General features: G+C 44.3%; 1 protein-coding gene across 1 annotated transcript; it reads right to left on the bottom strand.

Annotated features, from left to right (window-relative positions):
* Window positions 1-27,333: 27,333 nt before the first annotated feature.
* LOC122925741 (beta-1,3-galactosyl-O-glycosyl-glycoprotein beta-1,6-N-acetylglucosaminyltransferase 3-like) lies at window positions 27,334-28,497 on the bottom strand. Its single transcript, XM_044277092.1, has one exon. It carries the CDS (start codon window positions 28,495-28,497, stop codon window positions 27,334-27,336), a length of 1,164 nt encoding a protein of 387 aa, XP_044133027.1.
* Window positions 28,498-72,089: the final 43,592 nt, after the last annotated feature.

Consider the following 72,089-nt stretch of genomic DNA (forward strand, 5'->3'; position numbering starts at 1 on the left):
ATAATGGGGCTAATAAGAGGCATAATGGGGGCTAATGAGGCATAAGGGCTGATATGGGGGCTAATGAGGCATAAGGGCTGATATGGGGGCTAATGAGGCATAAGGGCTGATATGGGAGCTAATGAGGCATAAGGGCTGATATGGGGGCTGATATGAGAGGCATAATGAGGGCTAATGAGAGGCATAATGTGTCATCCACAGATGCCCCCATAACAGTGTGTCTTCCACAGATCCCCCATAACAGTGTGCCTGTGCACTGACGAGAGACAGAAAGAAGGGGAAAGAATACGTGGATGCAAGCAGAGGACGGCACAGCAGACGACTGAGTAGCTTCTTTTGTAAGTAAATTGCTTTATTATAACTGTATCCCTGCATATCGCAATTCACTCGTATTTTGTAATCTTATTGATATATACTTATTTTGTTTGTGCCCCCCCATTTTTGACTGTGGTATCTTTGTGCCCCCCCTATATATTGTTCCTAGAGTCGCCACTGCCACAAGCATATAATGTTTCCCTGTCTGAATCTTAAGGAGTTAAACACGTAGTTTGGTTGATGGTGCAAAATAAACAGGACAGACTGACAACACATTTTACACATTTAGCATGTAATGTGTGTCTAATTTTCAAAAAATTATTTTGGGGAGATAGTGTTACACTGAACACTCAATATATAGAATATGTATCCAATTTTATTGTATTGATCCATTTTAGCAATTTTCAGGAAAAACGCATTGAAGACGCAGGGAAACCTCACATGCGTTTTTTCAGTTTTATGCTATTTTTAGGGTCTATATGTTGTTTACATATGTCTTGACCAGTTTTACTTCATACTGCTACAAATATTATCAATGGACAGTATGAAAATTAACAATATGTGGGAATATAAGGACTTTAAGTTAATAACTGTCCTATGGACAATGTGATATATGAAAATCATAGAAACAATGTCGATATATTTATTAGACAGAAAAAGAACATCGATTTTAAGATTATTATATACACCGGAGAAAAAATCGTGGGTTCCAATCTTTGGGACAGATATCTGTGTTTTCTAGATATCCCTCACTGCCCCAGCATGCATTGCCCAATTATGGACACCATATAAAAAAGGACATTAGATCACCACTGTTTAAACCACTGAGGAAGGGGTTGTTTCACCCCGAAACGCGTTTGGTAATAACAGTGAGGGATCATCGAGAAGGAGCACTCCAAATAGCATATCTCAAATCGCATATTTCAATATTGGGGATATCAGCAACATCGGAATCGGCTAATTGCATTCACAGGTGATCCGATTCTCCGCTCGAAGATTTTAAAATCACATGACCGAACAGTGAACCACGTGTGACGCCACGCAGGTCCTGGCAGGTCACAGCGGCGAACTGTGCTTTACCGCTGCATCGCATCCGTAGGAGCGGGACATCTCACCTACAGGTCTGTTCGGACGATTATGAAGATACATACTACGCCATACAAAGCAACTGGCGATAACAGATGAAGATTTGGTAACGTAAAACAAACTAATACAATAGTATTAACTCTCTGCCCTCTATATTCCATGCGAGTATTTATGAATTTATGACCCTAAGGTCTAGCTCCATTGAACTGACACCAACTTTCACCCACCTCATACCATGTTATGGGCATTGGGACATTGTTTTGATAAGTGCGGTATTTTTAGCCTTTTATGATATGTTATAATTTGTATGTGATACTTTTATGTTTTATGCTTATTTGCTATAAACTTCATTGTGGATACCAATCAACCATGTGTATGCTTGATATTGAGTGAACCCCTACCAAAGTTTCTACTCCATTTTCTATTTACCAGCATTTGGGAGTGCTGTGGAGTAGTGCACCTTTCCAAAAGCGGAACAGCGGGAGAGCCACCATCTTTTTTAATTTTTCAATGATTGCAACTATTTGCAAACTTCGTCCACAATCATATTATGGGCCCCAAGTAGGATAAATTATTTAATGTAATTTTTAGTATTTTAACATGTCTCCCACAGTCACAATCCAAATACTCATAATGTTTGTTCTGTTTTGATCTTGTAATATGCTGCCATTTAATAAGGATGATTGTAAGTATTGGTCCGTATTTTACATGCAATATAACTTTTTCAGGTATAATCTTGTGTGTTTGTATTAATATTTAATGAAAAGGTCATTTTTGGGATTTGTTTTCGTCAAGTACAACCTGTTTTAACAATTTTACAAATGTGTTTGATATGTGTATTTTCCCGCATTATTTGAAAAACAAATTGTTCATATTACCAACTCCTAACAATCATGCTTCTTAATCAGGTTTCTCTAATGCTATGTTCTTCATGTTTTCAAAGGAGATTTCATCAGAACCCGCTGGAGGCCAATCCGTGACAGATTTATCCGGGACCTCAATAAGGCCCGGTTGGCCCCTAGCGGATCCGCTTGTCACTATCGATATGAGAGGGCTCTCCAGCTCCTTCGGAGCTCTGCTGAGCTAAGAAGGTATGTTCGATTCCCTGAAATTTTTTGGAGGCTAAGTAGCAACAATGTTGCCCACAATTACAATCAAAATGTTTGACCCTAAAAGCTGATAAGAAACTGACTTTGTAATATCAAACATTGCTGTTGGATCTTTGTTGGCCTGTTAAGTCTGTTTACATTATGTGTTGTAAGGGTATTTATAACAGACTGGTTGTCCCCTATAATTGTTTTTAATACTCAGTTTATGAGTTTATAAGTTTTCCTTGTAATGAGGTGGGTTATAGATAGTACCCATCCCTCATTGTGCTGATATGACCACATTCCAGAGTGATCGCAGATACATGGGTGCAGTCTGGAGGCTGCAGGTTGCCAATTTCGGACATTCATTCAGTATACTACACCCGGCCAGCCATGATAGTTAGGATGTCAGTATGATTTGGCCTATATCTTTAGTACACCATGGTGTGTTGGTCATGTGTTCTAATGGGGTAGACAGCCATGGGTTAGAGAATGATCGACTGAGTATGCAGTATATTGACACTAGTGATGTTTATATGACATTTATTATCAACTTACAAAATATATTTATTCACTTAGGCTGCATAAGTTTATTCCTTTAAAAATACTTTACATTCACATAACCTATACAGAACCATTCATTTCAATGGATCCGCAAAAAAAACGGAACGTACTCCGCATGCTTTCCGTATTTCCGTTTTTCCGTTCCGTTCAAAGATAGAACATGTCCTATTATTGTCCGCATAACTGACAAGGATAGTACTGTTCTATCAGGGACCAGCTGTTCTGTGCCGCAAAAAATTGAATGCACACAGAAGTCATCCGTATTTTTAGCGGATCCGTTTTTGCGCACCGCAAAATACTGAAAAAGCCATACGGTCATTTGCAAGAGGCCTAAGGTTTACAGTCACCTTTACTCACTCACTTTTTTTTCATTGCTGGTTTATGTTGTCTCCCTGTGAGCGCTGGGCTTGTGCTTAATGGAAATGTGTCATCAGAAAATGACCTATTGTTTAAATCATGGTTTTATGCTAAACATATTTTTAAAGAATTTTTTGTGATGTTACTTAAATTTTTCATGTCAGGATCAATATAAAAAAAAAGCCTAAGCCTAATAATACTCAAAAGACAGGGCTGTGTCGAGATAGGTGTGGTGCCACGTGCAATGGACTAATCCACAATGTACTGTATGTAAAGATAATAATCACTGCACACTAAAATCCAACCAATTAAAGGATTCAGCTTAATCCATATAAGCAAAAGGCTTGAAGAAACAATCAATCTACAACTAGTACGGATACAAAGCAATAAGGTTGATGTGACTTTGATCTGATGTATTGGTCCAAGAGTCACAATAGAAAGAAAGAACAAACAACATAAGTATACAGCACATAGGCAAAAAATCTAGAAACAATTATAGAATATAGAAATATATACTGGAACAATCATAGAGATGAAGGGCTAATAGAAAATGTGGGTCTTTATTAGCAAAAGTATTGCAAAATTAGCTTTTAGGCTGAGGTACTGTATATGCATAGCATGTAAAGCACAAGAGGGCCCAAGTTAACAAAAGGTTAAGGTACCACAGAGCAAATGATTAGTGAAGCTCAGACTCCAGAGTATATGAGCAGAGGAGCAACCCCATAATCAGTGATGGCCAGTTCGCAGTGTTCACCCGCAAACATATGCGGGCTGCCATCTTGACTCACAAGTCCGTCGATGCACAGGTAAGCCCTTACCTGTGCCGGGAGCCGGTCTGAAACAAATGCGGTCACCGGGAGCAGGCAGGTCCGAGAACAGCCCGATGAGGGCCCTCAGCGGCTGTTCTCGGAACCTTACCTGTGCATCGCCGGACTTCTGAGTCAAGATGGTAGCCCGCATGTGTTCGCGGGTGAACACTGCGAACTGGCCATCACTGATTATGGGGTTGCTCCTCTGCTCATATACTCTGGAGTCTGAGCTTCACTAATCATTTGCTCTGTGGTACCTTAATCTTTTGTTAACTTGGGCCCTCTTGTGTTTTACATTGCTGTGCATATACAGTACCGAGAACAGCCCGATGAAGGCCCCCGGCGGCTGTTCTCAGAACTGCCTGCTCCCAGTGACCGCATTTGATTTCAGAACGGCTCGCGGCACAGGCACAGGTAAGGGCTTACCTGTGCATCGCCGGACTTGTGAGCCAAGATGGCAGCCCGCATGTGTTCGTGGGTGAACACTGCGAACTGACCATCACTGCCCATAATAACTACCTGAAAGGAAGTATACAAGCAGCAAGGCCCTGAGGAACAGCGAGGACGCGCTATAGGGCTGTAGTATGCATGGATCAGACTGGAAGGAAAAGGGCAACGACATCTAAATAGAGACACAAGAGACACCCAGATTTAGGCCTGCTCCTAGGTAGGGAGACCAATCTTGCTGTGAACATTTCATTACATACATTGACACCTATTGAACTCCAAGTCATACAGTCATTGAATTCCAAGTCATCCTTTTGTGCTACCCCACATCTTAATGGTTTTCAATTGATCCATCAATCTCAATACACATTTTGGCAGCATGCCTGAGACAGAACAGACAATTTCATTATTGATTCAGAAAAGGCTACCACATCTTCATCTATTGACCATGTAGGCCTTCATAACCACAGTAGACTCAATATCCCCATGCAGTGGAGACGGTGATTGATCTGATAGACAGGGTCATACACAGACTGCGCATTTCAAGAAGTACCGCTTCTTCAAAAAGGAGGCGTGCTGCCGGACAGGGCACGCTTCCATCTGAAAGAAAGAACTAAACTGCCTCTAAAGGACTCTAGGATTGAGCCAAGCTATTGGAGCTTTTACCACATCTGGACTATTGAACAGACCCCGGGAGAAACAAAGCTAGGAATGATTTATATCATGAACCAACTGCACTATTCCTATAGGGAATATTGGATGTGGTGGAATCTCAGCAGGAGACAATTAAGATATTTATATTTGATAGTTTGTGCCAGGGCTGTCTTTAACAAAGGGCAAATGGGGCAGCTGCCCCGGGCCCATTTGCTTCTGGGGGACCCAAGGCAGCTGCCTCTTGAGCCCTGCTAGCCACTTCCCCGGGTGTCATGCTGTCAGCTACACAGGGGGTGCTGCCATGCCTGCCGGCACTGAGTCCAGGCAGCGTACTGTGAGAGCTGTGATTCTCTAGGACCATAGATGACATCATCACCATGTGAACAGTAACCTAGCAATATTACTGGTCACATGGCTATGAGGTCATCAAGGTCCTTTCTACCAGGAGAAGTTTGCCTTAACTGTGGAGCTTTTTTTGTGAAGATTACATCAGAAAAAGGTGACTGGGCTGTTATGCTAATGTACTGTAAACTACTGTATAGTGTGGGGGGCTGTATACTGTATACTGTGGGTGCTGTATAGTGTGGAGTGCTATACTGCTGTACTGTCTAGTGTGGGGGGCTGTATACTGTATACTGTGGGTGCTGTATATTGTGGAGTGCTATACTGCTGTACTGTATAGTGTGGGGGGCTGTATACTGTATACTGTGGGAGCTGTATATTGTGGAGTGCTATACTGCTGTGCTGTATAGTGTGGGGGGCTGTATGCTGTATACTGTATACTGTGGGTCCTGTATATTGTGGAGTGCTATACTCCTGTACTGTATACTGTGGGGGCTGTATACTGTATACTGTGGGTGCTGTATATTGTGGAGTGCTATATTCCTGTACTGCATATGTATACTGTGGGGATCTGTATACTGTGGGGGACTGTATACTGTGCGTGCTCTATATTGTGGAGTGCTATACTGCTGTACTGTATACTGTGGGAGGCTGTATACTGTGGGGGGCTGTATACTATATACTGTGGGTGCTGTATATTGTGGAGTGATATACTGCTGTACTGTATAGTGTGGGGGGCTTTATAGTGTGGGGTGCTGTATCGTGTATAGTTTGGGGTGCTGTATACGGTGAGGTGCTATACTGCTCTACTGTATACTGTGAGGTGTTTTATACTGTGGGGTGCTATACTGCTTGTGGGCTGCTATACTGCTCTACTATATACTGTGGCGTACTGTATAGTGTGGGGTGCTATACTGCATACTGTGGGTTGCTGTATACTATAGGGTGCTATACTGCATACTGAGGGGTGCTGGGGTGCACTGTAACACTAGGGTGAGCCGAGCCCTGGTCTCCTTCCTGCAGAGCGGTGCCCACTTCCAGCCTGAGCCCAGCTGCCCAGAACACTGATCCTGAGCCGCTGGAGTCTTCAGAACTGGAAGTATTTACACTCATTCACTGGACTCTACCAGATGTGTGGATTTTGTGTGTGTGTTGTGGTGGAGGGCGTGATTGCCTGCTAAAGTGTGGGAAGGCAGGATCCAGGGGGCCCAAGTAAATTTTTGCCCAGGGTCCAATCAATATTAAAGACAGGGGCTGGTTTGTGCAGAAACAATACTGTTTTCTTAGATACCTAGACCAAGAAGGTGTGGCAACAATAAGCAACGGGAATCCTTATGGATTTACACTCTTCTGAGCCTGGCACCTAAAGGACTCAATTGGGTATTTAATGTTCTTGTTTTACTTTTGTTGAGAGGTTGCATGAGATGACAGGTTGCCGGATCTAATTAACTTCCCTCTTTTTCTTCCTCAGACATGTTAATTTGGTTCCCAACGGCTTCTTCCAGGTAATATACACCACACCCGGCTGTTCACTTTTTCTCTTTATCTGCTTTTTTTTCTCCTTTCCCCTTTTCTTCCCCCTTTGCCCATATTGTTCTTTCTTATTACTGTTCCCTTTTCTCTTCCTCCTCCCCACCCCACCCTCTTTTGTTCTCTTTACTCTCCTCTCTTTTTTCTTAGTTCCTTTCTTCTTGAACCTTATCCTCTACCTGGCTCTTGCTAAACTTTATTCCTCCCTTCCTGTTTACTTATCTTTCTTTTCTTCTTTTGCTATACTCTTAATCTCTTCTCCCTTCTTTTCATGGCTGCCTCTCTTTTATACATTTCTTTATGTTTTCTTGTTTTTCCAATCTACACACTTTCTCATCCATTTGATTCCCATTTCTCTCTCTGGTTTATTCATTTATTTATTCAAATCACTGATTGCTAGTCCTGCCTTCTCAGTAGCACGATATCTGTACATCGATATAGGTAGCTGTCATCATACTGACACTGTGCTCTGTGCATTTGCCCGCACTATACATCTTTTGCTCTGTGCAGGCTCCTCCAACATGACTTCCTCCCTAGCACACTCACATGTGCAGTGGCTCTATTTAGATGTCATTGCCCTCTCCCGCCCAGCCTGTGCCACACATACCACAGCCCTGCAGCGCGTCCTAGCTGTTCTTCAGGGCCTCCACACTTGTTGCTTGTATTCTTCATTTCAGGTAAGCTTTTTCAGCCAGTTATTATGGTGTTGCTCCTGTGCTCATATATTCTGCAGTCTGAACTATACTCACCCATCACTTCACTAATCATTTGCTTTGTCGTACCTTTTGTTAACTTGGGCACTCTTGTGTTTTACATTGCTATGCATATACCTCAGCCTAAGGGCTCATGCACACAAACGTTTTTTGCGTTCCGTACAGGGGCGGACATACCGCCTGTGCAGCCGGTTCAGCTGCACAGGGGCCCAGCGTGGGAGGGGACCCTCCAATTAAGCTATCTATGCATCTACAGGACGCACAGACAGCTGATTGTAATGGTGAAGCAGAGAGCCACCCGCTTCACCATTTATCATCACACCATCCAGCATGTAGAAGGGGCCCACCTTACTATCTGACTTCAATCTCAGGATGTTCTGCATCCGCAGCTCTGAGGAGCAGGGCCAGGGCAGCACATCCTGAGCTGCATCTGCGATCGCCCCCCCCCCCCCCCCCATCCTCCATACAGCTCAGTCCTGTTGTGTAGTGGGTAGCGTCATGAAGCGTTTAACACCAGCTCAGCCAGGCCTGTGCTGAGCCACTTCACTGTGTGTAGCTCCGCCTCCCATCTGGTAATGTCAGTAGCGCCGCCCCCTGGTGGTAGCCCCGCCCACATGCGGTCCCCTCCTAGCGCTTCTGGTGCTTAAAGGGCTTCTACCACCAGAAATACTGTTATGTAGCTGACTGACATTAGTGATGCGCTAATGTCAGCACTACATAACAGTATGTTTCTAACATTAGTCCCTGCAGCCGTTTTTCTAAAAAAAGCACTTTTATTATATGCTAATGAGCCTCTAGGTGCTATGTGGGCATAAAATCAGCACCTAGAGGCTCCGTCTACTCGCGGTCTACTCCCGCCAAGGTCCCCTGTTCTGCCCGCCCAGCTCCTCTTGATTGATGGCATGGTCCACCGCATCGTTGACAAAATCCCGTGCCTGCGCCATTCACTTCTGTCTTCGGCGCAGGCGCAGTGAGTGAAGGCTGCTCTCCTGATGCAGGCTTCCTCACTGTGACGTAGTCGGCGCAGGCGCAGTGAGGAATCCGGCACCAGGAGCGCATCATTCACTCACTGCGCCGAAGACAGAAGTGAATGGCGCAGACGCGGGATTTCGTCAACGATGCGGTGGACAGTGCTATCAATCAAGAGGAGCTGGGCGGGCAGAACAGGGGACCTGGGTGGGATAAAGGGTGAGTAAACGGAGCCTCTAGGTGCTGATTTTACGCCCACATAGCACCTAGAGGCTCATTAGCATATAATAAAAGTGCTTATTTTACAAAAACGGCTGCAGGGACTAATGTTAGAAATATACTGTTATGTAGTGCTGACATGGGCGCATCGCTAATGTCAGTCAGCTACATAACAGTATTTCTGGTGGTAGAAACCCTTTAAAGTGTTATCTGAAAGCCGAAAGCTGCCCATATTCTTCTGCATGTGTCCTGCACCTTACAGATACACCAGTCCATTCTTTAGCAGTATACTGTGTATGCACCACACGGCAGTATGCCCATCAGGAGACTTTATAAGTGGCATCTCATCTCCATCTCATTTGACGGTGGCCCACACTGATTTTGAGTTCAGATGCCATTGAAGAAGTCCCAATGCATGGACCAGCTAGGCGCCGGTTGTTGTCTGAATTTAGAGGGACATTTATGAAAGCTTTTATACCACTACTGTGACATAAAAAAGTCACAAATTATGGTGCAACTTTTTATGCTTCAACACTTTTCTAAACTGTCAAGAAAAGGGAGTGGGGATTTCTAGGAGGGGCAGAGCTTAGCACAGCCAACCAGATTTACTATAATTTACTCTAGAAACACATGAGTTGCGCGACAATTTTTTTTTTTTTTCAAAAATTGCATAACATTTCATGTAATATAGGTCAACAGGCAACATGCTGCGACAGTTGCAAAAAATCTAGGCATGCTGGATTTTGTGTCGCAAGTCATGTGTGACATTCACTCCATTGACTTCTTCATGCCTGTAACTTAGCTCTAAAATAGTTGCTTGACAGCAGGTTTCTGACAAGTCACACTTTTCTGCAACCTGATGTTTTGCCTTTTCCTAAATTCAGCACTTCACCCTCAATAACAAGTAGGCAGTTGTTGGGAAGGAACGGAACGGTCATAGAAACGGAACAAACCTGATCTGTCACTTAAAACAAAGTAAGTCAATAGTGACAGATCCGTTTTTTTTAGGATCCCTCACCCATTGACTTTCAATGTATTTAGTGACGGATCCGGTTTGTTCCGTTTTGATTTCACACAACTGCCTCCTAACAGAACGGATGCATCCTGATGTGCAAAATCAAGATCCGTTTAATTCCGGTATTCAGATCCTCTGTCTGATCTCAAAACCGGAATTAACAACGCATGTGTGAAACAGGCCTAAGAAATGTGCAGTACGCCTCATAGTAAATTAGGTGCACCTAACTCCAGTGTACTTCTTAGTAACATTGGTGGAGGAGACAATAGCCTTGGTATAATCTGCCCCGCGTTGTCTTGTAGATTTTTTGTTGTTGCAGGCTTTCAGTTAAACATGCATGCATATGGGTAAGTTGTGGGAGCAGTCAGCTATCTAAATTGTATGGAAATCAATGGGAGTTATGAAAACAGTGTAGCACAGCCTGCACAAAAATGCCACTAAAAACCTATTTGTGAACACACCTTAACAGCCCTAAGTTCCACTGTGTTGTTTTTTTTTTTTTTACTGCAGATACATGATATTATGGTACTTTTCTAGGACAATTTCCATATTAGTGTATAGTGAGCCCCTGTGGGAGCCAGCACAGAGAATGGGAGATAGTAGCTCTGATGAAGTGTTGTAGTAGTGCCACGGTGCCCTACCTCAGGCCGTTGCTCACTGGGGTCTGGTGCAGAAAAAGTAAAGAACAAAGTGCAACGTAGAACTTAAAATACAGACAGTAGCAGCAGGCTTTAGTGCAATTTTTCTCTGGCACAAGCTGAGGAGGTATGGTGGCAGATTGGATGACTGCAGTTCTGCACTTAGATGTCACTGGCCTAGTGGCTGTTTAGTGGCCAAGCTGTACACCCTCACCCCACAGCAGTGTCTATAGATGCCAAAGCAGTAATTCACTCTACCATCTGGAATCTCAAGGAATCTCCTGGCAGGAGAGGGATATCTGGATCCTGAACTTCGATACAGTTCTTGAGAGTGGGTGCTCTATGAGCTACTTCCCAATCCCTCCACTATCAGGACAGGACCCCTCATGTCCCCTCTCCTTCTAGTACTCTCCTAGACTGAAAAAACAACTCTAGACTTCTCTCTCCTAGCAGGAAGTTGGACCAGCCCACTCTACCAGAAGGGGATGAATAGGGTGGTAAGCCCTGTTACAGTCAGCCATTGACAACCAGTACCTCCCCTGCTGGATAAAATTACATGGTACATACAAAATACAGGACATTATATATAAAACATCTAAAAAGGCAGCAATTAAAGCGGTTGTCACACGAAAAATATTCTACAGTTTTCAAACCAGCACCTGTATCTGAATGCTTTTGTAATTGCATGTAATTTAAAGGGGTTATCCAATACTAAAAACAACCCCCCATATGCCCGGGCCCCTCACAGGGAATACATTTACCCAGCTCCCCTGCGCCGCTCCTGGTCCCCGCACTGCCACTGCTGCTTCTCCCTGTGCCCGAATAAAAACATCCGGTGTTCGGACAGGAGCAGCCAATGGCAGACGGGGACGGGGAAAAGGGCTGGTTCTAGCTTTGTTAGAGGTTGTAATGCCCTGTATGATGTCTGATTTAAATTTTTTACATTAGTCATGGGATAACCCCTTTAAAGAACCCAATAGTAGTACCCCCAGGTCTAGGGTACAACAAGTGGACTTCCAATTAGTGGATTTCAGTAGCAGTTATAAGAGGAACCCAAGAACACATTCTGGGCTTTGGGTTACAGACTTTAGCAACCTTTAAAATGCAGCAGCGACATAAGTTTTTCAAAGAAAATGCTGGAAGGTTAAATCATGTCACAGGACATGGCCCACCACACGACACCTTCAAAGGTCTTGTGGAAATCATGCCTTAAATAGTATTTATTTCAACCTATTTAACGTTTTACTATTTCTTCACTAATCTCCATGCGCAGAGGTTTTCGTCTGCCCAATTCACGGCATATTTGCCTGGTTGCAGCCAGATCTCCGTCAGTCCACATTATAGTGAATAGGGCTAGTCTGAATTCTTGCAGCGCCCAGAAGTGACGGATCTGGCAGGCTGTTCCCGGCCAAAACAGCCTGTCTGATCTGTAAAACGTAGATGTGAAAGAGTTAATCAATCAGGAACATGTACTGTAGCTTTCAAGCTCTACCCTGAACATTTAGTGCCACCTTGTGTTTTCCACATGTACTGACTAATATAAGTGTGTAAGAGTTCTTCAAATTAGAACCACATTCCTTTAGGCTGGAATCACATATGCAGTTTTTTGACAGTTTTTGGTGCAGTCTTTTGGGCCAAAGCCAAAAGTGGACTTAAAGGGAACAGGAAATATAAAGGAAGGATTTATACATCTTGCATCTAAAACTGTAGGTGTGATTCCAACCACAGTCATTTATTTTGTGTATTAGTATTTCTAGCCATCTATCATGTGTTACTGGTAACAGATTCTGTAACCTATTCAAACAGTATTTCTTGTACTCTTTCTTAGAATAAAACACACAGACCTGCATAATCACTTTTAAAGGGGTTCTCCAGTTTTTTTTATTTTATGAAATCTGTCCTTTTTTCTATCCTGTGAAAGAAAAACAATTTAGTTAGTACTTACCCATCTGTCATGCCACTGATGCTGCCATTTCCACGGCACTCCCCCAGGCCGCGGGCTCTTCCACTCAGCTTCTGACAGGATGTGTGCCCTTCTCTTCCTGTTCAGATGCATAATAGTAAATGCCACCTTTAACAGTTAAAAAAACTGAACAATGTGACATGTTCATTGGAGGCTGTATGCCTCTGTATGTCTCGCTATAAAACCAGAGTGTTGGGTGGGATTTATATTTTTAACAACTAGCTTCTACAGTGTATGGAGCCTTGTTATTCCACTCTCCACACTGTATAGTTTCCGGTGTCATAGGTGCCCATAACAAGGTTCTGGGTGTTATATCCCCCACCAATCTGATATTGATAACATCCTGAGATTACACCAGCAATATGTGTACCCCCTAGAAGCCAGGAGAAAAGAGATTAAAGGGAACCTGTCAGCGGCAAAACCCATCCCAAACCGCCAGCAGTACCTTCAAGTTGCCGGCAGTGAGTTTCGAATGATGATTTTCTTACTGCATTCTGATGAGGCAGAAGTATGAAAAACGTTCTTTTATCCTCTGTCAGCGCTATTTTCCAGTCAGGCTTAAAGTCAAGGGGGCAGCGGCCTCTTTGCTTCAAATCAAGGTAACCGCGCCCCCTTCCCTGCCCCTTCTCCTGTGACTGACATCGCTTATGCCCGACAGCCGGATGGCTTTGCCGAACAGCCAGCTGTCAGTCACAGGTGAGGGGGCACGGAAGGGGGCGCAGTTACCTTGATTTGAAGCAAAGAGGCCGCTGCCCCCTTGCCTTTAAGCCTGACTGGAAAATAGCGCGGACGGAGGATAAAAGAAAGTTTTTCATACTTCTGCCTCATCAGAATGCAGTAAGAAAATCATCATTCGAAACTCACTGCCGGCTACTTGAAGGTACTGCTGGCGGTTTGGGATGGGTTTTGCCGTTGACAGGTTCCCTTTAAGATTATCTTTTCCTTTTTATCCTGATTTTTTTAACAACAAAAAAAATGCAGATGTAAAATAGCTGTGTACATAAGATAATGTCTTTGATGGTATTTGCACTGATACTGATACAAGAAAATAAGTTCATCCAGAGATAGTAGACACTGGATCGGCAGGGTCAAAATTAAGTGACATTTCTTCTTAGGCTAGTTGCAGGAGGGCACAGCTTGCTGGACCTCTGCGCACTCAGGCATTGCTGGAGGTTTGCAAGGCTCCATCCGGACCCATTCACTATGATGAGGATTGGCGGAGACCCGGCCGCATTCCAGCAAATATGCCGAGAATCGTTAGGAAGAAAGCTGCTGCGTGCAGGCCAGGTCTCCAGAATCGATAATAAAATAGAGATCATTTCCATAATCATGTCACAAAACGCCCATACTATTAAAATAAAAAATATATATATCCCATGCAGTCAACCACGTAATGGGGGGGGGGGGGAGAGTATCATCACTTCACCACCCAAAAAAAAATCGATAAAATCATCAAAAAGTCATAAACACACCAAATTGGTGAAAATAAAGACTACAGATCACCCAGAAAAAAATCTATAAATATAAAATAGTTACAGGGTGAGAATATGGCAATGTAAAGAAAACATTTTTTTTAAAGTATTTAACACCAGAAAAACGATATAAATGTTGGATCACTGTAATCGTACTGACCCGTAGAATAAAGGTAACAGATCAATTTACTGCATAGGGAATGCTGGAAAAATAAAACCCTGTGGTGGAATTACGTTTTCTGTTCCAATTCCACTCAATTTGGATTTTTTTTCCAGGTTTCCACTACATAGTATGCAATATAAAAAATGTAATTAGAAAGTACAACCTGTCCCACCACAAAAAAAAAAAGTTCTTATACAGTGAATCTGAACAGAAAAAATAAAAAAGTTATGGCTCTGGGAAGGCAGGTAGTAAAACAAGAAAACAAAAAATTGGCCCTGTCCTTAAGCGGGAGAGAGAAGAGACAGGGAAGAGGAAATAAAACAAATAACAAAATAATATCACAAACACTTAAAGGGATTCTGTCATCAGAATTTAGTCCTATAACCTAATCATATGGCTATGTCCCTAGTAATACACTGAATCCTAAAGTGACCTTATCAAATGCGCCGCCCTCTGAAGTGAAATCGCCGCCCTCCTTTTCATTAGATCCGCCTACCTCAGTCATCTACCTCTCTAACGTCCGCTCTCCTCAGCCAGATCCCTATACCTAGTGCGCGCGCGCAGGATCTGGCTGGAGAGAGCGGACGTTAGAGAGGCGGCGATGAACTGAGGTAGGCGGATCTAATGAAAGGTAGGGCGGCGATTTCACTTCAGAGGGCGGCGCTGGGCACCTAAACGAGATGGCTGCAGCCGGGCACCTTTCACCATGGGACGTCCCCTTGGACACATTTTGAAGTGAGTGACAGGTGATATAAACCTGTTTTATATGATTATAGAGCCACAGGCGCATTTGATAAGGTCACTTTAGGATTCATTGTATTACTAGGGACATCGCCATATGTTTAGGTTATAGGCCTCATTTCTGATGACAGAATCCCTTTAAATATCATTTCTTTCCTTCCAAGCTTTTCATAACCTAATAATTTTACCATCTGAGATTCTGTCTGCAATTTACTGAGTGTATCCAAGATCTATAGGTAGGTTGTTTCAGAGACCTGAATTTGCAGTGAGCTCCTGAGAAATCTGTGCAGAGGATGGGAGTGGTAGTGGCCCTGATGAGATGTGTCATAGTGTACTTAGGCTGTTGCTACCTGGGGAACGATGCAGTGGAAAGTTACAGTAGGCTCCTTTCACATCAGCGTGATTTCCGCACGGGTACAATGTGTGATGCGAAAGCATTGCACCCACACTGAATCCGGACCCATTCATTTCAATGGGTCTGTGTACATGAGCGTTGTTTTTCAACGCATCACTTGTGCGTTGCGTGAAAATTGCAGCATGTTCTATATTCTGCGTTTTTCACGCAAATCTGGCCCCATATAAGTGAATGGGGGCTGCATGAAAAACGTATTGCATCCGCAAGCAAGTGGGGATGCAATGCGTTTTTCACTGATGGTTGCTAAGAGATGTTATTTGTAAACCTTCAGTTTTTTATCACGCGTGTGAAAAACGCATCAATGTGCATTTCACCCGTGCGAAAAAAACTGAACCGCTGAACGCAATCGCAGACAAAACTGACTGCAATTGCTTGCGAAATGGTGCAAGTTTTCCTGAACGCATCCTGAACGTATCTGGACCTAATCTGGATTGTTCGTGTGAAAGGGGCCTTAGTTTGAAGAAGCAGGCCAGAAGTAAACGTATAGAAGTCTCTCTTTACTTAGTGCAAAATATAACTTGTGGCACATCCAGCAATATTAAATAGAAAATGCAGTTTCTGGCACCAGATGGGAAGGTATGGTGGCAGGTTATGTGGCAATTTAATGGCACTTGTGGTTATAGTTGTCAACTGTGTGAAACTGGCTTGATGTCTGTCTGGCCTGGTTGTTTTGGTCGATGGGTATATGAGCCGTAGTCCCTCATCTTACTGCAGTTCCTGTAAAGCTGTAATTTCACTGATCACTCTACTGTCTTGTCACACCGATGCTTTCTGGAAGCAGTGTTTTGGTTTCTGAAGATCTCTATGGAATGTTGGTCTCACAGGAGAAACCAGATATGGTTCCTAGGAGTAGGAGCTCAGGTATGTGCTTCCTCTCCCTTTACTGTCTACTCAGGAACTCCCGCTCCTGGCAGGAAGCAAGACTAGTCCACTCCTACCAAGAGGGGAGGAACTGGGTAGTTAGCCATGTTCCTGCCATCCACTGCCAACCATACCTTATGCTGGAATGAAAGGCCAAAACATATGGAAATACACAAAAATACATAACATAACACAATAAAACATTTGTAGATTTGTACAGTACAGTTCCTTACTTGGTATCTAATAGTAAAAAGATGCTCTTAACCACCTCCCGACCGCCGTACGCGTATATGCGTCCGGGAGGTGGTTGCTTTATTCCTCCTGGACGCATATACGCGTCTTCTCGCGAGACGCGAGATTTCCTGTGAACGCGCGCGCACAGGCGCGCGCGCTCACAGGAACAGAAGGTAAGCGAGTGGATCTCCAGCCTGCCAGCGGCGATCGTTCGCTGGCAGGCTGGAGATCCGAATTTTTTAACCCCTAACAGGTATATTAGACGCTGTTTTCATAACAGCGTCTAATATACCTCCTACCTGGTCCTCTGGTGGTCCCTTTTGTTAGGATCGACCACCAGAGGACTCAGGTAGGTCAGTACAGTCCCACCAAACACTACACTACACTACACCCCCCCCCCCGTCACTTATTAACCCCTTATAAACCCCTGATCACCCCATATAAACTCCCTGATCACCCCCCTGTCATTGATCACCGCCCTGTCATTGATCACCGCCCTGTCAGGCTCCGTTCAGACGTCCGCATGATTTTTACGGATCCGATCCATGTATCCATGGATCCGTAAAAATCATGCGGACGTCTGAATGGAGCCTTACAGGGGGGGGATCACTGACAGGCGGGTGATCACCCATATACACTCCCTGATCACCCCCTGTCATTGATCACCGCCCTGTCATTGATCACCCCTCTGTAAGGCTCCATTCAGACGTCCGCATGATTTTTACGGATCCGATCCATGTATCCATGGATCCGTAAAAATCATGCGGACGTCTGAATGGAGCCTTACAGGGGGGTGATCAATGACAGGCGGGTGATCACCCATATACACTCCCTGATCACCCTCTGTCATTGATAACCCCCCTGTAAGGCTCCATTCAGACGTCCGCATGCGTTCTGTGGATCCGATCCATGTATCCATGGATCCGTAAAAAATCATGCGGATGTCTGAATGGAGCCTTACAGGGGGGGTGATCAGTGACAGGGGGGTGATCACCCTGATTACCCTGATCACCCCCTGTCATTGATAACCCCCCTGTAAGGCTCCATTCAGACGTCCGCATGCGTTCTGTGGATCCGATCCATGTATCCATGGATCCGTAAAAAATCATGCGGATGTCTGAATGGAGCCTTACAGGGGGGGTGATCAGTGACAGGGGGGTGATCACCCTGATTACCCTGATCACCCCCTGTCATTGATAACCCCCCTGTAAGGCTCCATTCAGACGTCCGCATGCGTTCTGTGGATCCGATCCATGTATCCATGGATCCGTAAAAAATCATGCGGATGTCTGAATGGAGCCTTACAGGGGGGGTGATCAGTGACAGGGGGGTGATCACCCTGATTACCCTGATCACCCCCTGTCATTGATAACCCCCCTGTAAGGCTCCATTCAGACGTCCGCATGCGTTCTGTGGATCCGATCCATGTATCCATGGATCCGTAAAAAATCATGCGGATGTCTGAATGGAGCCTTACAGGGGGGGTGATCAGTGACAGGGGGGTGATCACCCTGATTACCCTGATCACCCCCTGTCATTGATAACCCCCCTGTAAGGCTCCATTCAGACGTCCGCATGCGTTCTGTGGATCCGATCCATGTATCCATGGATCCGTAAAAAATCATGCGGATGTCTGAATGGAGCCTTACAGGGGGGGTGATCAGTGACAGGGGGGTGATCACCCTGATTACCCTGATCACCCCCTGTCATTGATAACCCCCCTGTAAGGCTCCATTCAGACGTCCGCATGCGTTCTGTGGATCCGATCCATGTATCCATGGATCCGTAAAAAATCATGCGGATGTCTGAATGGAGCCTTACAGGGGGGGTGATCAGTGACAGGGGGGTGATCACCCTGATTACCCTGATCACCCCCTGTCATTGATCACCCCCCTGTAAGGCTCCATTCAGACGTCCGCATGCGTTCTGTGGATCCGATCCATGTATCCATGGATCCGTAAAAATCATGCGGACGTCTGAATGGAGCCTTACAGGGGGGGTGATCAGTGACAGGGGGGTGATCAATGACAGGGGGGTGATCAGGGAGTCTATATGGGTGATCACCCCCCTGTCATTGATCACCCCCCCTGTCATTGATCACCCCCCCCTGGTAAGGCTCCATTCAGCCATTTTTTTTGGCACAAGTTAGCGGACATTTTTTGTTTGTTTTTGTTTTTTCTTACAAAGTCTCATATTCTACTAACTTGTGTCAAAAAATAAAATCTCACATGGACTCACCATACCCCTCACGGAATCCAAATGCGTAAACATTTTTAGACATTTATATTCCAGACTTCTTCTCACGCTTTAGGGCCCCTAAAAAGCCAGGGCAGTATAAATACCCCACATGTGACCCCATTTCGGAAAGAAGACACCCCAAGGTATTCCGTGAGGGGCATATTGAGTCCATGAAAGATTGAAATTTTTGTCCTAAGTTAGCGGAAAGTGAGACTTTGTGAGAAAAAAAACAAAAAAAATCAATATCCGCTAACTTATGCAAAAAAAAAAATATTTCTATGAACTCGCCAGGCCCCTCATTGAATACCTTGGGGTGTCTTCTTTCCAAAGTGGGGTCACATGTGGGGTATTTATACTGCCCTGGCTTTTTAGGGGCCCTAAAGCGTGAGAAGAAGTCTGGGATCCAAATGTCTAAAAATGCCCTCCTAAAAGGAATTTGGGCCCCTTTGCGCATCTAGGCTGCAAAAAAGTGTCACACATCTGGTATCGCCGTACTCAGGAGAAGTTGGGGAATGTGTTTTGGGGTGTCATTTTACATATACCCATGCTGGGTGAGAAAAATATCTTGGTCAAATGCCAACTTTGTATAAAAAAATTGGAAAAGTTGTCTTTTGCCAAGATATTTCTCTCACCCAGCATGGGTATATGTAAAATGACACCCCAAAACACATTCCCCAACTTCTCCTGAGTACGGCAATACCAGATGTGTGACACTTTTTTGCAGCCAAGGTGGGCAAAGGGGCACCTTTCGGATTTCGCAGGCCATTTTTTACACATTTTGATTGCAAAGTTCTTCTCACACATATGGGCCCCTAAATTGCCAGGGCAGTATAACTACGCCACAAGTGACCCCATTTTGGAAAGAAGACACCCCAAGGTATTCCGTGGGGGGCACGGCGAGTTCCTAGAATTTTTTATTTTTTGTCACAATTTAGCGGAAAATGATGATTTTTCTTTTTTTTTCTTTTTTCCTTACAAAGTCTCATATTCCACTAACTTGCGACAAAAAATAAAAAATTCTAGGAACTCGCCATGCCCCTCACGGAATACCTTGGGGTGTCTTCTTTCCAAAATGGGGTCACTTGTCGGGTAGTTATACTGCCCTGGCAATTTAGGGGCCCAAATGTGTGAGAAGAACTTTGCAATCAAAATGTGTAAAAAATGCCCTGCAAAATCCGAAAGGTGCACTTTGGAATATGTGCCCCTTTGCCCACCTTGGCAGCAAAAAAGTGTGACACATCTGGTATCGCCGTACTCAGGAGAAGTTGGGGAATGTGTTTTGGGGTGTCATTTTACATATACCCATGCTGGGTGAGAAAAATATCTTGGTCAAATGCCAACTTTGTATAAAAAAATTGGAAAAGTTGTCTTTTGCCAAGATATTTCTCTCACCCAGCATGGGTATATGTAAAATGACAGCCCAAAACACATTCCCCAACTTCTCCTGAGTACGGCGATACCAGATGTGTGACACTTTTTTGATGCCAAGGTGGGCAAAGGGGCACATATTCCAAAGTGCACCTTTCGGATTTCACCGGTCATTTTTTACAGATTTTGATTACAAAGTACTTCTCACACATTTGGGCCCCTAAATTGCCAGGGCAGTATAACTTCGCCACAAGTGACCCCATTTTGGAAAGAAGACACCCCAAGGTATTCCGTGAGGGGCATGGCGAGTTCCTAGAATTTTTTATTTTTTGTCGCAAGTTAGTGGAATATGAGACTTTGTAAGGAAAAAAGAGAAAAAAAAAATAATCATCATTTTCCGCTAACTTGTGACAAAAAATAAAAAATTCTAGGAACTCGCCGTGCCCCTCACGGAATACCTTGGGGTGTCTTCTTTCCAAAATGGGGTCACTTGTGGCGTAGTTATACTGCCCTGGCAATTTAGGGGCCCAAATGTGTGAGAAGAACTTTGCAATCAAAATGTGTAAAAAATGCCCTGCAAAATCCGAAAGGTGCACTTTGGAATATGTGCCCCTTTGCCCACCTTGGCAGCAAAAAAGTGTGACACATCTGGTATCGCCGTACTCAGGAGAAGTTGGGGAATGTGTTTTGGGGTGTCATTTTACATATACCCATGCTGGGTGAGAAAAATATCTTGGTCAAATGCCAACTTTGTATAAAAAAATTGGAAAAGTTGTCTTTTGCCAAGATATTTCTCTCACCCAGCATGGGTATATGTAAAATGACAGCCCAAAACACATTCCCCAACTTCTCCTGAGTACGGCGATACCAGATGTGTGACACTTTTTTGATGCCAAGGTGGGCAAAGGGGCACATATTCCAAAGTGCACCTTTCGGATTTCACCGGTCATTTTTTACAGATTTTGATTACAAAGTACTTCTCACACATTTGGGCCCCTAAATTGCCAGGGCAGTATAACTTCGCCACAAGTGACCCCATTTTGGAAAGAAGACACCCCAAGGTATTCCGTGAGGGGCATGGCGAGTTCCTAGAATTTTTTATTTTTTGTCGCAAGTTAGTGGAATATGAGACTTTGTAAGGAAAAAAGAGAAAAAAAAAATAATCATCATTTTCCGCTAACTTGTGACAAAAAATAAAAAATTCTAGGAACTCGCCGTGCCCCTCACGGAATACCTTGGGGTGTCTTCTTTCCAAAATGGGGTCACTTGTGGCGTAGTTATACTGCCCTGGCAATTTAGGGGCCCAAATGTGTGAGAAGAACTTTGCAATCAAAATGTGTAAAAAATGCCCTGCAAAATCCGAAAGGTGCACTTTGGAATATGTGCCCCTTTGCCCACCTTGGCAGCAAAAAAGTGTGACACATCTGGTATCGCCGTACTCAGGAGAAGTTGGGGAATGTGTTTTGGGGTGTCATTTTACATATACCCATGCTGGGTGAGAAAAATATCTTGGTCAAATGCCAACTTTGTATAAAAAAATGGGAAAAGTTGTCTTTTGCCAAGATATTTCTCTCACCCAGCATGGGTATATGTAAAATGACAGCCCAAAACACATTCCCCAACTTCTCCTGAGTACGGCGATACCAGATGTGTGACACTTTTTTGCTGCCAAGGTGGGCAAAGGGGCGCATATTCCAAAGTGCACCTTTCGGATTTCACCGGTCATTTTTTACACATTTTGGTTGCAAGGTACTACTCACACATTTGGGCCCCTAAATTGCCAGGGCAGTATAACTACGCCACAAGTGACCCCATTTTGGAAAGAAGACACCCCAAGGTATTCTGTGAGGGGCATGGTGAGTTCCTAGAATTTTTTATTTTTTGTCGCAAGTTAGTGGAATATGAGACTTTGTAAGAAAAAAAATAAAATAAAAAAATCATCATCATTTTCCGCTAACTTGTGACAAAAAATAAAAAGTTCTATGAACTCACTATGCCCATCAGCGAATACCTTAGGGTGTCTACTTTCCGAAATGGGGTCATTTGTGGGGTTTTTCTACTGTTTGGGCATTGTAGAACCTCAGGAAACATGACATGTGCTCAGAAAATCAGAGCCGTTTCAAAAAGCGGAAATTCACATTTTTGTACCATAGTTTGTAAATGCTATAACTTTTACCCAAACCATTTTTTTTTTGCCCAAACATTTTTTTTTTATCAAAGACATGTAGAACTATAAATTTAGTGAAAAATTTATATATGGATGTCGTTTTTTTTGCAAAATTTCACAGCTGAAAGTGAAAAATGTCATTTTTTTGCAAAAAAATCGTTACATTTTGATTAATAACAAAAAAAGTAAAAATGTCAGCAACAATAAAATACCACCAAATGAAAGCTCCATTAGTGAGAAGAAAAGGAGGTAAAATTCATTTGGGTGGTAAGTTGCATGACCGAGCGATAAACGGTGAAAGTAGTGTAGTGCCGAAGTGTAAAAAGTGGCCTGGTCATGAAGGGGGTTTCACCTAGCGGGGCTGAAGTGGTTAAAGAGGTTATCCAGGAAATAATATTTCAGCTCACAGAGCACTGGCCTCTTCTAACAGCTAATCGGCAGGGGTCCTGGGTGCCGGACCCCCACCGATCTGATATTGATGACCAATCCAAAAGAGAGGTCACCAATGTTAAAGGGGTTGTGTCACTTCAGGAAGTGACATCATGGGGAGATAGTTAATACAAGATACTAACGTATTGTTATTCTCCATATTGCTTCCTTTGCTGGCTGGATTCACTTTCCCATCACATTATACACTGCTCGTTTCCATGGTTATGGACATCCTGTAATTCATCAGCAGCAGCCTGGCTTGCACACTATAGGAAAAAGCGCCGCCCTTGCCGGTGGCGGAGACCGTGGAAACGCACATAGGCAATTTTTTTTCCCTTTAGTGTGCAAGCACGACCAACTCTGCTGCATTGCAGGGTGGTCATAACCATGGAAACGAGCACTGTATAATGTGATGGAAAAATGAATCCAACCAGTAAAGGAGGCAATATGGATAATCACAATACATTACCTTGTATTAAACTCTTCAACATAATAAATGCTATTTGCTGAAGTGAGACAACCCTTTTAAATCCCTGATAACCCATTCAAATTGATGCCTCCGCTTACCTACTGGGCTGTAGTGCAATTGCACAGGATGCACATACGTATCTAGCCCTGGTGGCTGCAATTACTGCTCTATCTTTGGCCATTTCCAAAAAGTATTTGGTCAGTTTTTTTCATCAATATTTGTAAGCCAAAACCAAGGTGAGGGCAGCATAGTATAGTGACAAACCTGCTTAGCTCAGTGATCTGTCACTTTTGAGCTGTTCGTCAGTATTTTTATATTACTGACATGCGAAAGCAACTGCCGATCACAGTGTGTACCAGAGCTGCTAGGGAGGTGAGTCTGATGAGACTCGCTGTCCCCGCCCAACCCGCCTCCTGAATATGTCTGGTAGGTTTCTTTCCTGTTACATTCAGGGTCCATTCACACGTCCGCAATTCCGTTCCGAATTTTGCGGAACGGAATTGCGGACACATTAATTTCTATTGGACCGCACGATGTGCTGCCCGGATCCGGAATTGCGGATCCGCACTTCCAGGTCCGCAATTCCGTTCCCGAAAAAAATAGAACATGTCCTATTCTTGTCCGCAATTGCAGACAAGAATAGGCATTTTCTATTAAGTGCCGGCGATGTGCGGTCCGCAAAATGCGGAACGCACATTGCCGGTGTCTGTGTTTTGCGGATCCGCAAAACACTTACGGACATGTGAATGGACCCTAACTCTGGAGGTATAGTAAGGTAGGGTCAGAGACTCTCATCTGACTTATCTCCCTCACCGCATGTCCGTATTATAAAAGCACTGACTGCTAGCTCAAAAGTGACAGACTGCTGTAAACAGTCGGTCTGTCACTATACTATGCTTTCCTCCGTGAGGATCGTATAGGTGACCGGTTCCCTTTAAAGAATTTATGAAGTGACTGAGATACCTGTGGAAGTTATACTGTAAGTCCTGTTAGTGGTCACGAAAAGACACATTTTATCAGAGGCTTAGTTGCAGTGGCGTACACACAATCCATGGGGCCCCGGTGCGAAACTGATCCATGGGGCCCCCTTCCCGTCGACGCCTCCCCCCAACCCGCTGCCGCGCGTGTATGCATATGTGTGTGTGTATATATATATATATATATATATATATATATTATATACTGTATATTACTATATACAAGAGGATGATATTCTGTATAACCCACGGTATTCCCACGTAAAACCAGCTCTGCTACATTATGTAGCAGTGCTGGTTTTGTCATGCATTTCTTTTGCCTTCATATAGTAAAATACTTAATTGGCCTATCAATGGCTTTATAACTAACTCTGCTATATTTCTGTAGCCTACAACCTCTGACTGCCCAGTTGAAACTACTACACCCAACATGTTCTGGCAGTAATAGTAAATGGATATTGGTGCAATTCTGAGCTACTAGTCTATATAATAAATATGTAGGCTACATATGTATTATATAGACTAGTAGCTCAGAATTGCACCAATATCCATTTACTATTACTGCCAGAACATGTTGGGTGTAGTAGTTTCAGTCCAACTGAGCAGTCAGAGGTTGTAGGCTACAGAAATATAGCAGAGTTAGTTATAAAGCCATTGATAGGCCAATGAAGTATTTTGCCATATGAAGGCAAAAGAAATGCATGACAAAACCAGCTCTGCTACATCCAAGCATATACTAGAAGCTCAATAGAAGTGCCTACACAAAAGAGCTGCACCCCAAGACAACAGAAAAAAAACCATTACTTCATAGCACAAGTCACCAGTCATAACTTTACATACATTGCCCAACTCTCAGCCCCCATCAGACCTCACTCACTCTGAAAGCCGGACCGGCTTCTTTGCGCAGCGCTCTCCCTCTCCCTTTCTTTTCCGGCGCCTTCTCCCTGTCCCTGCATCTCAACGTCATGTCCGGCACGCCGCACTGCCGGCCGGGGAGGAGACTCAGGGGTTGATGATGTACATCAGAGAATACCTATAACATTTTACTCTATGCTCTGTGCTATTGCAAAAACCGGCCAGTAGAGCATAACACCTAAAATGAATAAACAGAGCTTATGAGTGGAAATGTAAAAAATCACTATCACTGTACTGTATCTTTTATAGGACTGACTGTAATCTGTAATTACATAATGGGATTTACAATTTGCTAAATATCTGATCTGAAAGATAGTGTGAATGAGCCATCCAGTCCAAAACATAGTCCTCTTTGTCCTCGATAATAATAATGTGGCACCTATCAGAAGCCAGGGAGAACTGTGGCCAAACTACTACAACTACTACTACCCATATTCAGATTTTTGAATGAAGAAGCATTAGTCTTTGGTTTTGCATTCTTCCATTTACCAGACATTTTATTATGAGGCCTATACATGAAAAGATAGGTTTGGTAGACAGAAATATTAAATGGTAATAGCAAAATTTCAAGTGTTTTTTTTTTTATTTCAAAGACAGAGGTGCAATTCAATGTCCCCCCTTCAGACTGCCAGCTACTATTGACAATTTACAATGGTAATAATAAAGTTTTTGCAGTAAAATGCTTTTTTACTACAGGATATCACAAACTAATACAACATGTTCTCTTAAATGAGTATAGTCATGCAGTTTTTTGGCGGTAAAACGCGGTCACTAACATGGATAGAGTAATATAGTTTTTGGTAGTAAAATGCTTTTTCTGTAATTACAAGGCATGTTACAGAGATACAATGGATTCACCACCAACACGGGTTAACTAATGGAGTTATTGCAGTAAAATGTGTTTGCTGTGACTGAACAGCACCTTGTAGTCATACAATGCGTTCACTAGCACAGGCACACTAATGACATTATTGTAGTAAAATACCTTTGAAGCTTTGCTGTAATGGAACGCTATTTTGCAGTAATACAATGCATTCAATAACACAGGCATATTGATGTACTGAAAATGTCCAATTAGAATTTAGAATAGATTATCTGATCTCTAGCACAGGGGTGCATTGCTTATAGGCAGAGGGGCTATGGCCAAGCTCGGACTAGCCCACAGGGGTACAGGGGAATCCTCAGTGGGCTCCTGAGCAAGGTGGGCCCCATAGTCTCCCACCCCCTGCACAAGTGGCACATTACACAGTAGACTTCCTGCACTATGTACATGTATTCAATATACAGCACCTCAACCAGCCTATGTTCATGTACAAAACTTGATATTAAAGAAACTCCCCAGTTTATTACTATAGACACGATCATAGCTGAGATTACTTCTATGTATAGAGGAAAGCTGGCAATGTCCTCTTCCCCCCAGACCTACCGTCTCAAAATTGCTGCAGGGACCACCACATCTGGTAACATCTTGATGCTGTTAAAGCATGTAATATTTGAATGGATACGTATGGTGGGCCCCCAAAATAGATTTTACTGGTGGGCTCTAGGCACCCCAGTCCGACACTGGCTATGGCGTAATGTGTGACACTATGTGCCAAAATTGCACCATTTTGGGGGAAAATAATGCATCCGGTAGGTGGTATAAAGTTAGACAAAAGTGTCTAAAGAGCATGCAGTATTTGTCTGGCTGAAAGCTGGTAGGGTCCCCTACCCCTCTGTACCAGTCTGTTAATAGTTTCTTGTTTATTGTATTTTTATATTTGTGTAACCCGTCTGGATGTACAGCGCCATGGAATCAATGACGCGGTAAAATAAATAATTCGAAAAATAATAATAATAATTTATGCCAGAAAGCTGCCGGATCCCATTATAGTCAACTGGGATTTGGTGAAGTGCTACAGTATCTGGTTATAGTCACTCTGGTAGTCTGTTCCCCTGCCAGAACAGACAACTGGAGTTAGGTGCTGGATATGTGAACCTAGCCTTGGTAAATCTGACCAAATGTCTGACAATAATTTGACTATATTGATGAATCTATTTAATGTTTTAAAAAATTGAACTATAAGAAACTGGATCAATTAAGCATTATTATAATATTTGTTTTAAGAATACATTCTATCATCTAGTATTAGACTATTAGTGGAGTTTGTCATTTTCCTATTAAATGATATACCCTTACATCTCCTTCATAAATAAAGCCTTATACCTCAGATACTCTTCCAGACATTGTATTGCTATATCATCCACTTCAGGATCAAACTTATTGGCAAAGAGATGATGCTGTTTTAACAACCAGTGCAGATCTCCAGACCCATAGACACAAACATAGTGCCTATGGGTGCCTGTGCATGGGGGGTATGAAGCACCTTTAGACACATCTCCTTCCTCATATGACCACTTCACAAGCCTTGAAATAGAATTTAGGTCAGAAACATCATATTTTTCATTATGAAGAATACCGCCAGGGACTCCAGGCATACGGTGCATTGTTGCCCAAAAATGTTCATCAGGGCTATAGGTGTCTTTTTCCCACTCAATGAATTGTTGTATCTCTGTGCTTTCAAATATGTATTTCACAAAATCTCTGGTAACAACAATGTAAGCACCACCTGAAAACATTGGGATATTGATTGAAGGCAATCTCTTCAAAATATTGGTTTTTCTGACAAATGTCCCTACTTCATAGTGCAAGAGCCATCTTACTGTTTTGTGTGGTGGGGATTTCATGGATTCCATATTATTTTTCCCATTTAATAACTTAAGGGCTTTCACAATATATGCATTGGTCTTTAGTGGAAAGTCTGTCCCACAAGTATTTAGTAGATACTTCCAGTGAACATTGCTTTTCAGCAGATCCTTCATACAGTTGAGATCAGCTTGTACTCTTGACCATGATGCATAGACCACATTCTCCTGTTTAGATGCCACAAACACATTATCAAAGCATAAGGTGATGGCTCTTACCGCCTGTTTAAAAATGTCTGGAGACTTTTCATCCACATGGATGCAGTATATATTCTGAGGAGCATAAATTACTCTTAGCAGTCTCTCAAACATTTCAATCTTCTCATGAATCACCATGGAATAAGCAATAGGAAATTCTTCTTCTTCTTTGCTCAATGCAAAAGAAATATACTTTCTGATGGTTCTAAAATTTGCACAGTCTTGGGTGATATTCAGATAGTCTTTTTCACTTAAAAATGTCCTTTCCTTCTTGTACTGAAAATTGTATAATTGTGCTTTTCTTAAAGCCTCCATGTCTCCCTTGATAACCCTGGGGCAGTCAAGTTTGATAGCAGACTGGTGCAGGTTTAACAGATCTTCTTGTAGTCTCTTCATTCTCACTTCATTCAAGACTCTGTATATTTCATTTTTGGTGTAGCTCAGCAGGAGACCAGTAAGAAAAATCAGAGAGATACACTGCAAGGAAGTAATCCAAAAAAAAACACGACGAGCCATTTCTAAAGTGAGTTTGAAGAGCCTTTTTCCTATACTACCATTGCAAGGTAGAAATGTGCCTCAAATTGAGATGTTAATTGTTGAAATGCTTCAGAGACTTCTGAACAACTAATAATTTGGTCACGATCACCTTGCTCAGTGTAACAAAACAAAAGGTAATAAACGGAGTGTAAATATACATTAGTAGAAAATAGTGCTATCAATCATTGCTGCATAGTATTTGCAGAAGGTTTGCAGCATTGTAGAGTAAGCAGCCCCTAAGACTTCTACCTAAAATAGATTATGGACTTTTTACAGCAGTATGTAAGCATTTTATATGCATTTAGGAAGATGATATTTTTATTTTTTGGTTGTACTTAATCAGTGAAACCTCATTAGGCTGACCATCCAAATTTGCACAGAGAATGACATATAGAATGCAGATTAAAGTGTATAATGGACTCCGAAAACTTGTGCAGCAGACAAATAATGGAAAAGCCAAAATGAAGCCAAGGAACATAACTTTGGGAGGCAGGACACCATATCTTCTGTAGGTTTGTATGTATAGTTTTGAGATTTAAAGGGTTATCCATGAATGATTTAAAATGGCCACCAGCAACCTGTTCTAGAATGTGAGCAGAACAGAGCTAACTAGATGGGTGAGGTGGGGGGGGGGGGGGGGGGGCATCACCGCACAATATTCTCTGGCACTTGTATATACTACATATTGGTGAGTTTTCATGTCAGGCTGTGTAGTCATGATGGCATATTATAGGTAAGATCACATCATTACCATCTATTGTAGAGCTGTGTAGCAAAGCCACACCCTCTCACCCCCCCACGCGCGCAAAGTGGTTGCAACCAGTCTCGCTCATATACTAGGACAAGTTGCTGACGGCCATTTTAAATTATACCCAGAGAACCCCTTTTTAACTAAGAGTGATTTTGATTTAAGCGGAAGGAGCATGTGTATGCTTAATGTTGTACTGTGGTTCAGATTGGGGTTTAGGAATAGATGTATTTCCTGTTTTATCTGTTCTCACCAGAACAACAGAAGCACACATGTATTCCGCCTCAGGGAGTATACAGTAGTACTGGGGTTTATCACTGTGATAATAAAACTTCTGAAAAAAGTTGTCCATTTATCTGTGTATGTTTTTATATTTATGTTGTGTGACTCTATATATTTTCATGCCATACTGTAAGATTATCTGTATGATGCAATTCAGTATGGACCAGTAGGAGCTAATACACACTCACCTTTGATAGAATTTAAATTAGCATCCTCTTGCTAACAAAAGTAGTGGTAACGAGGTTTCCTGGATGGGACACTAGAACCTCATGGTAATGCCTGACACGTCAGACGTATTGGCACCGGTGTACAGCAGACATCCAGAAGCTTTTCAGATGGACTACCAGAAGATGGAGAAAATATATCATAAGCGATAACTCATCTCTGGTACAACTCACATATTAAATATTGTAATAATAGCAGTCCATATAATGTGAGCATCGTATGGAGTCCAAACATTCCCCCTGACAGCCAGCATTCCCGGGTAATGAGAAACTCTCATTTTTGGACCCCTACACCGGTCATATTTGTTATCAGGATGATCAGCGTGATGAAATATGTGTAATTAAAACATGCCAGGGCCCAAAAATCCAGTGTGGAGAGAAGACATGTTTTATTAATATTTTGTGCTTGCCAGCCGACAGATAGGGGTGGAGCATGCTCCCATAATGACAGGGGCAGGGCCAATAATTTGGCATTTGCCCCTCATGGTGTTATTGAGACAGGGTATTGTTTTTGTGGCTCCTTTCTCCCCCCTCCTTTTATCCTTCCTTTTTATTTCTCCTCAGGTAATTCTGAATGTTAGCCAGCAACAGGACCAAAAGGTGATTGGCCTAAGGTGTTGCTGGCCAGTTGCTGGGCAAAGGGCTATTTTTAACTGAACTGTGGATTGCAAGGGCAAGTTTCGGTGGGAATTTCGAGTATTTATAGTGGCCACTCACCTTTTGTCATCTGCTGAAGAAAGATGAGAGAAGAACGTGTCATCCTCTGCGGGTCAAGCAGCGGCAACAGCAGCGGAAGAAGCGGCGTGGAGTCTGGGAGAAGATTGGCTGGCGGCTGGGCTGAAGTGGCGGAAAGGGGAGCCTGAAAAGAAGAAGTGAATCGCCGGCGAGTGAGAATCAGCGGAGCAGGGGCGACATCCAAAGGACGGCCAGCAAGTCTTCAGTGCCCGGGGGAAGCAGAGAGCCATGGAGGATCTGCTCAGCTAGCTTCTTGAAAGAGCTAAAACCTGTGGTGGTGAGGCTGCGCAGATGCCTGGCTGTAGCAGTGCTGGAGTCTCTGGAGGTGGGACCTTCTCAAGTGGCAGCGGAAGAGGCAAGCGGCGTGACTCAAGGGGAGAAGCAAGGCAGTGGATGCCATCGGAGGCCGGAGCACTGTGGAGCATGCGCAGTCGGTGCAAACCCGGAAGTAAGGCAGCAACTTGGACTGCGTCATCAAGAGGCGACGGTCCGCTCTTCCAGAAGAGGCAGAGGATCGCTTATTCTCCATCAAGGGAGCAAGGCAATGGATTAGGTGGGCGCCAGTGGTCCCCACCCAGGCAGGCGATCTCGCAGCCTGGTGTTAAGGGGATAGCTAGGCTGCCTGCTGAAGACCTGACAGAGCATTGCTGCCTACCAACACTGTATTTAATAATAATACTGGTGCTTCTTTTTTGCAGGGTTTGGCCAATTTTTTTTGTTGACTTGGCCAAAGGAGCAGTGCAGTGTCCCAGGGGGTCAGTAGTGTGTGCTGGGCTTTGTAGTGCAGATTGACCACTAACCTGGGATCCACTGTCGTCTTCAATTGGGGCAAATACTGGAACAGGCAGGTAGTTAAAGAGTTCGTGACGCCAGTGTCAATTAAACTGTGACACGCCGTGTAAAGTATGGTGGAAAAATGAAGCAAGCACAGGATAGCCAACAAAAACTGGAACTTTTACTGAATATCAGTCAGGATAATACACGGACACTGGTAGTGCACAGTTCCATAAAAGACGGTTGGTTTTAGAAGAATACAGATGGTTCTTGACATTACAGAATGGCCGGTCTTAGCGATGAATTATACAGAGTGTTAATTACAGGAGATGCAGTACAGGCGGCTTGCACACTATTCCTGACTGGTCCCGCTATATGTGAATTTCCTCCAAGGTCTAATGCCCTTTATCTGGCGTACCCTTGAAGCTGTCCTTATCTAGTACCTCCTCTGTTATCTTGAGTACCTCTCGCTTTATCTGATCGGCCTCTGTGGTAATCTGTGTCTTGGCTTGTGGCTCACTTATGCTGCTTCAGCTGAACGGATGGTGACTCAGGAGGGGAACCTTTTCCTTGGATCCGGAACCCGGTTACAGGGCCTTTACTACCCTCTCCTAGCCGACAGGCTTCAGGCCTGCTATGCTCTCACAGGCCCATAGCCTTGCTTTCTCTCAGACACAGGATCATCTCTGACCTCTGCTCCCACTGTCTGTCTCTCCACTCCCTGCTACTACTTCCTGACTGGGCCTTATATAACCTAGGGTTCCCTAGCTCCCTCTAGTGACTCAGAGCTGGAATGACACCCTAGCCGGCCTGCATAAGCACGTTTCACAGTAACAGGAAAATACATAGCATGACATTACAAGATGTTTTTACCAACCTCCCCTTAAAGGGGGAACGACAACACCCAAGTGACCCTTCAGTAGTGACGGGCATCTCGCTCCTGTACACTACATACCCCGCTGCTTTAAGCTGAGTACGACCTCGTACTCCATCAGGGCCCGTCCAACTGGAATCATGACCTGCAATAGAGGAAGACACATGCATGCATACAGATATGTCATTTACACTCTTATCAGACCCAATTGGAAATGGCGAAGTGCGGTGACAAGGGGCGTCGTTCTCTTTTTCACAGGATAGTGAGTGGAACGGGGGCGCTGACCTGGCACAGCGGATGTTGAAAGAACCAGGATAGTCCATGACAATAAATAAGTCCATAGCAATATTAACATCTCAGAGGCTTGCACATAGGAAGTCCATCTCTGGGCACATATACTTGAATAAGAAAACCGGTTATTAAATACTGTCAGCAGCACATATATAAAATGACAATACAGGACTCTGACAATACCAGGGCCTTGTTATCCTGGCAAGTCCTGCTTACCCTTTAAAATATTGCTGACATAAAAATGTCTTTTCAACCTGAAATGGGGGTAAAAGGGGTAAAATTTGTGCAAAAACTTCAAGGCACAACCGGGAATTCAGCAGCAAACCGGATGTCCCAAACAAAACAGAGGCAGCTGGAAGCCTTGGTACACAGTGGCACGTTATAGAATTAGAATGCCATCGGCCGTGGGTAACTGGCAGCGAGCTACACCAGCTCTGCCAAACTGGAGGGACAAACGGCCATTAAGGAAAGGAACAAGAGGGCAAAAGTACTCACAGATGCGTATCATAGTCTTCTTCAGATAAAGATTCAATGTCGTATCCCTCTTTTGATGAAGAGTCGACGTCGTCCCCTTCTCCTGATACAGAGTCAATGTACTGGACTTGCAACAATTGTTCTGGCAAGGCCGGCCACATTTGAAAACCGTCACCTCTTACAATCTTCAGAGGGGGAGGCTTGTCCTTTACGGCCTCCATTTTGGCTTCCGTCCTCGGGAATGGAAACCATCTTATGCCTCCTGCGATACCGAGGTCCGCCACCCAATACACCCTCTTTCTCAGAGCCTTTAGTTCTGCCTTGGTACAGGTGGTCGGATTCACCGGAGGTTCAGGGGGTCCGGCCGCTGGGGGAACGATGGCAGCGGCTGCTTGGCGCCGGGCCTCAGCACTTTCCTCGGCTCTCCGGTAGCTGTCATGCCGCTCCTGCTCTTCCTCTCGTTTCACTGCAGCCGGAGGGGGATACCGCTCCTCCAGGCCCTGCAGCACGATCGGCTCCCAGAAGACATCTGTATTGAGGTATGCCTGATTTTGCAGATGGGTGGTCCGGCCCTTGTCCACATGCGCTCTCTCTATCGCAACTGGCTCTGACCTTTCTTTCGCCGAGTCCCAGTTCTCAGCCGGCGCCTTCGGGCGAGTCACTGCGGTGGCGTAGGGGCCTCTTAAACTTTCAGCGGGAGTGTATTCCACTATTTCCCCTATGGTGAGATTGTGGAGATGTTCTGGGAGGTAATGCCTTTTTACCGATCGCCGGTTGACATAAAAGTCCCGGCCAGTCCCCAACTCCTGGATAAACCCATAGCCTTTTTCCTTGTCAAAGGACACCACGATCCCGCGGCGCCTTTCTAGCTGGGGCTTACCCGGAAAGGAGTCTCCCTGTATGGACTTAGCCATCTCCTCGAACCGCTTCTTCCGGCTGGTGTTCTTTGTCGCCACCGCGGCTCTCAGCTCCTCCATAATAGCCGGCCATTCTGCATGCCGGCGACGGATCGGTGGGGACTCAGGTCGGGCGATGCTTAGATCCATGGCCTGGGCCCAGGGGGTCGCCGTCCAGGCTAGAGGATCCCACGGCCCCAACTCCGGAAAGTCCGGTGGAGTGGCGCCCCACTCGCACGTGGTCTCAGCCTCTCTCTCTGCAGCGCACGCCATCTCTTCTCTTCCGGATTGCTGCATCACTTCTGACTCCTCCCACGCACTGGGCCAGTCTATCTCCATCGGAGCCCCGCCTCCCAGGCGTAACTTTTCAAAGTAGTTAGCCGCTTCGCCACTCCTCAAGGTGGGCGGCGCTCCAGGGCAGTCGTCTCCTCCTTCCTCTTGGAAGGTTTCGGCGCCAATTTTTCGCGCCTCTGCACATCCTGATGGCGCAGTAAAAAGCCTCATGGCGCCGGCGGCCATTTTAGATGTCCTGATGCTGCAATTCACTGACAGCAAGCAGGATGATGAAAAGTCCAGTAAAACACAGTCCACAAATGCGATTTTCTCTCTGGGGGTAGCGCAACACAGTATAGCGTCTTTGATTCCTCCCAGGCGCAATTGTAATCCACAAGTTAGGAATAAAGGTTTACAGTCTTTGTAATACGGTGCTGGAATGGTTAAAGCACACAGTTCACACTTCTCTGCACTGTAGAAGCATGCGTATCCTGTTCGTGACGCCAAAAAGAGCGATGCAGTGTCCCAGGGGGTCAGTAGTGTGTGCTGGGCTTTGTAGTGCAGATTGACCACTAACCTGGGATCCACTGTCGTCTTCAATTGGGGCAAATACTGGAACAGGCAGGTAGTTAAAGAGTTCGTGACGCCAGTGTCAATTAAACGGTGACACGCCGTGTAAAGTATGGTGGAAAAATGAAGCAAGCACAGGATAGCCAACAAAAACTGGAACTTTTACTGAATATCAGTCAGGATAATACACGGACACTGGTAGTGCACAGTTCCATAAAAGACGGTTGGTTTTAGAAGAATACAGATGGTTCTTGACATTACAGAATGGCCGGTCTTAGCGATGAATTATACAGAGTGTTAATTACAGGAGATGCAGTACAGGCGGCTTGCACACTATTCCTGACTGGTCCCGCTATATGTGAATTTCCTCCAAGGTCTAATGCCCTTTATCTGGCGTACCCTTGAAGCTGTCCTTATCTAGTACCTCCTCTGTTATCTTGAGTACCTCTCGCTTTATCTGATCGGCCTCTGTGGTAATCTGTGTCTTGGCTTGTGGCTCACTTATGCTGCTTCAGCTGAACGGATGGTGACTCAGGAGGGGAACCTTTTCCTTGGATCCGGAACCCGGTTACAGGGCCTTTACTACCCTCTCCTAGCCGACAGGCTTCAGGCCTGCTATGCTCTCACAGGCCCATAGCCTTGCTTTCTCTCAGACACAGGATCATCTCTGACCTCTGCTCCCACTGTCTGTCTCTCCACTCCCTGCTACTACTTCCTGACTGGGCCTTATATAACCTAGGGTTCCCTAGCTCCCTCTAGTGACTCAGAGCTGGAATGACACCCTAGCCGGCCTGCATAAGCACGTTTCACAGTAACAGGAAAATACATAGCATGACATTACAAGATGTTTTTACCAACCTCCCCTTAAAGGGGGAACGACAACACCCAAGTGACCCTTCAGTAGTGACGGGCATCTCGCTCCTGTACACTACATAAGCTTGTAGTGTTAATGCAGTGTCACCTTCGACGGCTGCGGTCTGGACTGACCCTCCCTCATCGGCGACAGTCGCCCCTGATGGGGGTGGACCAGTTTTGGCCAATGCAGTGGGAGTGTCAGAATCTTGTTTAAAGGAAGCAATGACATGTGAGATCTCTCCTCTGGGGTTTCATCTGCCCAATTCGGCTTAGGAAAAAAATTGGCGTAGGGAGTATATCAACATTCTTTCATTGCTTCCATCATCAAAAGAAGCATTTAAAATAGATAAAAGGGCTGATGAAAAATCAGAGGAGGATAGAAAAAGGACTGTTCCCATTTAATAATTTGCTTCAGTCGTTCTGTATTTATGCATCTATTTTGGGGGCTAAGTATCCTCAGTTATGTTCAGGCTTGTTTAAACATATTGATACCATACTTGAGGCCTACCGTAATTTGGAGGTTTGTCTTGGTTTCAGTATGATGAAATATTTAGGCAGAAATTAGCTGTGCATCCTTCTTTTAAAAGGGGCACTAAGGATGTAGGTTTGTGGTTAAGTTTAATGCTTCCTCAGAAATCTGGCAGAGTGATTAGGCAGCAAGTTAATCTGTCTCAGAATGTTATGAAGAAGAGACTATGTTTTGCCTTCAATGAGTCGGCCTGTAAGTGGTTAAATTCTTGTAAATATAAGCATGAATGTTCAGTTTGCTTGGGTCCGCACCCTATGTTTCGTTGCTTCAAAAGAGTTTCTGGATCCCAGCAGGCTGCTACCAATCATGAGTTTCAAAAAAGCCTTGATGTCAGTGAAGCTGGAAAACATGGTCCCATGTTTACACATGTACACAAATCAGGAGAAAGCGGAGCTAATTTGTAATGGTTTTGAGAACATTTTTTTGTTCCTAAATTTAAAGGTTACGGGAGTACGTGGATAGAGAATTTAAGTTCAATTAAGTTGAATGAGGAAGTGGTTCGGGCAAAGATAGAGAAGGAGGTTTTGGCTGGTAGGATGGCTGTCCCCTTTATTCATCCGTCATTTCAGAATTTTCATCTATCTCCTTTGGGTTTGGTTCCTATAAAGGCAGTTAATGAATTTAGGTTAATTCATCATTTGTCATTTCCAGAGAAGCTATAGTTGAATAATGAATTAAATAGAGAATTATTTTCAGTTTCTTACAGTTCATTTGATGAAGCTTACAGCTTGTTGAACAAATTTGGTCAAGGTTGTTTAGTGGCTAAGGCTAATATAAAGACGGCTTTTCGTTTGTTGCCAGTATGTACTGACGGCTTTAGTTCATTGGGTTTTCAATTTGACGGGATGTAATATTTTGATAAGTGCTTGTCGATGGGTTTTTCATTATCATGTTCGTATTTTGAGTCTTTTTCTTCATTTGGTCATTGGGTTACTATGTTTTCGTTTAAAGTTGGTGGTTTGTTACATTATTTGGATGATTTTGTTGTTTATAAGTAGGGATGAGCAAACCCGAATTGTAAAGTTTGGGTTCGTACCGAACTATAGGATTTTTGGACCCCGGACCCGAACCTGAACATTTCAGTAAAAGTTCGGGTTCGGTGTTCGGCTATTTTATGGAGCTTTTTGAAAGGCTGCAGAACAGCCAATCAACAAGCGTTTAACTCTGTGCCCCTAGAAGCCATCACAGCCATGCCTACTAATGGCATGGCTATGATTGGCCAGTGCAGCATGTGACCCAGCCTCTATATAAGCTGGAGTCAGATAGCGCTGCACGTCACTCTGCTGTTACTAGTGTATGGAGAAGATGCTGCTGCTGTGAGGGAGAGAATAGGAAAGAATCTTTAATCTGAAGTGCTTGTTAACTCAGCGATCTACCTAGATTTAGTTTTGTGGGTGCAGTACACAATCTTTTTACCCTGCCCTGACCCCAGTGACACATAAAAATACATTTTATCCATCTGTTAGTTAGGCGGGCGGCGGCTGCCATTTTATGCAAGCTCAGTGCACCAGCACTGCATATGTGCTTTTGTGACATTCAAATCCAAGCTTGAAATACTGCAATAATAATCTGGGTTAAAAAAAGCACCCATTTTTGGCAATATCCTACATCTGGTGCTTTTGCAACATTTGTCAGTGTGCAATTTAAGCTAGAAATACAGCAATAATTTTCTGGGTTTTAAAAAAACACCCTTTTTGTGCAAAATGCTCAATTTTACAGCCCTTGCTCCATCTGTACATGTGAAATTCAAGCGTTATATACTGCTGTCATATTCTGTTAATAGAAAAACACCCATTTTGGGCAAAGTACTTAATATTGCAGCCTTTGCTGCATCTGTGATTGTTCAAAACAAGCTTGAAATACTTCAATAATTTTCTGGGTTTTAAAGAAACACTCATTTTTGGCAATACCCTCCATCTGGGGCCTCTGCCACATTAGTCAGTGTGCAATTTAAGCTAGAAATACAGCTATAATTTTCAGGGTTTTAAAAAACAACCTTTTTGGTCAAAATACTCAATTTTACAGCCCTTGCTGCATCTGTACGTGTGACATTCAAGCGTTGTACACTGCTGTCATATTCTGTAATTTAAAAAAAACACCCTTTTTGGGCAAAATACTTATTTTGCGGCCTTGTCTGCATCTGTACTTATGAAATTCAAGCGTTATATACTGCTGTCATATTCTGTTATAAAAAAAAAACACCCTTTTTGGGCAAAATACTTGATTTGCGGCCTTGTCTGCATCTCTCGGTGTGAGATACACGCTTTAGATACTGTTGTTCTAGTCTGCTATTAAAAAACACCTATTTAGGGCAAAAATCTTAATTTTGCAGCCTTTGCTGCATCTGTCATTGTGAGATACACCCTTTAGATACTAAAACACCCAAAAAGTAATTGTCATAAATATCTCGCATGGGGTAAAATGTTCAAAAAGCTTCCACCCAAATAATTATAATCAATAAGTTCCTTTATTAGACATCCATTAATAGTACATCAATAAAACATACACAAAAGCAGCAGTCATGGGAACACGACAGTGTATAAATATATCAGGGGTCAGTACAGAGATCTATCCCGTCATCTATTTATTCCCAGGACGGTGACTGTGACGAGGGGACATCCTATGCGTCTGGAGGAAAGAAGGTTTGTACACAAACATAGAAGAGGATTCTTTACGGTAAGAGCAGTGAGACTATGGAACTCTCTGCCTGAGGAGGTTGTGATGGTGAGTACAATAAAGGAATTCAAGAGGGGCCTGGATGTATTTCTGGAGCGTAATAATATTACAGGCTATAGCTACTAGAGAGAGATCGTTGATCCAGGGATTTATTCTGATTGCCTGATTTGGAGTCGGGAAGGAATTTTTATTCCCCTAAAGTGAGGAAAATTGGCTTCTACCTCACAGGTTTTTTTTGCCTTCCTCTGGATCAACTTGCAGGATGACAGGTCGAACTGGATGGACAAATGTCTTTTTTCGGCCTTATGTACTATGTTACTATGTTACAAACAAATGTATAAAAACAGAGAGAGCTTCAGACCATAAGGGACTAGTATCCCCCCCACACAAATGAGTCAGTAACAGCTGAATGGGGCTCGTATAGCAAGGTGCACCCAGAGCATCAATAGCAATACATTGCAACCATATAAAGCGGTGTAAGCCTGCGTGCATCCCCACACAACAGAGACTGCAGGGGGAGAAAAAAGTACAAAAATACACAGAGTGCAACAAATCACATTCCTTACGGACCCTGGTCTGAAGCAGCCGCCCGACGATCGTTTCACTTCATGCTTCCTCTTGGGGCATACTCCACTCATCCACAATACCCTCCTATATACTCCTTCAGTTTAACCTCAGCCACTGGCTACACTCCTACACAGCCGTCCACAATCATCCTATCATGCAAATCAGTCACTCATATGGACCAGGAGGCAATGCGTGTCCTACAATCCAATCAATGTCATTCTTACCACTGCCACGTCATCCGTCACGTGACCCGTCCGCCAAAAACAGCCAGAATGCCTATGTCAGTGCCGTGCGCCAGCCGCATCTGCATAACACAGCGCAGGCCATCCGGTGGCGGGCGAGTCACATGATCGGCCACATGACTAATATCGGCATACACATAGATACTCCATTTGTGCATAAGTGTCCGCACGTCTCAAAGTGATCATCCCGGCGTCTATTGCCAAACAGGGGGAATACGTTTTGTTGAAAATCCAATCCCATACCGTTCATGCAGTGGCGACTCTAGGAACAATATATAGGGGGGGCACAAAGATACCACAGTCAAAAATGGGGGGGCACAAACAAAATAAGTATATATCAATAAGATTACAAAATACGAGTGAATTGCGATATGCAGGGATACAGTTATAATAAAGCAATTTACTTACAAAAGAAGCTACTCAGTCGTCTGCTGTGCCGTCCTCTGCTTGCATCCACGTATTCTTTCCCCTTCTTTCTGTCTCTCGTCAGTGCACAGGCACACTGTTATGGGGGATCTGTGGAAGACACACTGTTATGGGGGCATCTGTGGATGACACATTATGCCTCTCATTAGCCCTCATTATGCCTCTCATATCAGCCCCCATATCAGCCCTTATGCCTCATTAGCTCCCATATCAGCCCTTATGCCTCATTAGCCCCCATATCAGCCCTTATGCCTCATTAGCCCCCATATCAGCCCTTATGCCTCATTAGCCCCCATTATGCCTCTTATTAGCCCCATTATGCCTCTTATTAGCCCCATTATGCCTCTTATTAGCCCCATTATGCCTCCAATTAGCCCCATATGCCTCCAATTAGCCCCCATATGCCTCCTATTAGCCCCCATATGCCTCCAATTAGCCCCCATATGCCTATTAGCCCCCATATGCCTCCTATTAGCCCCCATATGCCCCCATATGCCTCCAATTAGCCCCCATATGCCTCCTATTAGCCCCCATATGCCTCCTATTAGCCCCCATATGCCTCCTATTAGCCCCCATATGCCTCCTATTAGCCCCCATATGCCTCCTATTAGCCCCTATATGCCTCCTATTAGCCCCTATATGCCTCCTATTAGCCCCCATATGCCTCCTATTAGCCCCCATATGCCTCCTATTAGCCCCATATGCCCCCATATGCCTCCAATTAGCCCCGATATGCCTCCTATTAGCCCCCATATGCCTCCTATTAGCCCCCATATGCCTCCTATTAGCCCCCATATGCCTCCTATTAGCCCCCATATGCCTCCTATTAGCCCCCATATGCCTCCTATCAGCCCCCATATGCCTCCTATTACCCCATATGCCTCCTATTAGCCCCATATGCCCCCATTTGCCTCCAATTAGCCCCCATATGCCTCCAATTAGCCCCCATATGCCTCCTATTAGCCCCCATATGCCTCCTATTAGCCCCCATATGCCTCCTATCAGCCCCCATATGCCTCCTATCAGCCCCCATATGCCTCCTATTACCCCATATGCCTCCTATTAGCCCCATATGCCCCCATTTGCCTCCAATTAGCCCCCATATGCCTCCAATTAGCCCCCATATGCCTCCAATTAGCCCCATATGCCTCCAATTAGCCCCATATGCCCCCATATGCCTCCAATTAGCCCCCATATGCCTCCAATTAGCCCCCATATGCCTCCTATTAGCCCCATAGGCCCCCATATGCCTCCAATTAGCCCCCATATGCCTCCAATTAGCCCCCATATGCCTCCTATCAGCCCCATATGCCTCCTATTAGCCCCATATGCCTCCTATTAGCCCCAAATATGCCTCCAATTAGCCCCAAATATGCCTCCAATTAGCCCCAAATATGCCTCCAATTAGCCCCCATATATGCCTCCAATTAGCCCCCAAATAGCCCCCATATGCCTCCTATTAGCCCCCAAATATGCCTCCAAATGCCCCATATGGCTCCAATTAGCCCTTATATGCCTCCTATTAGCCCCCATAATGCCCCCAGCAGCCACATTTTTTATAAAATAAAAAATAAAAACACTTACCTCTCCTGCTCCTGGACGGACGCCGCCTGCCATTTTCTCCTCAGTCGACTGTGCTCTAAACTGGCGCGCACAGCGTGAGGTCACAGAGCGCCCTCACGCTGTGCGCAGCCCTGCACAGCCGACAGCCGAGGACCAGGAAGTGGTGAGTACAGAGCGTTCACCACTTCCTGGTCCTTCGGTACTAATGAGCGCTTCCATAATGGAAGCGCTCATTAGTATTCACTCTGGGGAATCAGCGGGGGGGGGCACCCGGGGGGGCAAGGGACAACATAGGGGGGGCAATTGCCCCCCCTCGCCCCCCTCTAGCGACGCCACTACGTTCATGTAACTGCCACATGATCCGCCAGAAGCGATAAGGCCTCATGGTGACGTCATGCAGTGCAGCCAAGCCGCGTCGGAACAGCGCGGCTCGTCGCCTGGCGACCGGGTCACATGGTCAGTTAACCAACGCTAGGTACCCTGTGTGCTGTACTCCAGTCATTCAGAAAACCTAGACATTGCGCATTGCCCTGTCTACATTCCATAATCAGACTTCTCAGGGGAGATAAATCAGAATTAGAAAAAATTATTAAAACAGACTATTATCAGCTATTAATCAATGTATATATAATCGGAAACCCCATGATTAACAGAAGACGTACATGAATCAATATCAATATAATGCAATGTCAATGTAATGCAATACTGCTCCATACAGTTCATAATGTGAAAAACCCATAATTGAATACAAATTACAAAAAATATATATACAGTCATGGCCGTAAATGTTGGCCCCCCTGAAATTTTTCAAGAAAATTAAGTATTTCTCACAGAAAAGTATTGCAGTAACACATGTTTTGCTATACACATGTTTATTCCCTTTGTGTGTATTAGAACAAAACCAAAAAAGGGAGGAAAAAAAGCAAATTGGACATAATGTCACACCAAACTCCAAAAATGGGCTGGACAAAATTATTGCCACCCTTAACTTAATATTTGGTTGCACACCCTTTGGAAAAAAATAACTGATATCAGTCGCTTCCTATAACCATCAATAAGGTTCTGACACCTCTCAACTAGAATTTTGGACCACTCTTCCTTAGCAAACTGCTCCAGGCCTCTCTTATTGGAAGGGTGCATTTTCCCAACAACAATTTTAAGATCTCTCCACAGGTGTTCAATGGGATTTAGATCTGGACTCATTGCTGGCCACATCAGAACTCTCCAGCGCTTTGTTGCCATCTATTTCTGGGTGCTTTTCAACGTATGTTTGGTGTCATTGTCCTGCTGGAAGACCCAAAGATCTCGGATGCAAACCCAGTCTTCTGACACTGGGCTCTAAAGTGTGACCCAAAATCTGTTGGTAATCCTCAGATTTCATGATGCCTTGCATACATTCAAGGCACCCAGTGCCAGAGGCAGCAAAACAACCCCAAAACATTAATGATCCTCCACCATATTTCACTGTAGGTACTGTGTTCTTTTCTTTGTAGGCCTCATTCCGTTTTTGGTAAACAGTAGAATGATGTGCTTTACCAAACAGCTCTATCTTGGTCTCATCTGTCCACAAGATGTTTTCCCAGAAGAATTTTGGCTTACTCAAGTTCATTTTTGCAAAATGTAGTCTTGCTTTTTTATGTCTCTGTGTCAGCAGTGGGGTCCTCCTGGGTCTCCTGCCATAGAGTTTCATTTCATTTAAATGTCGACGGATAGTTTGCGCCGACACTGATGCTCCCTGAGCCTGCAGGACAGTTTGAATATCTTTGGAACTTGTTTGGGGCTGCTTATCCACCATCCGGACTATCCTGCGTTGACACCTTTCATCAATTTTTCTCTTCCGTCCACGCCCAGGGAGATTAGCTACAGGGCCATGGGTTGCAAACGTCTTGATAATGTTGCGCACTGTGGACAAAGACAAATCTAGATCTCTGGAGATGGACTTGTAACCTTGAGATTGTTGATTTTTTTCCACAATTTTGGTTCTCAAGTCTTCAGACAGTTCTCTTCTCCTCTTTCTGTTGTCCATGCTTAGTGTGGCGCACACAGACACACCACACAATGCAAAGACTAAGTGAACTTCTCTCCTTTTTATCTGCTTTCATGTGTGATTTTTATATTGCACACACCTGTTATTTGCCCCAGGTGAGTTTAAAGGAGCATCACATGCTTGAAACAATCCTATTTATCCACAATTGTGAAAGGGTGCCAATAATTTTGTCCAGCCTATTTTTGGAGTTTGGTGTGACATGATGTCCAATTTGCTTTTTCCCCTCCCTTTTTTGGTTTTGTTCCAATACACACAAAGGGAATAAACATGTGTATGGCAAAACACGTGTTACTGCAATACTTTTCTGTGAGAAATGCTTCATTTTCTTGAAAAATTTCACGGGTGCCAACATTTACGGCCATGACTGTATATATATACATGCCAATTAGTACTAGTTATTCACAACCAAGATCTGTGCCATTTTAACCGTGCCTACAAAAGACACCCTACAAAAAGTGAGCATAACTATGCCCATAAATAGTGTATGTGTCTGGGGAAGACCAGCTGGGCATGTGCAAAAAGTAATGCATCATGCCTTGTTGGTCATACTTCATCCTGATACATCCTAATATATACCAGGGAACAGGGGGGTTCCCCATTCATCTTCTCCCACTCACCCCATGGAATCTCTCACAGAACACATTTCTAAGATGATGTCAAATGTGTATTCTGATACCGTCATTTCATAAGGTGCGAGTGCATGTGAAAACAGAAGAAAACAAAAGAAAATGAGGAGAAAAACGTGATGAAGTGCTGTGTGCAAGTGCTCAGTGAAGAAAGAATGATGGTATCAGAACCCAAGTGCACCCTTTTTAATTCATAAATTGAATCATATATATGCCCTATAGCTGTGCCACAAGATACATTGACAGAGTCCACATATAGTTCCTATAACCCAAAAGCATGATGATCAATATACATCTATGATCTCAAGCTTCCATGAGTGGGAGGTGACAGAACCACATCAAACCTCCCCACTCCTCTTCCAACTCCTGATGCTGTGTATGTATGATGCCATGAGGTCTGGTCACATCAATCCATCGGTCAATCGATCCATATTCTGAGGTGAGTACTATTATGATATTCAGAACAAACTGAAAAGCAAAGAAAGACATATGTGGTAATCAATAATTATGTAAAATAGAACCACCATATGAAAAGGAGAGCTACACAGAGGGGGCAACTGTTAAAAAAGACACAGTATTTAATCAACAGACAACAATCAACAGTTAAAAAGAACCCATCCTACCTGGTGGTTCTATGATGATCCTGGTCATTCGAAGCAAAATGGGTGATAATCTATAAAAATGGAACATAGCTGTTATAGTCATTCAATCCCAAAGGGGCCATTGTTTTCAAAGTGTATATCCAGCGTGTCTCTCGTTGGGTCAGCAGTTTCTTCCAATTACCACCTCTTTGGGAGATCATTACATGATCAATCCCTCTGAAGCGTAAGGCTGATCCATCACAGGCGTGCTCTGCTTTGAAATGCCTTGGTATTGTTGTTAGCAGTTGTACATTGGTCACCTCCTTGGCGGCTTCAATTGATAACACGTGCTCACGGATCCACTTTTTGAACTGACGAGTGGACATCCCCACATAAATTTTCTTGCAGGGGCATATGGCCCAGTAGATCACCCCTATCGTTGTGCAGTCAATGGGATATGTGATTTTATATTCTTTCTGATGTGTCCCATCCCAAAAGATCTCGCTTCTGTCCATATATTTACACAAGCTACGCATCTCCCGCATTGTTTGTTTCCCCACCGTGGGCCTCTTGATCCAAACAAGTTTGGAGAGCGTGCTACATAGTGGCTCTTCACTAGGTGGTCTCTTAAGTTTTTTCCCCTTCTAAAGGTGATACACGGATGTTCTTTTAGTTTATCTTTCAGACATGGCTCAAGCTTTAGAATCTCCCAATGTCTGGCTAATATGTTGGTAATCTCCTTGTGTCACAGCAGACAGGATCTCAGATACACAGACAACCAAATACACAAGTGTCTAGGCTAGATGCTAGGGACAAGTCACCTCCTAGCACATCCCTGACTTCTCTCCCTATGCTGCTAAGCCCACATTCAGACCTTGATGGTAGGAATGACGTGTCCTCGTGCCTGGACTGCTAACACCCTAGAATCCCTGAGATGGTGAAAGGGGAGAAGGGGCAGAAGACACACAAATAGCCTAGACCGCAAACAACACAAACAGAAATCAAACTTATCTGAGCTGGAACAGACAATCCTTCCTTCCTTGAATCCAAGGCCAGACTAAAATCTATAACCCGCACGGCCCTCTGGGATTGAAGGCAATTTAAGCCAATGACCCCACCCAGAGCACCTGAAGGCGGATCCAGCATGATTCCAAAACAAACAAAAGGTTAGACACGTGCTGCCAATCTGACAGACCTCCGCACACCGTCTGAGCAGGGCATGACACTCATGTCTTGTCGTCAGCACATTGTCTGAAGAACTGCCACGCCAGGAAACTCCTTGGAGCTGGCTTTGGTGAGCTCGGTCCCTTGCTGCAGTGGGCAGTAGCAGGCGTACTGTCTAGGGGACGGCCGCTCCGCCTTTGCACCCTGCTCCCTCTTCTGCTGTGCTGGTGGCTCTGTGAGACCACCGCCTCTTCCTCCGAACTACAAAGGTCACTCGCATGACCTTGATTCCATGTGGGGTCGAGGACCTCATCATCCTCCACATCATCTTCCACCCAGTCTTCACCCTTGCCCTCCTTGGCGGTCTGCATACTGCAGAAAGCCACAGCAGTTGGCACCTGTGTTTTTCGTCATCATCTGAGACGTGCTGTGGTGGTTCTCCCACGCACTCATCATGAAACATAAGTGGTTGGGCATCGGTGCACTCAATCTCTTCCACTTCTGGGGCAGGGCTATGTGGATGGCCCTGGGAAACCCTGCTAGCAGAGTCATCAAAAAGCAGAAGAGACTGCTGCATGACTTGGGGCTCAGACTGCTTGGCTGATTTGCAAGGGGGTGAGGTGAAGGACTGATGGACATGGGCTGCAGGTGCCAACTCTGATCTTTCAGCAGGAGACTGGGTGGGAGACAATGTGAAGGAACTGGAGGCACTCTCAGCCACCCAATTTACTATCGCCTGTACTTGTTCTGGCCTCATTCGTAGAGCCGCATTCGGCCCTACCAAATAACGCTGAAGGTTCTGTCGCCTACTCGCACCTGAGGAAGGTGTTTCACTTCTGCGTGTAGCTGGCACAGATCGACCATGTCCTCTGCCTGCAACAAGAGCTCCCCCAGCAGCACCACGACCAGGGCCATGTCCCTTGTTTGACCCTCTCCTCATTCTCTGCATTCACCCACCAAACTAGCAGATGTTTTTTGTCAGGCGACAATGTAACCGCCAATAGTCAACAATTAAGTTCACTGAGAGTAAGGCAGTGCCAGTGTCATAAAGAGGAAACATCTCTTGAGGTCACACAACAGTGTGACAGGCGAATTTTGTACAATTAGTTCTCTGTCCCAAAAAATGTTAGTTTGTCAACCAACAATGTAACTGCAGTATTGACTGGTTGTATTTGATTGTGAGAGATGCAGCAAAGGCCCCAGATGTAGGGTCTTGCAAATAATTGGTGTTTTTTTAAACCCAGAATATAACAGCAGTATTTAAAGTTTGAGAAGGTGGTTATTAATGGTACACACTCAGATTGGGTCACTGTCACTAGTGGGGTACCTCAGGGGTCAGTATTGGGCCCTATTCTCTTCAATATATTTATTAATGATCTTGTAGAAGGCTTGCATAGTAAAGTATCAATTTTCACAGATGACACTAAACTGTGTAAAGTAATTAACACTGAAGAGGACAGTATACTACTACAGATGGATCTGGATAGATTGGAGGCTTGGGCAGATAAGTGGCAGATGAGGTTTAACACTGACAAATGTAAAGTTATGCACATGGGAAGGAATAATGCAGGTCACCCGTACATACTAAATGATAAAACACTCGGTAACACTGACATGGAAAAGGATCTAGGAATTTTAATAAACAGCAAACTAAGCTGCAAAAACCAGTTTCAGGTAGCTGCTGCCAAGGCCAATAAGATAATGGGTTGCATCAGAAGGGGCATAGATGCCTGTGATAAGAACATAATCCTGCCACTTTACAAATCGCTAGTCAGACCACACATGGAGTACTGTGTACAGTTCTGGGCTCCTGTAAACAAGGCAGACATAGCAGAGCTGGAGAGGGTCCAGAGGAGGGTAACTAAAGTAATAACTGGAATGGGGCAACTACAGTACCCTGAAAGATTATCAAAATTAGGGTTATTCGCTTTAGAAAAAAGACGACTGAGGGGAGATCTAATTAATATGTATAAATATATCAGGGGTCAGTACAGAGATCTATCCCATCATCTATTTATCCCCAGGACTGTGACGAGGGGACATCCTCTGCGTCTGGAGGAAAGAAGGTTTGTACACAAACATAGAAAAGGATTCTTTACGGTAAGAGCAGTGAGACTATGGACTATGGATGGTGGTGATGGTGAGTAGAATAAAGGAATTCAAGAGGGGCCTGGATGTATTTCTGGAGTGTAATAATATTACAGGCTATAGCTTCTAGAGAGGGGTCGTTGATCCAGGGAGTTAGTCTGATTGCCTGATTGGAGTCGGGAAGGAATTTTTTATTTCCCTAAAGTGGGGAAAATTGGCTTCTACCTCAGTTTTTTTTTTTTGCCTTCCTCTGGATCAACTTGTAGGATAACAGGCCAAACTGGATGGACAAATGTGTTTTTTTCGGCCTTATATACTATGTTACTATGTATTGGACTGTCAGAAATGCAGCAAAGGCCGTAAATTTATTATCTTGCTCAAAATGGGTGTTTTTTTAATACAAGAATATAACAGCACTATCTAACGTTTGTATTTCACTGTGACAAATGCAGCAAAGGCACCAGATGTAGGTTATTGCAAAAAATTGGTGTTTTTTTAAAACCAGAATATCATTTCAGTATTTCAAGTTTGTTTTTCACTGTGACAAATGCAACAAAGGCCGCAAATTGAATACAAGAATATAACAGCACTATCTAACGCTTGTATTTCACTGTGACAAATGTAGCAAAGGCAAAAGATGTAGGGTATTGCAAAAAATTGGTGTTTTTTGAAACCCAGAATATTATTGCAGTATTTCAAGCTTGTATTTCACTGTGACAAATGCAGCAAAGGCCCCAGATGTAGGTTATTGCAAAAAATGGGTGTTTTTTTAAACCCAGAATATTATTGCAGTATTTCAAGCTTGTATTTCACTGTGACAAATGCAGCAAAAGCACCAGATTTAGGATATGGCAAAAAATGGATGTTTTTTGAAACCCAGAATATTATTGCAGTATTTCAAGCTTGTATTTCACTGTGACAAATGCAACAAAAGCACCAGATGTAGGGTATTGCAAAAAATGGGTGTTTTTTTAAACCCAGAATATTATTGCAGAATTTCAAGCTTGTATTTCACTGTGACAAATGCAGCAAAGGCCCCAGATGTAGGTTATTGCAAAAAATGGGTGTTTTTTTAAACCCAGAATATTATTGCAGTATTTGAAGCTTGTATTTCACTGTGACAAATGCAGCAAAAGCACCAGATTTAGGATATGGCAAAAAATGGATGTTTTTTGAAACCCAGAATATTATTGCAGTATTTCAAGCTTGTATTTCACTGTGACAAATGCAACAAAAGCACCAGATGTAGGGTATTGCAAAAAATGGGTGTTTTTTTAAACCCAGAATATTATTGCAGTATTTCAAGCTTGTATTTCACTGTGACAAATGCAGCAAAAGCACCAGATTTAGGATATGGCAAAAAATGGATGTTTTTTGAAACCCAGAATATTATTGCAGTATTTCAAGCTTGTATTTCACTGTGACAAATGCAACAAAAGCACCAGATGTAGGGTATTGCAAAAAATGGGTGTTTTTTGAAACCCAGAATATTATTGCAGAATTTCAAGCTTGTATTTCACTGTGACAAATGCAGCAAAGGCCCCAGATGTAGGTTATTGCAAAAAATGGGTGTTTTTTTAAACCCAGAATATTATTGCAGTATTTCAAGCTTGTATTTCACTGTGACAAATGCAGCAAAAGCACCAGATTTAGGATATGGCAAAAAATGGATGTTTTTTGAAACCCAGAATATTATTGCAGTATTTCAAGCTTGTATTTCACTGTGACAAATGCAACAAAAGCACCAGATGTAGGGTATTGCAAAAAATGGGTGTTTTTTTAAACCCAGAATATTATTGCAGTATTTCAAGCTTGTATTTCACTGTGACAAATGCAGCAAAAGCACCAGATTTAGGATATGGCAAAAAATGGATGTTTTTTGAAACCCAGAATATTATTGCAGTATTTCAAGCTTGTATTTCACTGTGACAAATGCAACAAAAGCACCAGATGTAGGGTATTGCAAAAAATGGGTGTTTTTTGAAACCCAGAATATTATTGCAGAATTTCAAGCTTGTATTTCACTGTGACAAATGCAGCAAAGGCACCAGATGTAGGTTATTGCAAAAAATTGGTGTTTTTTTAATCCCAGAATATAATTGCAGTATTTCAAGCTTGTATTTCACTGTGACAAATGCAGCAAAGGCCCCAGATGTAGGTTATTGCAAAAAATGGGTGTTTTTTTAAACCCAGAATATTATTGCAGTATTTCAAGCTTGTAGTTCACTGTGACAAATGCAGCAAATTTATTATCTTGCCCAAAATGGGTGTTTATTTAAAACAAGAATGTAACGGCAGTATCTAACACTTGTATTTCACTGTGACAAATGCAGCAAAGGCCCCAGATGTAGGGTATTGCAAAAAATTTGTGTTTTTTTAAAACCAGAATATTAGTACAGTATTTCAAGCTTGTATTTCACTGTGACTGACAAATGCAGCAAAGGCCCCAGATGTAGGGTATTGCCAAAAATTTGTGTTTTTTAAACCCAGAATATTATTGCGGTATTTCAAGCTTGTATTTCACTGTGACAAATGCAGCAAAGGCCCCAGATGTAGGGTTTTGTCAAAAATGGGTGTTTTTTTAAACCCAGAATATAATTACAGTATTTCAAGCTTGTATTCCACAGTGATAAATGCAGCAAAGGCCCCAGATGTAGGGTATTGCCAAAAATTGGTATTTGCAGTATTTAAAGCAGTATTTCAAGCTTGTACTTGACTGTCACAAATGCACATATGCTGTGCTGGTGCACTGAACTTGCATAAAATGGCCGCCGATGCCCACCTAACTAACACACGGATAAAAGTTATTTTTCTGTGTCACAGGGTAAAAAAAATTGTGCACTGCACCCACAAAACAAAATTGCTGTAGATCGCTGGGGTAACAAGCACTTCTGATAAAAGATTATTTCCTATTCTCTCCCTCACAGCAGCAGCATCCTATCCCTACACTAATAAGAGCAGAGTGACATGCAGCGCTACGTGACTCCAGCTTATATAGAGGCTGGGTCACATGCTGCACTGGCCAATCACAGCCATGCCATTAGTATTCATGGCTGTGATGGCTTCTAAGAGCACACGAGTTAAACGCTTGTTGATTGGCTGCTCTACAAACTTTGAAAAAGCGCCATTAACTTGCCGAACCCAAACTTTTACTGAAAAGTTCGGGTTCAGGTCCGGGGTCCAAAAATTCTAAAGTTCAGTACGAACCCGAACATTCGGGTTCGCTCAACTCTAATCATGATCTATAATTTTATGCAAGAGAAATGATTGGAATTTTATGGAGAAGGTTTTAAATGTATGAACATAAGGGAAAGGGTGTGCTACCCGGCTCCCTCAGTGGTATACTGGAACGCCCAAGGAAGGGTGCGACATTCGCCTATGATGAAGCTATTCTGGCGAAACCCGGGTCGGGCGGTGCTACAGATTTTATTAAAAAGCATCTAAGAGATTAAAGGGAACCTGTCACCGGGATTTTGTGTATAGAGCTGAGGACATGGGTTGCTAGATGGTCGCTAGCACATCCGCAATACCCAGTCCCCATAGCTCTGTGTGTTTTTATTGTGCAAAAAAACCAATTTGATACATATGCAAATTAACCTGAGATGAGTCCTGTCCCTGACTCATCTCACCTACAGGACTCATCTCAGGTTAATTTGCATATGTATCGTTTTTTTTACACAATGAAAGCACACAGAGCTATGGGGACTGGGTATTGCGGATGTGCTAGCGGCCATCTAGCAACCCATATCCTCATCTCTATACACAGGTTCCCTTTAAGATTGGTGGAACTTCACTATGTGCGGCATAATTTTGTAATCCACAGGAGTAACTCGTTTGTTAGAGATTGCCTGCTGGTGGAAGTCTGTGTCATAGCTACACGAAAAAAGCTGCTGTTTTTCCTAAATTTTGCCCTCTCACACTTTGAAGTATACCCGGCAGAGCAACTATCTTTGAATTTATAAAAAACATATTGTTGAATCTCGAATAACACGCCCAAATATCACACTCCGCATTGTAGAAGGATCAGTTTTATTAATTTATGAATTTACTGTGAATATATTTTGGGGGATGTATAATATACTGTTCGATTAAAAGTTTTTATGTATATGGTTTGAGTAAAAAGCCATTGTGCCAGCCATTTTTTTAATCCGTTTGTTGAAATCTTTTGAAACTGGTGTGTGGCCAGGAGGCCGGGCTCCAATAAGACGGGGAGCGTCCTCAATCTCTCTGCATGTTTTTTTTATTTTAACCCCTGATTAACCACCTGACAGGCTGAATGTGACTCTCAGATGCCACGATCAGTGTTGAACGCCATCTGAGGGGTTAAATGATGGGGGGGATCAATCACCAATCCCCATTTGTCACTAAATTTGCCGCGACAGGTGGCAGGAGATCGGTGAGACTGGCAACATGTGGTTTGATCTGACATGTTTTCCGTTTGGATCAAATTACGTCTGTGTTGTTTCAGGTGCTTGCCTTACCTTGTTTCCCCAGGTGTGGCTATTAGGATCATTTTACCTTCTCTTTTTATAGTTGCTTCTCCCACAATTCTGTGTGGTTTATAGCTTCTGTTTGGACCTTTGGATAGATTGTGGTTGGATCTCGGCTGAGTTTCTGGTGCTTCCATTGCTCCTTTGAAGTTAAGTCTTTCCTTTCCCTTTTATATATTTTTGGGGTTTTGTATGTTGCATTTCCCTATTGTTTGAATTAGGCCTGAAGGAAACTCCTGTTCGTCCTTCATTTTGGAGGAACAGGTAGTCTCGTCCCTGCCATTAGTACCAGGGTCCTATAGGGCTAGATAGGACTCTAGGTATTCCTGCATATTAACTCACCTACCTCTGGGGTCTGTTTATACTGGTAGTCAGTCAGGATTTTGGTTAGAGTTTTCACTAGGAGGTGTTTCCCTCCCACACCGAAGCGTGACACCATCATTGTGCGTTTCATACAATGGAATGCGATTTGTTATAAAGTAAGTTTTAGCAAATCGAATTTCTTGTTGGAGTTTGGAGAAGGAGCTGAATGGAATTCTATTTCAAGACACGGAGGCTCATATTGCTTAACCCTTTCTTTACTTCTCACAAATAGCAGCAAAGAATTAAACAACAAAATCCACCAATGGGCACACAGCCCTCCCCTAGTCAGGGTATAAAGGGACCACCCCTTAAGTCCATCCTCCTCTTTCTTTGCTGCTGCACAAGTTAAGTATTCCACCCTCCTGCTTGCAGGGGTGGTGGTTTATGTCTAAATGTAATTTTTACTGGTTTTTATCCCATTATAGGGTGTTTTCTTTCGCCCTGATGTTTCATGCCCGATTTTAACTGTTAGGGCTGTGGTGCCATAGTTTTCGGCCGCCGTTTTTTCCTTACAGGTTCCCTTTATTCCCCCCCCCTGCCCTTAATTGGGATCGGGAGTCTCTCTCTGTTGTTTCGGTGCGCCTGCTTGATCGGGTCGGCGATTACCTTTTTTCGCCGCCGCTCCGTTCGCGTCCGAGATCTCTTGCTTCTCGCGGGATCTCGGCCGCCATCGCGTCTTCCCCAGCTCGTTTCCCGCCGCTCCGGCTGCTACGTCCGAGATCTCGCGATATTGGGCGGGATCTCGGACGTCTTCTGTGGTAAGCCGCACCGCTGTACTCGTGCAGCGTACGGTCTCGCTCTGCATCTGTCCGGAACGGCGGCTCCTTCTGCAGCACAGAGTGACTAACTCTGCTTGCTGTTTTCTCATCTAGCTGGGTTTAGGGTTAGTTGTTTAGCGGTGCTCAGTTTCTTCCCTGGGGTTATATAGATTATATAGAGTGTATGAGTATGTCTGCCCAGAAGGCCCCACCATCAGTACTTGGGACTCCTTCCCTTGGAGACTCCCCTTGCCCTCCTCAAAATATGGGTGTTACCCCAGCTGCAAGGGGGCCTGCTCCGGTCCCGGCGGATCCGCAGGCACTTACCCTGCAAAGGTCTATCTCTGAGGCCATTATCTCTGCAATGGGCTCTATGTCCTCAGTATTGACTCACTCTATATCCCAGGTCCTTATCGCCAATACCTCATCTACGGTGGCCCCTAACCCCATGCCTTTGCCAGCCCCTGTTGCCTCCAGAAGTGATATGACTGATGGCGTTGTTCCATCCAATGACAGCGCGCCTCGGCCGCGCAAAAGAGCCTGTCCGCGCCAGGCAGAAAAAGCACGGCATTGGAAATCTGCTCGGTCCCACCCCGAGCTAGTTTCTGATTCTAATGGAGAATCTGATGAGGAGGCTTTGATTGATTCATATAACGATTCAAATGAATATGACGATGATGATATGTCACCTGCTCAGGGGACGTCTGTCTCCTTTTCGTCAGCGCCTCAGCGACCGTTAGAGGTCGATCCGGTGAACCCGTCCCAATCCGTTTCCCTTTTGGATCCGGCAGGGGAGGCGCTCTTTGACCCGGACTCTTTACACCACCCCAGGTCCGCGGAATGGCTCCCGGCTCCCCACATCGCTAGTTACTTGGAGTCCATGGTCCGTAAGCCCCTTAGCAAGGAGGCGCGGAACAAACTCCGGACAGAATGCCCCCGCCCGGCGATACCTAATAAGGTATGCGAGACGCCGGTTGTGGACCCGAAGATGGTCCAATTCCTGTCTAAAACGGGATTTAGCCCAAAGAGAGGCCTAGACTCGGCCCTAAAAGCTTGCCAGGACAAGTTACTTGATATTATGGGGCCCCTGACAAAGATTTTTGATTTGGCGGAATCCGCCAAGGCTGAGGGCCGAATGGTCGACCCGGAAGAGCTCCGTGGTTGGACCCAAAGAGCCATTTGCATGGCAGGTAATGAAAATACCTCCCTCAATATTGAAAGGCGTAAAGCCATATTGTTAAAAATTGAGCCAAAATTGACCAATATGGCCCTGTCGGAGTCTGGCAAGGATGCCCAAGGTTTCCTATTTGAGGATCCCTTCATTAAGGAACTAGGAAAGTTTGTAGATACCTTCACCGCATTGGATAAAGCCCAAACGTCGATGCGTAGGGTTTTTAGTGGTAGGGTTTCCACCAGGGCCGGCAGTTCAAGGGGCCGTCTGTCCGGCCGTTCCTCTTTCCAGACCCGTGGTTCGGGTCGAGGCTCCTACTCATCATACCGTCCTCCTGCCAATGAACAAAGACACCAGCCGTCTTTCTTCCCTACCCGTGGTGCTTCCGGACGGGGAAGACCTTACAGAGGGAACCCGAACCTCAGACGTCCATTTGGTAAGTCTACCGCCCCTTCACCCTTTTTCGGAAAGCTATGTAGGGGGCAGACTCCAACATTTTATGCATGCTTGGGAGTTCATTACCAACGACCCCTGGGTGCTGTCCACGGTTCGGGGTTTCCACATAGAGCTTGTCGCCCCTCCGGGGCTTCCAGTCCCGCCCCCTCCCACGTTCCGTTCACAGGAAGCCCAGAAGCTAATAGATCTAGAGCTTCGGGCTTTGTACCTCAAGGGAGCTATAGAGCCGGCTCCTCTCGACCACGAAGGGGTAATCAGCAGTATTTTCTTGGTGGAGAAAAAGGGAGGTCAGTTACGCCCCGTTATCAACCTCAAGGCTCTGAATGTATTCGTCAAATACAGGCATTTCAAGATGGAGGGCATCCATCTCCTGAGGGACATGCTACTCCCGGGGGACTGGATGGCCAAGTTGGATCTCAAAGATGCCTACTTGACTGTTCCGATTTCTCCTCCTTCCAGGGATCTTCTGCGCTTCCATTGGCGGGGAGCGGTTTGGCGCTTCTCTTGTCTCCCCTTCGGTCTTTCGTCCGCCCCCTGGTGTTTCACCAAACTGATGCGTCCAGTGGTGGCGTGGCTCCGCTATCGCGGGGTGAGACTCATAATCTATCTGGACGATATTCTGATTATGGCGGAGGACCGTCCCTCTCTGCTGTCGCACCTGCAGATGTCAGTTCATCTCCTCTCGGCTCTGGGCTTCATTATCAATCGGGAGAAGTCTTGTTTGATTCCTTCTCGGTCCATGGAGTTTCTCGGATTCCAGTTGGATTCTCTGTCCTTGACTCTCAGTCTCCCTCCTGTGAAGGTACGGTCGATCCGCAAGGAGTTGCGTCGCACTCTTACCCTTCCGCGGATTTCTCTGCGTCATTTGGCCAGGGTGATAGGTCTCTTGTCATCCTCCATTCAGGCGATCTTTCCGGCTCCCCTTCATTATCGGGCCCTTCAGCGCCTCAAAATCGCTCACCTGCATGCCGGGGCTTCTTATGCGGACCTTATCTCTCTGGATCAGGAGACGAGAGACGAGTTGGAGTGGTGGATTGCCAACCTCTCTGCCTGGAATGGCAGGGCTCTGTTTGGCCCGCGCCCGGATATTGTGATCGAGTCGGACGCCAGCCTTCACGGTTGGGGCGCTCATTGCGAGGGCGTTTCCACGGGAGGTCCGTGGTCCACGGTGGAGTCCCGCTTACACATCAACACTCTGGAGCTTCTGGCGGGGTCGTTTGCTGTCCGCAGCTTCGCCAGCGGGAGGGCCACGGCCTGCATTCGCCTTCGCATGGACAATATCTCAGCCGTCCGTTACATCAATGCCATGGGCGGTACCCATTCGAGGATGTTGACGCACCTAGCCAAGGATTTTTGGGAATATTGCCTGTCCAATGGAGTTTCGGTAGTGGCGGAATACCTACCGGGTTTACACAATACGCTGGCCGATTGGAGCTCTCGCTACATCTCAGACGCCAGCGACTGGAGATTAGACGGGGAGATATTTTCCTCCATCGAGTCTCTTTGGGGCCCGTTTTCGATCGACCTTTTCGCGTCCCGTTGGAACGCCCAGCTGCCCAGATACTTCAGTTGGAGGCCGGACCCGTCCGCAGAGGCAGTGGATGCCTTTCTCCAGTGCTGGTCGACGGACGTGATGTATGCATTCCCACCGTTCTCAATGATTCCTCGGACCTTGGCCAAGATACGTCTTCAAGCCTCGGAACTGGTGCTGATTCTTCCTTTCTGGAGTGCGCAGTCGTGGTTCCCACAGCTGTTGGAACTTCTGGTGGAGATTCCCAGGTTGCTTCCTGTCCGGACATCGCTGCTACTGGATCCGCTGAACCATCCTCACCCGCTGATTCTGGAGGGGTCCCTGCGTCTTCTGGCTTGCAGAGTGTCGGGTTGTCCTGGCAGACCGAGGGACTTTCGGAGACGGCTATTTTCCTTTTGGAGAGCGCGTGGGCCCCAGGGACCAGGAGAGCCTATAGGTCGGCTTGGCGATCCTGGGCTGATTGGTGCTGCCTTCGGAACTTGGATCCCACTACGGCCGCTGTAGGCAATGTGGTTCAGTTTCTTAGTACTCTGTATGAAGATGGTAAGGCCTATCGGACTATAAATGTGTTCCGGTCCGCCATTTCCTCCGGTCTTAGGGAATTTGATGGCTGTTCTGCCGGTCGGCATCCTTTGGTGTGTCGATTACTTAAAGGCTCCCGCTTTGCTCATCCCCCCAGGCCTCGGTTTTCTAGTTCTTGGGACGTTTCGTCCGTATTGTCTTTCCTGTCGGCTTGGCATCCTAACGAGGATTTATCCCTTCGCCAATTGTCAGCTAAATTGGTCACTCTTTTTTGCTTGATCTCTTGTAAAAGGGTCTCGGACGTCTGTGCACTAGATTTTGACGCTCGGTCGTTTACACCGGAGGGTGTGACGTTCAATATTTCCCGGCGTACTAAGACCGGTATCACTTCGGTTTCTTACCCTGTTTTTCCTTCTTCGGCGGCGCTCTGTCCTGTAGCGTGTCTGAAGGAATACGAATCCAGAACTCGCCACTTGCGGTCCTCTTCGGCGACCCAGTTGTTTATTTCCTTCCGCAGGCCTTTTGCTCCGGTTGCCGTGGTTACTTTGTCGCGTTGGGTGAAGTGGATTTTGTCTCTCTCGGGTATAGATACTTCCATTTTTACGGCGCATTCTGTTCGCGGCGCTTCCGCGACTTCCTTGACTCTGTCGGGTGCGCGCCTGGAGGACGTCATGAGATTGGCGGACTGGTCGCGTGTCTCCACATTTAGGGAATTTTATTTTAGGCCGGATCCGCATGTTTTTGCTTCTATTGTGGATCGGCTTTGAACTAGCAATATGAGCCTCCGTGTCTTGAAATAAAATTGTATGATTTTCCTAAAATATGACGTAAAGTCATGATTTTATGAAAGACACGGAGGCGAGTATTGCCCCACCCGTGTCTTCTCCCTCCCTGGGGTGCTGTTATTTCAATTTATATTATGGGTCATGTGCATGTATTTTGTCCTTGTTGTTATTCGGCCTGTTGAGAATATGTTTAAATTATTTAACTTTCTTGCCTTGTTTACCGCTATGTCGCTGCTATGATATTTCCGCATGACGTTGCTGGAGGTTATCTGTGTGTTTCTCTCTTTTAAGGTTGATCTCATCCAGTTCGGTGGAAGGTGGAGTGGATCTCCTGCGCTCCCTGTTTGCTGTTTTTTCTTCGTGTCCATGGTTCACAGCGTGTTGTTCTTCCGGTTGATGTTTCTCCTGGTTCCGGTTGTTCCTGTTTGATTCGTGGATGGAGTTATGAAGACAAAGAAAGAGGAGGATGGACTTAAGGGGTGGTCCCTTTATACCCTGACTAGGGGGAGGGCTGTGTGCCCATTGGTGGATTTTGTTGTTTAATTCTTTGCTGCTATTTGTGAGAAGTAAAGAAAGGGTTAAGCAATACTCGCCTCCGTGTCTTTCATAAAATCATGACTTTACGTCATATTTTAGGAAAATCATACAATTTTTAAAAACTTCACTCATCACTACTTATCACCAGCCCTCCCCTGTCCTCCTATTCTTCCCCTCTCCTTCCCTCCCAGACACTTCCCCATCAGGCCACTGGGGTTTTTCATTGGTGGCAGTGGCCGGCCGTGTCACAGTGAGGAGGGAGGGACGCTCTCCATCCTTCTCCACTGTGCGACTCTACAGCTTAGAGGTGCAGTGTCCTGAAACACTGCTAGACACTGTAATTGTGTTTCATGAAAATGTGATATCTGTAATGTAAAGTAAAGTCACCAATGTAATATGTAACGCTACATGCACACGACCGTACCGTTTTTTGCAGTCCAAAAACCACGGATCCGCAAAAAAAGGAAGCCGCCCGTGTGCCTTCCGCAATATGTGGAACAGAACAGGCGGCCCATTGTAGAAACGCCTATTCTTGTCCGCAAAACAGACAAGAATAGGACATGCTATATTTTTTTTGCAGGGCCACGGAACGGTGCAACGGATGCGGACAGCACACAGAGTGCTGTCCGCATCTTTTGCGGCCCCATTGAATTGAATGGGCCCGCATCTGAGCCGCAAAAACTGTGGCTCGGATGCGACCAGAAAAACGTTATGTGCACGAGGCCTAAAGCTGTAAATTCCTATTAACAGGCTGGTAACCAACACTTCACATTAGTCACCACTAGATGGTGCTGGTACATTCCTGTATAAAAGAGACAGGCTAGCCACAGGAAGAGAGGAAGTGTATAGTGAGAGTGAGGAGAGAAGTCAGTTCAAAGTGAGGAAGTCAGAGAGAAGTCTACCATATAGCTATCACTTTAGTCCACTTAGCAGTGGCCAGGCTAAGGGAGGTTAGAAGAAGAAGAATCATTAGAAGCTACCCAGCACAGACCAGTGTAGACTTGGTAATAGAGCAAGTGTAGTGTAAAGAGCAGTCTTCTTTAGCTTATGGACTCCAAAGCACCTAGTGACCGGGAAAAGCCTGGTCATAGCATTAAAACTAAGCGCAAAGTTGTGTTTTACCACATTCCTCTATGGACCGTTTGGAACCGTTTCTATTAGCAACCAGTACAAAGAATGGAGCAAAAGTAACATGCCTGCCATTAGGGAACTAGAGAGCACCTTAATCAGTGTGAGGAGACTTATAGGCCATACATGCTCTGATTTTCATTTTTTACATTAGTAATGGGACAACCCCTTGTAAGGTGTTTTTAATTAGCAGTAGGTTGTGTAAGGATCAATAAACTTCTACTCGTCTTCAGTATAGGTTTCTGAGACCACAGAGGTGAGCTTTTGAGATCTGTTCACATTGTGCAGTGTTGCATGGTGGCTGTTGTTGCTGTGATGCTGTACTTATCGGCTGGTGGGGCTCAGTGCCATGGTGGCTTAGCGGTGCTGTTGGGCTGATGGGTCTGAATGTGTTGTGGTGGCAGAGGTCACTATGTGCTACTGCATCAATTTAGAGTAGGGACCCACTTAACAGAGACCAACTTGACATAGGTTCTATGCATCTTGATCAAAATGGATACTAAGAGGGTAATTTATTAAGACCGACATTTTAGACGCCGGCCTTAATAAACCCTATATCTGGCAGCGTATCTACTGAAGTTATGAACAGGTGCTGACTAGTGTTGATAGAGCACCAAAGTGCTCGGGTGATTGAGTAGAACACGTCGGGATGCTCGGGTGCTCGGTAGAAGTCAATGGGAGAACCCGAGCATTAAACCAGGCCCACCCTGCTCTGAAGAGGGGAGGGTGTCTGGTTCACATTAAAAGCTAAGAAATTGATGGAAACACCACTGAAATGGTTCAGGAATAGCATGGGGAGGATGTCTGGATGCATCTTGGACTCCCAGGTCGCTGCTGGGAAAAATGTTGTCCGAGTAGTACGCCAATTTTACATACCGACAATAATACGCACAAAACCAAAGATAAAGTCAATTTTAGAGGAAACATTATTAGGAAACGTCTATGAAGGTTCTCATTTATCCAGGTCATGGTATATCTATAAAGAATAAATCAAGGCAACTGGACGTACTGTGCGTTTCACTCGTTCTTCTAACGAGCTTTCTCAATTGTGAGTGACCGTACAAGAATTTTCTGGGAATAAATATGTAACTGAATCAACATCTGGTAATTATACCCAGCATGGGGTCAGAGGTCATTATACCCAGCATGGGGTCAAAGGTGTTGATTCCATCATCCTAATTGGGGTCAGTAGGTGATAAAGACTTCTCAGAAAAAGGTGTCAAGACAGCATTGTATGTGGCAGACAACAGATGTCTAACCCTCCCGCCTCTATTCAAGCTTGGCTACTCCATTTTTTTACGTAGATGGCCTTGTCACGGATGATCCGCGAGAATACTGAACCGTCCTCCCAATATTATCAATATCCCTATCCCTTATTGATCAATGGGTCTATTAAACAGTATTTATTTCCATAGGCCCCAGAACCTACAATCTGATTACTCAGAGCGTCGCCTCCTGTGTACCCAGAGAACAAAATAGTCCTTTTGTTCAAGTCAGTCAATAGATGCCCAGCAGATAACGCAGTTACAGCTGGTTTCCTTAACCCCTTCACGCAACATCACGTACATGTACGTGGGGGAATGTGGTGCCTCACCGCATCCCCACGTGCATGTACGTGATCGGCTTTCACTGTCAGCGCAGGGACCTAAGCGCTGAAGGTTCAGTGAAGCCGGCGTGCTGGGGTTGCTAGGCAACCAGAGAAGCCGGAAGGAACTGTATTGGAGCCCTGACCCGCCCACGATCGCTGTGATTGGTCCAATACTGCAGAGGGACCAATCGCAGCGCATCGGGGCAGGTAAGGGGGGGTTAGGGAGGGACTGTGTGCTTCTCCTTCTCTGATCGTCCCAATTCCTGTCAGGGAAGCGATCAGAGAAGGAGATAGTGTGACAATCTGCTGTACCTATGACATGTATACTAGTCATGGAGCACTGCTACTTAGCGCTCCATGACTAGTATACTCGTCCTGGCATGCAACTGTCACCATGTCTGCAGACATGGTGACAGCGCTGAGTGCCGGCTGTTACACACAGCCAGGCACCTTGGGTCAATGCCGAGGGGGGTCCTGTGACCCCCCCGTATCGGCGATCGCTGCAAACCACAGGTCAATTCAGACCTGCGGTTTGCAGCGCTTTATGTAGTTTCTGATCAGGGATCAGAAACCTAAAAATTGCCAAAAATCAATTTTTTTTAACCCCCCCTGCACCCCTGAATTCATTTATGTGGCGGGATGCAGGGGGGCGGTTTGTGGGCGGTGCGGGGCGGTGCGGCAGACGGGCGGTGCGGCAGGCGGGATCGCGATCCCCCGCCTGCCTCCCATTATAATAATCGTTGGTGTACAGTGGTATACCAGGGTGTCAGCACATTGCTGACACCCTGGTATAAACGGCTGACATCGGTGATGCGATGTCAGCCGTTTAACCCTTTCCATACCGCGGTCCGTAAGGATCGCGGTATGGAAAAGGTTAACAGCTCAGGGAGCTCCCTCCCTCTCCCATCGGAGGGCTGCTGTACCTTTGCAGCCCCCCGATGGAGAGGGAGAGAGCTCCCAGACAGCCCCCCGAAGCCCCGTCCTTACCCTTCCCCGTCTGCGCAGTTCTGACCACTACTGAGCAGACGGGGAAGGCTCCCATGGCAACAGGACGCCTTCTCAGGCGTCCTGCTGTCCATGGTGCTGAACAGATCTATGCTAAAAGCATAGATCTGTTCAGTGTAAGTAAAATATTGTACAGTACAATATATATTGTACTGTACTGTATTATACAGACATCAAACCCACTGGATCTTCAAGAACCAAGTGGGTCTGGGTAAAAAAAAAAGTGAAAAAAAAGTAAAAATCCAAAAACACATTTATCACTGATTAAACATGAGAAAAATAAAATTCCCTACACATGTTTGGTATCGCCGCGTCCGTAACAACCTGATCTATAAAACGGTCATGTTACTTTTCCTGAAAGGTGAACGCCATAAAAATAAAAAATAAAAAACTATGATGAAATTGAAATTTTGCCCACCTTACTTCCTAAAAAAAGGTAATAAAAGTGATCAAAAAAGTCGCATGTACGCCAAATTTGTAACAATCAAACCGTCATCTCATCCCGCAAAAAATGAGACCCTTCTTAAGATAATCACCCAAAAACTGAAAAAACTATGGCTCTTAGACTATGGAAACACTAAAACAATATTTTTTTTTTTTCAAAAATGAAATCATTGTGTAAAACGTATATAAATTTAAAAAAAGTATGCATATTAGGTATTGCCGCATCCGTATCGACCGTCTCTATAAAAATATCATATGACCTAACCCCTCAGGTGACCACCGTAAAAAAATAAAAATAAAAACGGTGTAAAAAAAGCAATTTTTTGTCATCTTACGTCACAAAAAGTGTAATAGCAAGCGATCAAAAAGTCATATACACCCCAAAATAGGGCCAATCAAACCGTCATCTCATCTCGCAAAAAATGAGACCCTACTTAAGATAATCGCCCCAAAACTGTAAAAACTATGTCTCTTAGACTATGGAGAAACTAAAACATTTTTTTTGTTTTAAAAATGAAATCATTGTGTAAAACTTACATAAATAAAAAAAATTGTATACATATTAGGTATCGCCGCGTCCGTGACAACCTGCTCTATAAAATTACCACATGATCTAACCTGTCAGATGAATGTTGTAAATAAGAATAAAAAAAAACGATGCCAAAAAAGCTATTTCTTGTTACCTTGCTGCACAAAAAGTGTAATATAGAGCAACCAAAAATTATATGTACCCTAAACTAGTACCAACAACACTGCCACCCTATCCCGTAGTTTCTAAAATGGGGTCACTTTTTTGGAGTTTCTACTCTAGGGGTGCATCAGGGGGGTTTCAAATGGGACATGGTGTCAAAAAAAACAGTCCAGCAAAATCTGCCTTCCAAAAACCGTATGGCATTCCTTTCCTTCTGCGCCCTGCCGTGTGCCAGTACAGCAGTTTACGACCACATATGGGGTGTTTCTGTAAACTACAGAATCAGGGCCATAAATAATGAGTTTTGTTTGGCTGTTAACCCTTGCATTGTAACTGGAAAAAAAAATATTAAAATGGAAAATCTGCCAAAAAAGTGAAATTTTGAAATTGTATCTCTATTTTCCATTAAATCGTGTGCAACACCTAAAGGGTTAACAAAGTTTGTAAAATCAGTTTTGAATACCTTGAGGGGTTTACTTTCTTAGATGGGGTCACTTTTAGGGAGTTTCTGCTCTAGGGGTGCATCAGGGGGGGTTCAAATGGGACATGGTGTCAAAAAACCAGTCCAGCAAAATCTGCCTTCCAAAAACCATACGGCGCAACTTTCACTCTACGCACCGCTGTGTGGCCGTACAGTAGTTTACGGCCACATATGGTGTGTTTCTGTAAACGGCAGAGTCAGGGCAATAAAGATACAGTCTTGTTTGGCTGTTAACCCTTGCTTTGTTAGTGGAAAAAATTGGTTAAAATGGAAAATTTGGCAAAAAAATGAAATTCTCAAATTTCATCCCCATTTGCCAATAACTCTTGTGCAACACCTAAAGGGTTAACAAAGTTTTTAAAATCAGTTTTGAATACCTTGAGGGGTGTAGTTTATAGAATGGGGTCATTTTTGGGTGGTTTCTATTATGTAAGCCTCGCAAAGTGACTTCAGACCTGTAGTGGTCCCTAAAAATTGGATTTCTGAAAAATTTCAAGATTTGCTTCTAAACTTCTAAGCCTTGTAACATCCCCAAAAAATAAAATATCTTTCCCAAAATAATTCAAACATGAAGTACACATATGGGGAATGTAAAGTCATCACAATTTTTGTGGGTATTACTATGTATTCTTGAAGTAGAGAAACTGAAACTTTGAAATTTGCAAATTTTTCCAAATTTTTGGTAAATTAGGTATTTTTTTATGCAAAAAAAAAAATTTTGGGACTTAATTTTTCCAGTGTCATGAAGTACAATATGTGATGAAAAAACAATCTCAGAACGGCCTGGATAAGTCAAAGCGTTTTAAAGTTATCACCACTTAAAGTGACACTGGTCAGATTTGCAAAAAATGACCTGGTCCTTAAGGTGAAATAAGGCTGTGTCTTGAAGGGGTTAAGTTGGCCCTACACAAAAGAGCTTCCCTTTCTGCAGAGATATTACAGCTAGGTGTGGACTACACCTGGGGGGAGCTATTTGGTGTTGCTGCCATAAGGGGCTTGTAAGATAGCTTGAGTCAGACAGGCCGGCACCAAGGTTCCCAGATTGAAACATGAATCTGAGATATGATTTTTACCTTTTTAAGAGAGACCATGCATCTTACAGACGTAAAAATTACATCATCGTGTCACTCAGAATTCACTGGACATTTACATATGCCAAACATAACTCTAGGAGATGCCCAGGTAAAGTTATGGTGTTTGGTACAATTTATATCGTGGCTCACCCTTATCTTCCAATATGGTAAAGGTGCACTGTCTTTTGGATGAGTCACCTAATCATCCAGTATAAAGAGTAGGAAAAAACATAAAATAAAAGACAGGCACACACCAGCTGGTACGTCTATAGTAAATACTTTATGTTCATTAATATTATTTGGTTAAAATAGCATATAAAATATAATAAAACTTAAAATATTAATAGTTATTGAGGTATCCGCTGGTATGGATAACTTGGTAACAGAGGTTACGTTCTTGTAAGAAAACAAATAAATACCAATCTATACGCAAAATAATAAGTGTCTTATGATATCATATAAAGTTCTCCTCTCCAAAGGTGCTCCTGCAGAAAGTCTTTGATAAAGACCAGTGAATAAAGTTTATAATGAAAGATTATAAAAAATGCAAATAATGCAAAAAGTGAAAAAGTGAAAAAAATGTGGAAAAAATGTGCACATATACAAAAACTTGCAACACTTAGTTGTTTTCCGGCACCAGTAGTTGGTTTTGTATATCCAGTGACGTTACTATGCTCATACAAATGTTTCCAGATACCCAGTCCACACTCGCAATGTTCCAAGGTATAGATTGATAGCTGAAAATCGGGTTAGGTGAACGGGGCGTCCCCCTCTACCTCCACCCTCTTACCTTGTCTTCAGAGTGTGCTTGGACTTGTAACGTTACTTTATAACGCTTGTTGGATTTCCTTGTATAGTTTGTCCCGATACTTTGTGTCTGCTGGCTCTCAGCGTTCCACGTGGTGCAACGGCTTCTCAATTTCCAGGAAGCACTTGGCTGAGGTCGCGTAATCTCGCGATGGTTTCGGCTAGTTTCTGTTTCACTAACATTCAAAACCAGCAATCTCTGAATTTTCGGCACAGGTTCGGGTGGGTAGTATGTCGCTCTTAAGACCAGCCAGACGCGTTTCGAGGGGTCTCCCTCTTCCTCAGTGGACACTTATTATTTTGCGTATAGATTGGTATTTATTTGTTTTCTTACAAGAACGTAACCTCTGTTACCAAGTTATCCATACCAGCGGATACCTCAATAACTATTAATATTTTAAGTTTTATTATATTTTATATGCTATTTTAACCAAATAATATTAATGAACATAAAGTATTTACTATAGACGTACCAGCTGGTGTGTGCCTGTCTTTTATTTTATGTTTTTTCCTAAAGTTATGGTGTTACCCTATCATAGAACCAGGTATAATAGTCATATTTGGTATCCCTGGACTCCATATTTTGTGGGGAATGTGAATCTGTGATCGTTACTTATGTACAGCGGAGACATCCTGAGATATGGCACATACCCTATTTCAGAACTGGCATTCATCTCAGAAATACAGCCGGCCCCAGCAGGCGGACTCTCAATTCCCCGCCTTGATTCTGGGACCCTTTATAACAAAGACCTAGAATCTGCTAAAGAAGTTCTCCACTTTTAACAACACCTGAAGAGGGCCTCAGTCACATTTGGATTGTAACACTCTGGACAAAGGCTTTCTTGGACTTTATCCCTGCAACGGACTATTTCACCAACAGACATCTCTTCTGCGGAAAATAAGTATTTTCTTTCTTTTCTCCCTTTTTGTTTATTGGACTGTACTTTCCTTGATTATTGTTTTAATAATTACTGTACATCTTGATAATTTGTATTATATATATATATATATATATATATATATATAATAAATGACCTCCAAGTCATTTCTCTAGCCATATGCCTGTTTTCAAACACTGAAAAAACTTACCCTAGCCTCTCCGAAGAGAAAGCTACTTGGTTCTGTTATCCAGATAGTGGGTTCCTTGCTCCCATAAATTGCAAGGTGGTGGCAGTTAAACTACCCTGTGTGTGGTTCCGGTCCGGTCGCTCACACGCTTACTGGTGGTCAATCGGCGGTCCAATCCCTGCGCTTTCAGCCTATCGACTGTACAGAGTCAAGTTAGACTGTCGGTGTGCTGAAAGTGGCTGGGAGGCCTGTTTGCGGATTGACCACTAGGGGCGCTGTGACGGTTTCGTGACGTATTGTGGCCGCGGCGGTCGCAGTTCGTCACAGGCCTCCTTCACACCTTGTTTGTACCAATCGGCCTCCTTATCCAAAACACATACTTGACTGTCTTCAAAGGTGTGACCTGTTTCTTTTAGATGTAAGTACACGGCTGAATCTTGACCAGAGGTTTTGGCTCTTCTATGCTGAGCCATACACTGATGTAGTTGTTTTGTTTCACCGATATACAGTTCTAAGTATTCCTCATTGCACTGGACTGCGTACAGAATGTTGTCCATCTTGTGTTTAGGCATTGGGTCTTTTGGGTGAACCAGTTGTTGCCTCAGTGTGTTGCTGGGTTTAAAGCAGACAGGGATGTGATGTTTATTAAAAATCCTTTTGAGTTTCTCAGACACCCCAGCTACATATGGAATAATCATGTTCTTGCGTCTGTCATGCTTCTCGCCCTCACTGGTAGTCTTGGTGCTCTTTCTTCTCCTTCCTTCTGTTTTGACAAAGGCCCAAACTGGATACCCACATTTTTTAAGTGCCCCTTTGATGTGCTTGAATTCCTTCGCCTTGGCCTCTCTGCTCTATAGCGGCGAAACAAAACAACAACTACATCAGTGTATGGCTCAGCATAGAAGAGCCAAAACCTCTGGTCAAGATTCAGCCGTGTACTTACATCTAAAAGAAACAGGTCACACCTTTAAAGACAGTCAGGTACGTGTTTTGGATAAGGAGGCCGATTGGTACAAACAAGGCGTGAAGGAGGCCATCTATGTAAAAATGGAGAAGCCAAGCTTGAATAGAGGCGGAAGGGTTAGACATCTATTGTCTGCCACATACAATGCTGTCTTGACACCTTTTTCTGAGAAGTCTTTATCACCTACTGACTCCAATTCGGATAAGGGAATAAACACCTTTGACCCCATGCTGGGTATAATGTCCTCTGACCCCATGCTGGGTATAATTACCAGATGTTGATTCAGTTACATATTTATTCCCAGAAAATTCTTGTACGGTCACTCAGAATTGAGAAAGCTCGTTGGAAGAACGAGTGAAACGTTTTCAAGAAATCTACAGTACATCCAGTTTCCTTGATTTATTCTTTACAGATATTGTTAGAATACATTCTTTCCTGTATATTTACTTGTAAGTAAAGTGCAAGTGCTGCCAAAAATTACAAGGAAGTGGAACTCCGATACAACCTGTATATCACATAAAGGAGGGCCTCATTCACATTGTGGTACAATTGTTCAGGTAGTGGGACTGCACTCATAAAGCCTATGCACTAAGTGAAAGGGCTGCCAAAAATTACAAGGAACCGGCACTCCAATACACCCTTTATTACACATAAAGGTGGGCATCATACACACCCTTGAAAAATTATGATTGATGGCCTGCTGGTGACCCTCAAAAACATTAGGAGCAAGGGCCTGCTGGTGACCCTCTAAAACATTAGGGGCAAGGGCCTGCTGCTGATCTGACCATCTAAAATATTAGGGGTGAGGGTCTGCTGCTGAGCTGACCAGCTAAAACATTAGGGGTGAGGGCCTGCTGCTGAGCTGACTCTCTAAAACATTAAGGGCGAGGGCCTGCTGCTGTGCTGACAATCTAAAACATTATGGGCGAGGGCCTGCTGCCAAGCTGACCATCTAAAACATTATGGGCGAGGGCCTGCTGTTGAGTGGACCATCTAAAACATTATGGGCAAGGGCCTGCCGCTGAGCTGACCATGTAAAACATTATGGGCAAGGGCCTGCTGCCGAGCTGACCATCTAAAACATTATGGAAGAAGGTCTGCTGCTGAGCTGACCATCTAAAACATTATGGGCGAGGGTCTGCTGCTGAGCTGACCATATAAAACATTATGGTCAAGGGCCTGCTGCCGAGCTGACCATCTAAAACATTACGGGTGAGGGCCTGCTGTTGAGTGGACCATCTAAAACATTATGGTCAAGGGCCTGCCGCTGAGCTGACCATGTAAAACATTATGGGCGAGGGCCTGCTGCCAAACTGACCATCTAAAACATTAAGGGCGAGGGCCTGCTGCCGAGCTGACAATTTAAAACATTATGGATGAGGGCCTGCTGCCGAGCTGACCATATAAAACATTATGGCGAGGGCCTGCTGCTGAGCTGACCATCTAAAACATTATGGACGAGGGCCTACTGCTCAGCTGACCATCTAAAACATTATGGGCGAGGGTCTGCTGCTGAGCTGACCATCTCAAACATTATGGGCGAGGGCCTGCTGCTGAGCTGACCATCTCAAACATTATGGGCGAGGGCCTGCTGCTGAGCTGACCATCTAAAATTTTATGGGTGAGGGCCTGCTACTGAGCTGACCATCTAAAACATTATGGGTGTGGGCCTGCTGCTGAGACTGACCATCTAAAATATTATGGACGAGGGCCTGCTGCTGAGCTGACCATCTAAAATTTTAAGGGCGAGGGCCTGCTGCTGAGCTGACCATCTAAAATATTATGGGTGAGGGCCTGCTACTGAGCTGACCATCTAAAACATTATTGTGTAATATGCAAATTTTCGGATTCGAATTTTCGGATTCGATTTTTTATTGCGAATTTTTCAACTTACAACTATTAGACAAAGAAGATTATAGCACTATATTAGCTAAATTGCTCTATATTAGATTTTTTTTCGAATATTTACTATATCGCTATAACATATAAATTATTCTAAAACAAGAATATATAGCAATATAGCGAATATTCGAAAAAAACTAATATAGAGCAATTTAGCTAATATAGTGCTATAATCTTTTTTTTTATAGTTGTAATTTTTTTCCAATCTGAACTTCAGATGAGAAAAAAATTACAACTATTAGAGAAAGAAGATTATAGCACTATATTAGCTAAATTGCTCTACATCCGTTTTTTTCGAATATTCGCTATATTGCTATAACTTCGTTTTTTCGAATATTCGTAATATTCTAATACAAGAATATATAGCAATATAGCAAATATTCGAAAAAACGAATATAGAACTAAATTCGCAAACACTACTACTCCTAAAGTCAAGTATATTGCAGCCTTCTTATTGGCCCACAAGCTAGAAGCAGGAAGGGATCATGTGTACTGATTAAAAAAAAAAAAAATCTAAAAAATTACGAGTATATAACTATCCGAAATATTCACGAATTTTCGAAGTACCTATATTTGCAATAAAAATTCGAAATTCGAATATTCGTGATCAACACTACTGACCATCTAAAATGTTATGGACGAGGGCCTGCTGCTGAGCTGACCATCTGAAACATTATGGACGAGGGCCTGCTGTTGAGCTGACCATCTAAAATTTTATGGGCGAGGGCCTGCTACTGAGCTGACCATCTAAAACATTATGGGCGAGGGCCTGCTGCTGAGCTGACCCTCTTAAACATTAGGAGCGAGGGAAACCTAATAAGCATGTTGATATGATGGAGGAGGAGAACGAGAAAAGGAAGATTGAACCATATACCCTTTTTTGTGGTGGAAGGTGTGCATTGGAATACAGTGTATTCAATACACCATAAAAGCCACATTTAAAGTGCCTTTATGTTCAGCCACTTTCGTCTGATGGAGTAGAGCAGTCAGGGGCAATCCAGGCCTTGTTCATTTTTATAAGAGTCAACTGGTCAGCATTTTCAGTTGACAGACGGATGCGCTTATCAGTTATTAAGGAGGAGAAGGGGTCGATGCAGCCACTAATGTAGGTGGTGGAAGAAATCCTGATGGAAGTTGGGCCCACAATCCTTGGAGTCGGTAGCACCTGTGCCATCCCAGGGTACGACTCGCTCCCGGCCTCCACAACGTTCACCCAGTGTTCCATCAGGGAAATGTAGCGTCCCTGGCCACAAGCACTTGTCCATGTGTTAGTCGTTAAGTGGACCTTCCCAATAACTGCGTTGGTCAGAGCACGGGTGATGTTATGGGACACATGCTGGTGTCAGGCTGGGATGGCACACTGGGCAAAATAGTGGCGGCTGGGGACTGAGTAACGAGGGGCGGCCGCTGCCATCAGGCTGCGGAAAGCCTCAGTGTCCACAAACCTGAATGGCAACATTTCCAGGGCCAGCAATTTGGAAAGGTGCCATTCAGTGCTATAGCCTGTGGGTGGATGGCTGGGTATTTGCACTTTCGTTCAAAGGCCTGGCTTATGGACATCTGTACGCTGCGCTGGGACACAGAAGTGAATGTGCTAGCTGATGGTGCTTGCGAACGTCCAGGTGCAGGGCAGGATGCATCCGGGCTTGCATCTTGGACAGGAGATTGGCCAGCACGTAACATAGGGTAAGAGGAGGCAGTGGTGTGACCTGCAGACACTGATTGCGGACCCAGGCGTTGGCCCACCTATCAGGGTGCTTTGGTGCCATGTGGCGGATCGTAGTGGTGGTGAGGTTGCTAGTGTTCATGCCCCTGCTCATTTTGGTATGGCACAGGTTGCAAATGACAATTCCCTCCCCCTCTGTACTGCTGTCCTCGCTCGGCTTGCCACCTTTCCAGGTTGGGTCAGTGATTTCATCGTCCACCACGTCCTCTTCCACTTTCTCACTCTGGTCATCCTCCTGACTTGTTGACCTAACAAGAACCTCACTTTTTGACAACTGTGTCTCATCCTCATCATGAACCTCTTGAGACACTAATTGCGGTTGACTTATTGGCAAATGTGTCTCATTGTCATCATCCACCTCGTGAAACACTAATTGCTGTTCCCCACCGTCATCTTTTTCTGACTGTGGATGCTCAAGAGTTTGGGAATCAGTGCACAAGATCTCCTCATGTCCCT

This window comes from Bufo gargarizans, chromosome 2 (genome assembly GCF_014858855.1).
Source record: "Bufo gargarizans isolate SCDJY-AF-19 chromosome 2, ASM1485885v1, whole genome shotgun sequence".
In the NCBI taxonomy this organism is placed as follows: Eukaryota; Metazoa; Chordata; class Amphibia; order Anura; family Bufonidae; genus Bufo; species Bufo gargarizans.

What these genes read in the sequence shown, in the direction of transcription:
- LOC122925741 (XM_044277092.1), bottom strand. Translation starts at nt 28,497, where the DNA reads ATGAAGAGACTACAAGAAGATCTGTTAAACCTGCACCAGTCTGCTATC.